This window comes from Lagopus muta, chromosome 8 (genome assembly GCF_023343835.1).
Source record: "Lagopus muta isolate bLagMut1 chromosome 8, bLagMut1 primary, whole genome shotgun sequence".
NCBI lineage: Eukaryota > Metazoa > Chordata > Aves > Galliformes > Phasianidae > Lagopus > Lagopus muta.
In genome coordinates, this window is record NC_064440.1 from 25,015,818 (window position 1) to 25,066,997 (window position 51,180).

General features: G+C 39.7%; 2 protein-coding genes across 7 annotated transcripts; one reads left to right on the plus strand and one right to left on the minus strand.

Moving 5' to 3' along the window:
• Positions 1–1,301: 1,301 nt before the first annotated feature.
• Positions 1,302–37,545, minus strand: CARF (calcium responsive transcription factor). Of its 6 annotated transcripts, XM_048953182.1 has the most exons (15): positions 37,444–37,545; positions 35,104–35,181; positions 29,605–29,820; positions 28,508–28,628; positions 25,840–25,969; positions 23,496–23,580; positions 19,166–19,355; positions 16,659–16,779; positions 15,635–15,778; positions 14,992–15,225; positions 13,965–14,127; positions 12,893–12,968; positions 8,658–8,788; positions 7,459–7,825; positions 6,028–6,160 (listed from the first exon to the last, which is right to left on the minus strand). In XM_048953182.1, the coding sequence occupies exons 3-15, from the start codon at positions 29,806–29,808 to the stop codon at positions 6,042–6,044; spliced, it is 2,085 nt and encodes a 694-aa protein (XP_048809139.1). In that variant the 5' UTR covers positions 29,809–29,820; positions 35,104–35,181; positions 37,444–37,545; the 3' UTR covers positions 6,028–6,041. The 6 variants fall into 6 exon arrangements, 5 of the variants coding, with proteins under 5 accessions (XP_048809139.1, XP_048809140.1, XP_048809137.1 ...); XR_007378602.1 differs by lacking the exons at positions 35,104–35,181; positions 37,444–37,545 and adding an exon at positions 1,302–1,333 and having other exon boundaries at positions 5,978–6,160; positions 29,605–33,497; XM_048953183.1 differs by lacking the exon at positions 37,444–37,545 and having other exon boundaries at positions 35,104–35,246.
• WDR12 (WD repeat domain 12) lies at positions 34,272–41,737 on the plus strand. Its single transcript, XM_048953237.1, has 13 exons — positions 34,272–34,372; positions 34,443–34,537; positions 34,635–34,729; positions 35,254–35,360; positions 36,148–36,263; positions 36,680–36,834; positions 37,586–37,631; positions 38,256–38,341; positions 38,528–38,668; positions 38,777–38,882; positions 39,660–39,792; positions 40,511–40,583; positions 41,311–41,737. The coding sequence occupies exons 1-13, from the start codon at positions 34,332–34,334 to the stop codon at positions 41,386–41,388; spliced, it is 1,272 nt and encodes a 423-aa protein (XP_048809194.1). The 5' UTR covers positions 34,272–34,331; the 3' UTR covers positions 41,389–41,737.
• Positions 41,738–51,180: the final 9,443 nt, after the last annotated feature.

Sequence of the window (51,180 nt, forward strand, 5' to 3'; positions counted from 1 at the left end):
GTGGTGAGAGTAAGGATTCTGACATCATTTATTTCCATCCCCACTCTAGTGTGTGTTTGGCTCTACAACTGCTGTGCTTTTTCTTGTGCATACTCTAAACACACTGACCTGTATATGGGGCTGCACTTCTCTCCCACTGATCTCCCCTGACACACAGAGCTCTGTTTCCGTCCCTCCTTTGCCACTTGATTGCCCTGATTACATTTTAAATAATATTTAGAGGCAGACTATTCTACAAAGACTAGAAGCAAAGTCCCAGATCTCCGCTGGAACCACCGAATACAAAATTTAAACAAAGAACAGACGTGAAATATTGATAACATTTGAATGTTACTCATGCTCTATTGACACTGTGATGCTGCAGGAAGCTGAGTGTATTATAAAAATAACCGAATGGCAGATCCAATAGTATGCAAATATTTGCTTTCAAGTTCCTTCACACTGAGAACACAAAACTCGATACTTACAAATAACCATACTACAAAAAGATTTTCATCCTTAACAATCTCTACTAGAAAAATGAGAAGGAAGAGCAAGAAACCTAATTTGTTTTGAGCAGCAAGTTCTTGATGGAACAGAGAGTCATTAACAAGAGCCAGCAGATTACTAAGTGAACTGCACTGTAGATTGCTAAGAATGATAGTAGTAAAAACACGAATTTCAGTTATCTACATAAAGGGCCTGATTATATGCTCCCTAAAATACATGCATCATTTAACTATAGTCAAGCGTAACTAAAACTGTATTAGTCAACCACACAAGCTTCTCAATGTTTTTAGTTTAATGTATACAAATCCATGTGCATATATTAATTAAAACCCCAGTACGGACAAAAGTTTTGCTCAAGTTGTCATATACATGCCTTTTGCAAGGTTTTTTCTATCTAGTATAGATTAGTGGACCACTGATTAGTTAGGTTTTACTGCTGCAGCACCCAATGCACTTAATTTTCTAAACAGGGAAGACCCCTTGGGAGAGGAACACTTAGTACTTGATGTCAGAAAGCTTTCGAGGATTTTTAACCTCTTACTGTACTAGAACAGAATGTGACCCTATATGGCAAACACCTACTAATACCCCCTATGATAAAGTATTACTGTTATTATAATTTCTTTGAAGACTCCTCAGAAAACACATCAAATCACTTTAAAAAATAAACATGTAATTTGTTAGATGGGTTATAAATGGAATGATAGTAAGATGCAACATCTAGCTCTAGAAAACCAACACACCCACACTCCTGTCACGTGATACAATTTTTGCCTTCCCTCTCTTCCCACAAATCATACCTTAGTTGGTGCTTGTTGGATAGACCTGCTGGATAGCTTCTGACCTAAAAAAGCAACACAGTGTGTTTTATATGTGCCTTTTTCATCCACTAATGGGTTGTATTGATATTATCATCATGAATGGAACAGGTTCACATGTTTACTCATAAGAAAGTTTGCTTGGCAGGGAAGGGTAGACCAGAAAGAATCTTCTCAGTGTTCCATGAAGAGCAGTGCCTTTCCAAAGCCTCATCCTCAGCTACACTGCACTTCCTATTCCAGATTCCTTCTACCTAACCTAAGAACACATCTGTTTGAACAAGTGTACAGGAGCATATTCTAAGTTTGCCAACAGCAAACTCAAATGAACAGCCAGCTACTATCCATACCAAAATGGATGATTAGTCACAAAGCAAGGATAAAAAATAATTAAAGGAATACATGAACTTAGATCCAAGGGAGACAATGAAAAACTGACAGAAGCAAACCTTTACTCGTGCAGTGAAGTCATTAATTACTTTCAACAACATAATGACAAAACAGGACAGAGGACTTGGATCGAAGCCCTAATAAATGTGAGGAGAGGTTTGGTTGGAGTGTATTTGAGGTAGACAGGGCAGCAGTCAGAGGGATGAGGGGAGCATCAAGTTAATTTAGATGGGAAGAAAAGGCATTTTCCTTGGTAATGTGTAAAGAAGAGGCATCTCCTGGGTTTAAACCCTAAGAGCTGTTTCTTCATCAGACTAGGAGAAGATATTTAATTGCCTTTGGTACTCCCCAAAACTTAAGCAGCTCTGTTGGTTCTAAGGACAAGACAGGCTTTTTCTCTCACACGTGTATATCTTCCCCATGAACTCAGCCCTCCCTCACTCTACTGCCCCAGAAACTGGATCTGCACTGAACCTTTGTGATGGGCTTGCAAACCCTTTCCAGGGCCAGGAGCTCCCTCCAGCTCAGCCCTCCTCACAGGGACGTCTCCTTTCACACCTGCAGGACTTTCTTCCTTCTATCAAGTCTCCCTGGACTTGTCCTGCTTGTTCTCATTACTACACAGCGATCACTGCCCTTGTAACTTTTGTATTTCTCCCCATGAATACCCATAATCACAACATAGACCACTTTTTTAAAGAGAAAGTAGTTTACATTTGAATAGTAGTACTATACATTAAATTACTATATAAATATATATATATATATATATATATACATACATATACAGACATTTGTGGCTCTAAATTTTGTATAAGCTGCAACAATCTTTATACCACACAAGCAAATTTGGGGTTTGAACAGTGCAAAAAGAAACAAACCTGTGCACTCATTAACACCACTGGTTTCCATCCAAAAGGATGCCATTCTGGGTAAGAGCTATAGATATGTGCCTTCTGGTGTCTTTTCTATGCTTTTGCAAAAGACTTTTTTGCATGCATATACATAAGCACAGCCCTTCTTGTAAAGCCAACCAACCACCATTACAGCAACCAAGAATGAGAGTAAATTGGAAAAGAATTTGCTCATTTACAATGCCATGGAAACTCAGGATTTCTGTTTGCAAAACAAACACTTGAACCATAACAGTCACAAGAAAACAAAGTAAACATCAGAAAAACATTTGCAAATCCAACTTAACCCCACAACCAACTACTGTGCACCAAGCTACACAGCTTTCTCAGGAAAACAAACAAAAAACAATCTTGAGTATTCTATTCAAACAAATTGAAGTGCATTGAAAGTGCTATTGTTTACCTGTAATTTTTTTCCTGTACGTGTGAGATTTTTTTCCTGTAAGTTTTAAGTGGACATTAGTGAACTAAGTTGTTTATGTGAATACAGATGCTTAAACGTGTGATCTCCATCAGCAACACACACAAAGCAAGAGTAAACATACCTTTCAAACAGGAAACAAACTTAAAAGGCAACTCAGTACTAAACTGGAATACACATGTGGAAGATGAAGTGGAATTCTGTGAAAGTGAAGGAAACTATTGACCGAAGCATTTCAAACAAAATTTTCCTAGGAACAGAATTGCCACTTTCACCCCCAGCTTTTGCACAGTCTACATCATCTTCAAATTTCTCCCAACCTTTTCTTCTGTTGTTTTCAAGGTATCATGGAAACCAGGATCAATCATAAAAAATAATTATATGGCCTGTAACTCGAAACAGATTACAAAATTTCCATAAGCTATGAACACTAAACAAAAAATAGAAGTACCCTCAGAAACATTGTTCAGCACAGGATTAACTTGTAGCTACTGGTAGGAAGAACTAAGCCAATTAAAAAATAAATCTGTTGATGAGAGAACTAAAGCAAGAACCACTGGAAATAAAACTTCTTTCCTCAAGTTTTTACACCGGCCATAAGCACATTGATTCCTTTGAAAACAAACAAATAAACCAACCAAAACTGAAATAACCTCTTGCTGGTTAGCTGTAACTTGTTTTGAGAATAAGCACTTTCAAAAATGAGAAGGGATTCTTAAAGAGGAAAATAAATATAACAAGGGAAAAAAGTTCTGTGGAAGAAGTGGAAAAAGGCAATATACTTTGGAATGTATTAATTTAAGACAAACAGATGGTGGTGGAATCACTGAGCAGTGTGGAATAAGGTACCCATCCTGGCATACAACAACTAAATTTGAAAAGATGACTACTGCCTCCAGAACGCTGAGTGCAGCAGAGAACATCCATTCTGGACATACTTTCACAATTAACAGGGAAAAAAACCCACCACCACCACAAGGGTGAATCTCACAGGATTTACCTACCCAGAAATGAGTAAGGCATACCACAAAACAAGTCCATGTAGAAACAAGTATCAGACACTCCAAACATCTGAAGATTCTCTATGCACTTGCATGATGAAACACTGGCTCTTTGTATTTATCATCTGTTGGAAAGTTCAGATTTAAGCTAATCCATAAACATTAACCTTAAAATTAACAGTATTAACAGCAATAGTTAATTAACCTCACAGAAGTCAATACATGTTTATGTTAAGACTACAACATAACTATCTAACAGATGCTGCTTACAGAGGTATTAGGAACCCAATTTCAACCAGCGACTTTCCAAAGTTTTAGCTTTAAAGACAGAAAAGAAAGTTAAAAATCAGTTTTAAATGGCCACTATTCAAATGAGGTTTGTGAATGCCTTGAATGCATATTAATAAATGTAGTAATTTCAAAACATTAATCTTTATGTTCATATATATACACACAATATTCCTAACATTTTCTCTCAGCATAAGTCCACATTTTTTTTATTGCTTTTTTAGAGTGGAGAAGAGAAAGTCTTCTGCCTGCATTCTTGTACAGCATGCAGAAAAACATCTAATTCTGTGATCAGTTTCTTAAACAATTCAAAAGGAACTACTGGTACTGCTATACACAAAATATTTTAGACGCTACTCTAAAAATTCAATGTCTGAAAAACCAATGCCACTGTTTAACTTGATACCTACATTGGCATCAGTTTCATTTCACTTACTGCTTTAAATAGATTCCTTTTTTTTTTTGTTGCTGTTGTTATTAAAGAAAGTTATCTATCACGGATCACGCAATTCAACTTCTGTCTTTTATTATGACTTTGGCTTAAGCGTTGCCAAAAGGTACTACTCAACCATATTCAGTTTGATTAAACTTCCTGGTAACTCTTTTAAGTACTTCAGACCAGTTCAGTCCTAGAAGCTGCTATTACAGAAAAAAAACCAAGTTTGTTTCCTGAATGTTATGGCGACAGAACATATTGCTTGCATTTATATTACTTGCTTTGTTCTCTTGGGCCTCTCTGTTAGTAATGTATATGTAAGCCTCACAATCATGAACAGCAGCAAGTTAAGATAGATTCACAAATATAATTTAAGTGCATAAAGCAAAAGGTAGAGAAGCTGAAACTGCAGCATCAATTTTTCTTTTTTTTTTTTTTTTTTCTAAAACAAAAAAAACAAACCAAGACTACTTTTAGATGTAACGACCAACTATTGCTACAATACCACTGCAAAGACTGCAAGTGGCAACACAGATGTGGCACTTAGGTACGTGGTTTAGTTGATGATTAGACTTGTTGATCTTAGAGGACTTTTCCAACCTTAATGATTCTATGATTACAAAGCTAGAACAGGGTTAAAGACATCATAAGCTGAAAACATTCATTGTTACAATTCACAGATGTTTCTTCATCATCCAACTAAGTTCACCTGGCATCCTCACCTTTCTTCTCTCCTTGATCCTCACACCACTAACATGATCAGGTCAAAGCTGCATTTTCTTAAGCATCCATGTCCTTCATCACGTAGAAATGTAGTCTATTAGACCTTTGTTTTGTCACAAAACTATTGTGTTCATGAACTTTGTTGTTGGAATCCAGAGTCTGGGAGCTGGCAGATTCTGTGGACTGCGTAGCACTGTAACAGTTCATGATCTCAAGGAGAAAAGCAAATCAAGCATTTTAATCCACTTTCTAACACTAACTGTGGAAGACCTTTTGAAATGCTGACCAAAATGGACCATTTGGATAGCATTCAAATTATTCAAAACATAAAACGGAAGAGAGAAGAGTTGTTTCACCTGGTAAGTGAACAGATTTGGAATTGGCAGTGAGTCACATCAGTTGTAAATCAAAATAGTTATCTGTCAGAACTATTTAAAATACGCCCAGTCTGAATGTCACAGTACCATTTAAAAAGAATGGCATTATTTTAAGAGTACCTGCCTTTCTTCCCAAGGCATTTAGAGTCCTCTGACTTGAAAAATCCATACAGCCTTCACAGATTTAAACAGAGGAGGATCTCTGGCAGTCTCTGATTTTATCCGGCTCCACAGACAGTGCTTTTTCTCTTGGCTCTTGTTTAACTTGGCTCATACAGATACCAGCCTCTGTATTATTTTCATCTTAAAACAGAACAAAACAAAACATTAAAGTCCAAATAGCACCGATAACACTTCAGCTCCAATAACTGTATGCATTTAAAAGAAAAAGACACATTGTTGCTTACCAAATAAACAATAAAATATGTTGATTTAAAAAATGACCTAAACTTTGGCACGATTGGCCTCTGGTCAGTGACTGCATGTTTGTTCTCATCAGGAAATAGCTTATTCTTAAGCTACCACTTTAGATAAGAGAAAGGCTAGAAAATTCAAAATAACTTCAACTAAGTGCATGTATACACGCAGGGGGAAAAAGCATCTTGAAATAATCACTGACTGAACTGGTGAGTGTTTCATCCAAATCAGCTCTGTAACATTAATTCCTCATCAATACAGACTTGTTTGTGTCCTCCCAATCTTCAGACAAAGAAATCTGGACTCTGCAACAGCAAAGAGGAGGATTGGTGTATTTTATGAGCAAGGCTTCCACCTAACTTAGGAAAGGCACAGATATCCTCACAATTTCCAAATCCAGATGGTGATGACAGTTTAAGATCTGGAGCAGAAGTAAAAAGAAATCCCAGACGAACAGCGAGTGCAGTTCCTCCAGTTGTATGATTTAAATTTTATATTTGGCTAAATTTTTGTATATAAACTAGTATTTTAAAATGTATATTAAATATTAACTATTATTTGAAAGGCATCTACATCTTGATTGCACAAATGGGCTAAACAACTGAGTGAAGGAGGTATATTTGATAGCCTCTCTTAAATAACCTTTACCCAGAAGGAAAAGTTTGTCATCAGAACAGTGAAATCCTATTATGACAAGGAAGAAGACAAGCTACAAAAAAAATACAGCCAAGAGAAGAACTCTTACATTTAACTTTGACAATACTGCCACACAGAAATAACCTAATGATGATTTAAAAAACCTGAAAAAAAATTATTTATAAAGACTCCTAACCAAACTCAGTATTTGTTACTTTACATGCTCACTTCTCCTAACAAAATTTGAAGATGAGTGTTTTAGCTAAATGTTGGGATTTGGAGCAAAACAACAACTTCACAAGCTGGTATTTTGCCAGTGAAAGTGATTGCAAGTAGTTCAACTAAGTCTCTATTTTTATAGCAAAAATTACATAAATATATTTTACAGCCATTGTGGTTTTACAGTAAATACTAATTAGAATCAGCTGGAACAAACCTATACTGGAGCTCCCCTTAATCAGCACATTTATCTACTTTGTTTTAGGACACACAGAACAAAATCCAATGTATTTTCTATATGTACATGTATTGGGAAGAGTGCAACTTACGAAGTGCAGGCTGGCTTTCCACAATCTGTACTGGAATAGTCTGCACATCTCCCAAGAGAACTTGCTGGATTCCTCCTTCTAGGCTTCTGGAGTCCCCTTCCCTGTCAAGTGCTACCAGGTGGCCCATGGTGACCAGATTCTGATCAGTGGCAGGAGAAGTCTCAAAAGCAGAGGCAGTAGCACTGTGCTGTGCTAGGCCAGCACCTTTTTGCAGACTGTGCCCCTGACCAAGTACTGGAGGATGGTTGGTTACTGCACTCTCTATGGAATCCAAGAGATTTGCAGAATTGGAATGGGAATGGTTATTTACAGCTATCAGGGCTGTTGACCCATTTGTGGAGGTAAAGTTTGATTGCATCTGTAATCCCTGCAAAAGAGAAAGCAGAAGTACAAATATAATAGCATTTAAAGCAGAAGAGATTTCTATTTGAATAACACATTTCGCAGTGCTGGAACTGGATAGGTTCTGACCTTCTATACATCATCTCTTTTGAAGAGTCAACTTCAGCATCTGCAGATTATACTTGTTTCAGGAAACATAGCAGACAGTGGTGTCCAGCAGCATCTTGAAAACTACTAAGGACCATAAAAATCTAATTTTGGACAGATACTGAGTTTCAAATCCTTCCTCAATACATGTTTATGCCCATGAGGGATGTGCACTAAAAGCTAAGTATACTGGTTTAAAGGATGGTGGGGTGTGAAGCCAAGGTGGCTACCTTCAGCAAGAGAAGCAAATAGCAAGAAGAGCATTTCATTGCAGGTTGTATCTCTACGGAAGAGATTATGACCTTCAGGACACACAAGGATAGCTTAGGAAAGACAGTTAAGAAAGACAGGTTTGAAGCAACATGAACTTCAGAAGAAACTCCTTAAGCATGGTATACTTAGCCCTGCACCTCACCTTTTCAATCTGGAAGTCTTACATTTCTGATCTGGGAACAGTTTTAGGATTTAAACATATTTTCCCTTACGAGGCTGGAGAAAGATTTAAAAGGAATATGATTGACATATCCTTCCTCAACTTTGCAGCCAGGCCAAAAGTAGGGCCAAAGTAGGACTTGAGAGCTATTTCTAAGTCCACATTCCCTCACAGCCAGTGTTTGGGATCAGTAGTTGAGAGGAAACTTCATATTTATAGCTTCCTTCAGTACTCCCAACAAAGAACACCTGACATTCTCTAAAAAACTTGACCATACCTGAAATTGTGCAAATATCTTGGGCTGAAGTGAAGAGAGAGAAGACAACAGTTGAGCTTTTTCTGATAGCAGGGTCTCTGCGCTCTGGTTGGATTCTGCTTTGGTGATGACTGACTCCCCTGGTGAGCTTCCTGCAGTACCACAGACAGTAAGCAGACTGTTAGAACTGTTTCTTCCTTGTTTAAAAGCCTCCCCTGTGAATGGAACAAGCCAGGCCCCTTCAATCTCAATATGGATGTAGTTAAGACATGTCTACACACACACGCTCTTCTCTTTTGCAGAAGAGCTTGGATAGTAAAGAAAAAAAAAAAAAGTTTGTTACAAGAAAAAAACATCATAGGAAGACATCATAAGAAGATGTGTTAACTATTGCAAATGAAAAAGAAGTATTCTGGACAGCAACATAATTGCTCCCTACTCTCTGTGTTGTATTCCTAATTCTAAAATAAAAGTTGAAACATTTCTATCAAAACAGCAATCTTATAATGTGACCACACAGGCACCTTCAGTAAGGGCTCAATAACAGGCAGGCATTACAAGGTTGGATTCCAAATAGAAACATACACAGAAAATCCAGCAATTCTTCTCATTCATTCCAAAGCATATTTGTACAATTAGGAAAACTTCTATGCACTATACACACATCAGGTGTAATTTTAAAGAAAGCCCATTTATCTGATGCCTAGAGATTGCATTGTATTCTCCAAATTCTTACTTACAGCAAAAATAATTGTCTTTATTTCCTTAAGACTTGGGGAAATCAAGACTTGCCACAATTTCTGCAAAAGCAATTCCAGTAGGATTATTCCATTCCTGTTTGAGATATCCAGGACTTTTTGGCTAAGATGTATACAGGCACAATTACATTACTGCTCTAATTTCTGCTTTGCGGTTTTACTGCTGTAACTATGAAAGAAGAGATTGCCATGTGCACGTGCATTAGTCCACGGAACGGGAAAAAGTGAGAATCAAGTTTCAAAACGCTCTTTAGAAAAAAATAGAAAAAAAAAACATACAAAGCTTCCATCCATCTAAGCAACTTGTTTCTCTAAGCAATCTAAGCAGCTAAGCAATATGTTCCTCATCATACATAATGAATTGTAAGCTCACTTTCTTTATCCTGACAATAACATACGGTCTAAGTCTTATTGAATACAACCACTCCAAAGACTCGGTGTTTTTTAATATTATACAGAGATCCCATATGAATATGTGAATATTCACATGTAGGAAGAGAAGGCAGTTCTCTTCTGAGAATGTACTCTACACGATAAGCCTAGGTATGAATCTAACAGATCAAATCCAATTCTACCCAGTCCTTACACTGCATGGATATTTAGTATGAATGCCAGAAGTTAAACACATCCATGGTATTCTATTCCACTTGTCAGCATACTTCATGAGAGATACAAAAGGAAACAGACTTAGGAATTCTGACAGCGATTCTTACACTTAGTAGTAAAGAGACAAAAAACAGTATTCTCTGATGAAGGATATTCCTCATATGCCTAGAATTCTAGTCAGAGGCATGGACTTCTGCACAGAAAATGAAACAAACATCTGGGGTTTAATTCTGTTACTGCTGGTTTCTTCGGTGCTGTACATGAACAAATTTACACAAGTTGAAATAAAGAACAATACATACACAAACAGCAGTTTGAGAAGTCCGTACTGTTTTTCCCTTGCTACATTTTAATATTCTTGAGCAAGTACTGATTTCTTCAAAGTGGGCTTCTTTTTTTCACGTAGACATTTATTATAATTGTGTTTGCAGTGTGTGTGGACTCATCCTCACATAAATTTAATTGGAGACAAGATATGCTGGAGTTAGATTGTCTGCTTACATTCACTGAATTGGTGCACACGTGCAGAAAGCCAAACACATCCAACACTGTAACCTCCTCTAAAGTCAGAACCCGTCTGAATGGATGTTTACATCATTTTTTAAGGCAAGTTAGTCTATCAGATATCTGTGAAAGATGACAAGAACTGATCTTCCTGAACTTTCATCAGCATTCAGATAGTTTGTACCAAATTTGCCCTGCTCAGCTGTTGGAACTACCATTTTGTTTCTCTCCATAAAAGCACACTAATGGAAATATTAGCACAGGAGTGCAAGCTTAAACACATTAAGTCTGTTTATATTGCAAATAGCAAACTCCTTTTCTAAAAAACAAGACTTCCTTAAAAAACAAAACAAAACAAAACATTCAAATTGAGCCTAAAAATTTACCTTTCATACTCTGATAGTTGTCGACACTGAATTTCTTGCCTTAAGAGTATAAGTGTACAGGACACTTCTCTGTTCAATTTTTGTAACAAAGACTATAAAAAGAGTTCAGAAATAAAACAGAAGCCCAACTTTAGCTTTATTACTAATTACTAATGCACCGGTGTACACAATATTGCTCAAGAGAGAAATTGCCCAGTGAGCAATCAAGGGGGTTTAAAAAAATATAGATCAAGAAGTGAAGAGGGCCAAAGAGGAAAGAAGTCCAAACATATCTACATTTCTTCAGGCAAGAAACCACAGAGGAGGTTAAGTTCTGACTTAGACAGATCCTTAATTATGACAACTGTGGCAGTGCACCTTTGATTCCCATAGAACTCTCTACCAGCTGTCTGGAAAAATAAACACTACATTCCAGATAAATGAGAAAACAAGCCAGCAGTGCTACTGAGATTAATAACATTAAGATAATGCTGCAAGTTTCTTAATGGAATGTGTGGAGATAATTAGGTTCATCCACCTTGCTGCAGTCACATTCCTGCTAAAGCCATCAAATTCTCTAATGAGTCTCTTAACATATATTTGTTAAACAACAGATGGGAAAAGCATCCACAAACATACAGGGAAGTTCTTTCATGCCACACTGGGCAAAATATCCTTGAAACAGAAATATACTTCAAATCTAGGTAAAATGGAGAAAATAATGTCATTTTAAATTTACTATCAGACTCCATGATCCAATGGAGTACTTCAACCTATGTGCAATCCTAACTACATGGGTGGCATTTAGATTTATTTACAAACACCCTTATTTGTTTTACTAAATGTTTTGAAGTTGGAGTAGCACTTGCTACAAAGGAAGCATAGCGTACCTAAAATAAACCTAAAATACATAGATAAAATAAATTTCTATATAAATCCACACAGCTTTTGCAGTGAAATGAGAGGAAGTCACAGAATCACAGAATGACCAGGGTTGGAAGGGACCTCGAGGATCATGAATCTCCAACCCCCCTGCCACATGCAGGGCCACCAACCTCCCCATTCAATACTAGACCAGCAGACCAGGGCTCCATCCAATCTGGCCTTGAACACCTCCAGGGACAGGGCATCCACAGCCTCTCTAGGCAGCCTATTCCAGCACCTCACCACTCTCTCTGTAAAGAACTTCCCCCTGACATCCAACCTAAATCTTCCCTCCCTCAACTTAAAACCACTTCCCCTTGTCCTGCAGTTATCAACCCTTTCAAAGAGTTGATTCCCCCCCTGTCTGTAGGCTCCCCCTTTAGGTACTGAAAGGCTGCAATGAAGTCACCTCGCAGCCTTCTTTCCTCCAGGTTGAACAAGCCCGGATCCCTCACCCTATCTTCGTAGGGGAGGTGCTCCAGTCCCCTGATCATCTTTGTGGCTCTCCTCTGGACCCTCTCCAACAGTTCCCTGTCTTTCTTGTACTGGGGTCTTGTTACCTGGCTGAACAATTGTTTGAAAGAGACGCTATTTTGGCTTCACACATTACTATAGTCATTAACAATGAATTCCTGAGAAGCAGGAATCCCAACATGCACGAGTCCCCTTTAGCAAGGTACTGTCAGCATGTGCCAAGCACAGACCACTAAGGAACTCAAGCACCCAGTTGGTCCCAGCTGTGTGCCCTGATTGATATGAATCTCATTTGCTCTAATAACAGGTGTTACCAGCACCTCCATCCAAGGCAAACTGCTCTTTGAAAACAATCATCCCACAAAAAACTTCAGCTGCTTAAGGATACAAAGTAGAAGACAAATTTACAGCTTTTATAATTCTGTCAACTACATTAAGATTACACATTTTTTTCCTGTATGTTTGGTCAGTACCAAAAAAACCAACACAACATGCCCTTTCCTGCCTCAAACCAGAAACAGTTCTGAAGTAAATCTTGTTAATTTAACTGAGTGACAAAAACACAACAGAGACCTCTCTGAACAGAAAATGAATTTCTGGAGGTAAGTTATTAATACAGTCCTACCATTGGAAGGTGGTGAGGCAAACGTAACAGTCACTGTTTCTGTGAGAACATTCCCACCATCTGTGGTCCACTGAAGCTGAAAGAAGATCACAGTTCTCAGAAAGAGTTAAAGTTTTTCTATTGCAGAAACACAGGCTCATTTCAGAACATGCAAGAAAATAGTACATGAAACTATGCCTTTTTTTTTTTTTTTTTTTTTTTAAATAACTGCATTTTCTTGGTTTCCAACTTCTTGGTTGGAAGTTCTTGGTTTAAAATAAAAGATACTGCAAACTATTTTTAAACACACACTATACCAAGAAGGCTACAGTCATCTTATGAAAACTGGAAGACTTTGAACACAACAAAAAAACACAACAAACAAACTGCCAAACCACAATTTGGCCAACAAATATCACCCACTCACCTTAGCCCAGCGTAGTTTAGGGAGAGTGGAAAAACCCCAAAGACACAGCACTACTTAGTACTATAATTTGTCAAAGCTGATTTTAAACCTAATGACTGGAAAAACTAGGATCACTGTACATTTATTCGCACTCAATAGGTGGAAGAAATTTAAGGAACAGCATGTAAGTTACTCAACACTCTGAAGTATCTACTTCAGACTTACTTCACTTGCTAGAAAGTACACTCACGAATTGTACAAGTGCTAATTTAGGCTGCACCTGAGGCAGACTTCATTCCGACTTTTCAGATGTGGAAAAGTAGAAGCAACTTTTACAGCAACCAGATAAAGCCATTAACAGCTCTCTGATGCATGCCTTCTAGTTTCACGTAGTCATCATGTGAGCACTGCACTCAACTAATAGCCATCTAATGCTGAGGAGATAAATACTCAATATGGTCAAAAGGTTTTATTCACTTTTAATCAGTTTTGATCAGCAAGAGATTCCACTGAAAATACTGGTACTGGAAACAGGATGTCAGAGAATTCTGAAATGCAACTAAAAGTTAGAAGACTTACAGTATTAAACTCTTAAATTAAGAGTTTAATTAAATTAAAAGTAAATTAAGTATTAAACTTAAAGTATTAAACTCCAAAAATTGAAAAGAAACACCAGGGCCAACATACCGTCGCTGGAATGCTTTCTGAATTATATACCACATCACCATTTCTCAGGGACTTCTGCACTTCATGAATGTGGTTCTTGATGTCGTTCACAGTGGGAAAGAAGGATAGGTTATGTCTCTCTGGCACCTCATCAGGTTTGAATAATTCTCTTTCCACATACTTTCTGTCACATTAAAGGACAAAAATATTAAAATGAAAATACGCATATTTTAGATCTATTGTGCTATTTACTTGGGGTCTGGAGCACAAGTCTTATGAGGAGCGGCTGAGGGAGCTGGGATTATTCAGTCTGGAGAAGAGGAGGCTCAGGGGAGACCTCATTGCACTGTACAACCTCCTGAAGGGAGGGATTTGGCCTCTTCTCCCAGGCAACGAGCAGGGCACAGGGAAATGGCCTCAAGTTGTATCAGAGGATCAGAGGAGGTTTAGATTAGACATAAGGAAGAACTATTTCTCTCAGAGAGTGGTCAGGCACTGGAATGGCTGCCCAGGGAGGTGGTGGAGTCGCCGTCCCTGGCAGTGTTCAAGAGGCGTCTGGATGACGTGCTGCATGATATGGTAGTAGTAGTATGTAGTGCTGGTGGTGGCAATGGTGATGAGGAGACGGTGGGACTGGATGATCTTATAGGTCATTTCCAACCTTGTGATTCTATGATTCTATAATGAAGCCTTCATAGAAATATTACTTGTTACAGTTGCTGCTACCATCTCCCTCTCCAGCTTGCAATGACAATATAAGAGCAAGTTAAAAGATATTTGGATCCAGTTCTCTGTGCATCTGCTCTGGAGTTGGAATTTAAAAATACCCATCTGCTCAACAAACTTTAAAGAAGACAGCAGCTCTTAACAGTAGTCTACAATAAAATGGAAAGAGAAGACAAAATCCCTAAAAAAGAAAGAGATTCTAATAACATGTTGGAAATACGTACAGTTATGCATCAGTAATGCCATTTACTTACAAATCAAATTAATCAAATTCAAAACCACACATAGCACAGACTAAGAGCACTGACAGACAGCTCCGTACCTCAGTTGCTTCCTCACTGCATAGACTTGCTCTATTCCTTGAGACACCAGCTCTCGGATCTTGTCTGCCACTTGGGGATGAAGGCGGGAAGGCAGAGTGCAGTTCTCATCTCTACCAATGTCCTCCTCCTCCTCAGGAAAAGCAGCAGAAAAATGGGAGGGTGAAGAAGGAAGGCAGGAAGTTTCCATTTCATGATACTGGTGGGCTTGCTGAGTGGGTAACTGCACATACCACCTAGCAAGGAGGAAAGTCTTTATAATTCTCAAGCAAAGGCAGCAAAATAAATCGTTTGAGGAAAAAGCCTGACAATTAGGAATGAAACAGAGTGACCTCCTGAGCTGAAAGATACAGCTCTTCTGAGCTTATGGTCCTCTCACACCCTGTGTTTCAAGATAACCCGGGTTAAACCCCCAAGTAGTAAAAATATTTTTTATATTCCCTGCATGGAAACATAAGTTCCACAGCTCAGCATTTAAACACATTTACTAAATAAAATAATCCAGAGCCATGAGTCTTATTAACAAAAAATCCCACTATGTCATTAAGACTTAATAAAGCAATCAAGGACATAAAGAAAACCAAGCAAATTATTGCTCTTTTTGTATTATTTCTCAATATAAAGAAAAAAAAGTGCAAAATTCACCTGACAATACCACCAGCCTCTATCAAGTTCTTTTTCAGCATGTTGAATGCTTTTTCCTGCTCCATTCTTATGATTTTCTTGTCAATTTTAGGGTCAGTAGGAACTCTGTACTCTGGAAACTTTTGAACTTTTTTAATATAGATCCTTCCATGGGGAGAATAAGAGGAAACAGAAGAAAGAATCTCCTTCAGTGAGAAGGCAAAATTCCCACTTACTTCATATCACATACTATCACAGCAAAAATAAAAATAAAAATGAAATCAAGCAGTGCTTCAAGGGGTGAGGACCTTCTAAGGGAACTGCAGATCTTTTAACAGCGAAAGAGATGCAGGTGAGTACACATATACACATATGCCTGATCCAGTATGGAAGTCACTTGGCCAGAGTTATGCACCTCAGCAAAAATTTGCTTTCCCTCAGTAGAGTAAAAGCACAACGCCATTTCTGGACACGTTGGAGTTGCCTCCATGCCCAAAACGTGAGCTGAACATATACATATCTAACTGCACCCATCCAGATAAACACACCATTAGGTCTGTAAAGAGGGAGTAAGTGTGGCACTGAAACCCAGGAGAGTGTTCAAGGATACAAAAAGAGTAGAAAACACTGGAGTTGAGTAAGAAGGAAGTCCCAGTGAACAGGAAGAACTGTAACTTCTGTAAATAGAAGATCTGCTAAATTCAGACAATCTACTGATACAATTGCAGTTAAAAGCTTGAAGGAAAAACAAGACAGCATTGTCTTAGGATCAAATATGCTCACTAAAGGACGCCACCATACGATGTCCTCATTATTTTCCAGTGATTCCCACTTGTAGTTCATGTAGTGATGTATTGGTACCTTGCATGTCAGCAACCTGTCAAGTCTCAGCCCCACACAGTATTTCCTCCTTCCCTCAAACTATCAAGGGCACCAAGCTAGAAACCACACTGCATGATATCAGCTACTACCTCCGAACTGCATGCTGTCAAGGCTCACAAGAAGCATGCTTTCTTAGGATGGTAACTTTACAGCCAATCCTTACCTTGCTGGACAAGTGGCTTTGTATAGATAGCCAGAAGTGCTTTCCTGCTCACCAGCTTTTTTAGACTGGAACCCTTTTCTCCTTGGCCCATACTGGCACTCCATTACAATGGCTCTGCTTCCTGGGAACAGAAAATAATTCACTCTATTCAAGCAACCACAGAAGTCATTATAGTAAAATATTAAATATAGAAAAGACAGAAACTCTGAAAAAGTTACTTCTGTTTAACATCAGACTATTCAGACAACAGAATGCTCAAACGTAGCAAGCATTCAAATACACTGCAAATGCTTCTTTCACAGCACATGAGGAATGTGGAGCACTTTGAAAGCATTTCCTAAAGTGATTACACCTCACAATGCTCCGGAAGATACATAGGGGCAAAAGATTAGGTTCCGACTTGATCAAGTATTTTACAATATGAGAACCCTTACTAGTTACCAAAGGAGAAAAGCATTCATAATAAACACAAATAAGAGACAGAATCTCCAAAGTAACCAAGAAAACCTCACAGCTAAAAGCAAAGGTCTTTAATCAGTACATCAGACCATGCAGCCCCAAAAATTCTTACTTGCAAATCTGACCTACCTTACCAGTTAAATAACTCTGCCTCAGTATGGCATACTCCCATGAACACAGACAGGCTTAAACAAAGATGGCTTCACTCTAACCTCATTCCAATACATGGCTTATTCCAATCATGCCACATACAGAAGTGTTAATAAGCATAACAAGGTGTGCATGGTCAAGTATAGAACTTGCCCCTCTCCCATATCACATTATCTGTTACATAAAATTTACATGTTCCAGTACATAGGCAGGGAGCTGCCTATACAGCAAATGATATGACCAAAACCTTTGTAAGGTATCACTACAGCAACATGAGGTGTTTCCACTGGACACTCAATGATTTACTGCCTGAGAGTGTGATCTTATTAAAAAACATATACACATCAATGCATATGAAGAGAAGGGAAATTTTTTTAAAAGAGACATAATAAACAGATGTATAATATATATTACATATAATGTATAATAAACAGATATTCTGCCTTAAAAAAAAAAACAAAAAACAAAACAGAACAATAATTTCCTAAGATTGAAAAGACTTCAAGACCTTTAAACTAATTCTTACTAGTATGCATCTCAAAAGCTACTGAATCTTCTTTTACTAAGGTATCGGCTATCTACAATTTGTAAGACATCTAAAAATCAAGATCTTGATTATTTATTTATATATTGTTTTATAATACATAGGGAACGATCTAGCCTTTCCTCTTCTACTTTATTTCCCCACAACAGAAGCAGAATCACAGTGGGAAAGGCACTACAGACCAGTTTCACTTAGGCAGAAATGAGTAAATTCCTTGAGAGCAAGACTTTTCTCCTGCACCATTTAGAATTTAGTTATCTGGGATTTAACAGCAGCTCAGTAAACCATATTTCCAGCCTCTGCTTTACAGAACTGAAAGGTTTTTAATGAACATTCTTCATAGTGGGTTTCCATTCTATACCTAAATGCATTGGAAAGACAACACATTAGATGTATACATAGTGCTTGTACAGGGGTCTAAACAAAGTTAAAAATGTTACAACTTAAAAATCAGTCTCTACTAGTCTGCAGCGTGTAAAGGAAGAAATAGCCTGCGTGCTTTTGGTCTAAATATCTCACCATGGGGTGAGATATTTATGCATTTATTAAGCAGATCTTACAGAAAATTGAAAATGTTTCAAATGCATTTAGAGAGGGTGCTGATAAAAGTACAAACTGTTTTGGCTTCGTTCTCAGCTTTCTTATACCTCACAATTTTTGGCTGAAGCTATAAAGTTGGGGCAAATGTTTCACCTCCTCAGTTACTTTCAGGGAAAAAAAAAGAAAGCATATAACCTATGCTCCACTCATTCACATGTGACAATTAAAGCATATTAAATTTGATTTGAATGAACTTAATTTCACATATGCATTGCGAGAGTTAAGTATGTATTTACCAACCAGTAAAGCCTGTACATTCATTAAAAAAAAATTGTCTGCTGACGAATATTGATGCTCTTTTTTAACTTACTTTTTATTTCTGTTTTAAAGGGAGGTGTTTAAATACCATGTTGGATCCCATGGAACAGACTCTTCCAAGGATCTCCAAGTTAGGCAAGAATACTGGAACAAGCTCTCACCCTTATGAGAAACTCCAAGTCTTGGCAGAGCAGATGGAACTTCCATCTAAAGGGCTCATTCACAAGAACCACCATCAAATGGTATTTAAGTAATTTATTTCTAAACAACAAGGGGAAAGAAACACTCACAACAAAGCTTGTGGTTTCAAGGAAAACAAGCTCCTTCACACTGTGGATAGAGATCCCAAGCTACTTTTTTGTTGGTTGGTTTCTGTTTTGTTAAGCCTCGAGCTTACTGACACTAAGGAACAACACAAGGATCCTTCTTCGTGGCCAGTTGGCAACTGATGCTGAGATTTTTCAAAGTAGTTATTAAAACAAAAGAAGTTAGTTACCTGCATTGACAAAGGGGATCCCATCATATGGGACATACTGGGATTTCCACATCAACCGTGTGGCGGGTTTAGCCGGGCTTGGAGACTGGCGTGTCCCCCACACACTTTGTGTTTGCTGCTTGTGTAGCGTTAGAACACTCTCTAATTCTGTCTCGCTCACACAATAGCCGCGGTATGAGTCCCCAATTTTCTGCATGGAAAGGAGGTGAAATAATAGGGTTATTCACCCAGCTGACTGCTCTGCATTACCCAAGAAAGCAAAGGCGGTCAGGGACTCTGCACGTGAGGACACAGGCTCAGGTTTTTGGTGTTTTGTACATTCTCCCCCACACTAGTACTCTCACAAGCACAGTTACCATTGCATCTAGCATCAGAGCAGTCTCCACTGGCATCAGATCCTAAGCACACAAAAACCCCAGGAAAGACTAGAGTTACTGACAACACTAATTTACAGAGGACAACTTCTACCTGCAGTCACCTCCTCGACAAATTCAACTTAAGTGAATATTTTCATATGATGCCACAGAGGATCTCTAAAGTGCTAAAAATTGTAATGGAAATGTATCTGCTAAAATGTATCTGCTTCAGTGGACACACAGAGCTGAGTTGGAGCAGAATACACCTGTTTGTAACACCAGCAACTGCCTCACCCACCCAGAGCATTATCTCTGAATTGAACATCTCATATAACCCCCTTCTAAAGCTTCAAGGCACTCTCAGTTCTCAAAGTTGTATAGAAACACAAGATGCAAGACTTGCCACTGGATAACAGCTACGGTTGCAGTGACCTCTTCTAAGCAGTGGCAACTCCAGAAAAACTGCATCTAGATTTAGCTCCATATAAGGACAACAAAACCAGTGACAAAACAATGTATTGACTTTGTAGCACCTCTTCTAACAGCTGTTCAGCCACTCAGAGCCACCCATCTCATTTGGTTCAGTGCTGGCACACATGGGCCACTCAGCAAGCACTGACAGCACTGGGGCAGCAGTGAGCCTCCATGTGAACCCAGAACATAATTCTCACTTTGATTCCTGTAGCACAGGATCAGGACAGCAAGCAGCTGACAATAACACCCAGAGCAGTCTGCCAGCTTACAGCGTAACTGTGGGGCAGACACATGGTGAATGAATACTAGCACCTGATGGATCCCTTTTGCCACTTTCAAAAATGCAGCAGACAGGTGTTTCCATACATACAACAAAAGCAACAGCAGATGTCTAATATTATTATCTCAAAAAAAAAAAAAAAAATCGGTGACAACTGCATAATACTACCTCTTGACAAAAAAGTGTCTGTGGTTAACAAGATACTGAGTCAACAAAGAGCAAACAAACCCCTTCCAAATGAAGTGGGGCAGCACAGCACTGCTGCTGGCACAAGCCCAGTAGGATAAGGGTATGCACACATCAGTGGCAAGAGTTGGTCTGAGGTACCAGCTGCTCACGTAGCAGCAGCTCACTGTGCTGCATGCACACCATTCTGGTACATAAAACAATCTGCATATGCTGCATTCACACAGCTGCAGAGAGGAAGAAATGCTAGTAATTGCTTAGTCAGAGATTGTATGTAACATAAGTGGACAGAAATAATCTGAAAGATACAGAAATATCTTTACAGAGACCTAGGATTATCCCCTTTCACAGGAGGAATTGCAAATATTGCATAAGTAGCTTTCCATACCTTCCTTATCTGGTCACTCTAAACAGGTCTTTAACTTGATTCTTGAGAGATGAGAGAAAACGTATAGAACTCATGCAGAAATTACAAGTTAGGGCCCCGTCTCCTGTTCTAGCTTTACTTCTGCACAAAATGAACATCTTCCCAAAACACGCATGGCAGAGAAAGAAAATCACATAGCACATAGGCTCCCCACTCCCTAGGAGCTTCCCAAGCAGCAACTAATGGATACATGAGACCATCTGTTCCAAAGAAATAAATTTAGCTTTGCATCATCAATTAATTAATGTACTTTTAATTATATCTTATTTCAGTATGCTGATGCATGCTGAAAACGCATTCTGAGCAGACCACTGAAAACTTTAATGACGTTTTTTTTTTCTATAACCTTTTTTTTTTTTAATCCACTTTTTGTTAACAAAGTAATTACCTCTCTTCAACCCTTTAACTCCAGCCAAGGTTCAAGTGACAAAAAAAAAAAAAAAAAGTAATTCCTTTTCTCTTCCCTGACCTCAAACTCAGCACGAGTACATACACTGAAGTACGTGCATTAAGACTGCAGTTTCTCTCAACTGAAGTAGCAGCAGCAGGATGCCAGAAGCATTACACTGCCTAGGCACTGCAAGTGTAAACTGAGCATTGCAAAGCAGCCAGGAAACCAGCCTGAAGCACAGAACATAGTGCCAGTTTTGGACAGTTGCAGCTTTTACTGTTCTGTGTTCGCCTGCACCTGCGACACTGGCTGTGCTTCAGAGCCCTGTCCTGGCAACACCCTGGGATACACTACGGGCAATATGTAACTGGGCCATGACATGGCCCCACCTGCTGAGTTCTTCTGTAAAATTCACACAGATCTCCACTTTAAGGTTGTTTCTATCCTGAAAAATGATTGAGAAAGTGCAACTGTGAGTTAACACATTGCTCTGCACCAAGAATGACTGGACTAAAGGCACAGCATTCTCTCCACCAGATCCCCAGATTGTACTTGGACCTTTCTATCCTGTTACTTGTATACTTCTATCCTGTTACTCGTAATAACACGTTCTGCAAGACAACACAGCAAACATAAAAAGCACCTCAAAACTCCACTGTCTCTGTGCCCATAAAAACACATGTGCATCTGAGCAGTTCTCACTGGATTTACAAGGACTGTGTAACTGACTGGAACTCAGCAAAGCAGCTCTGCTGGGCACACATAAGGAGGAAGAGAATTTGGATTACTCCTCCACGGCCTGAATTCTGCTGGGAGAAGAGTGATAAGCTATTTTCTTACTTTTTTAAGGGAACAGAGAGGATTAATGCATACAGCCAATATTTCAGCAGAAACAGATGCCTACATCCTCAGAACAGACAAGCAGACATTCAAACAGACACTAGTTTGCCTTTTTCTTTAAAGTAAGAACTCTTACACTACTGTGGCTGCTGTGAACTTTAAGCACAACAGATGAAGTTTCTTACAAGACTCAGATAGATACAGCAGACTGTAATACAAGTCCTCCCATAATGAAGCCAGCAATAAACGACTCAAAGAAGCTACAAGTCTGTCAAAATGGGGAAATACACATTAGAGTAACAGCAACTATACATCTTACTGGAGTTCAACAACTAACCAGCGACCTGAAGTGGCTCCTTTACTCATGAGAACAGCATCTCCACCATGGAAGGACTAATAGTACTAATTTTCTGATCTCTGAATGTCTAAGCAGACATACAGGACAATATAATTTGTGTGAAATAAAAGACAGAACAAAAGGAGGAATATTTACACATTCAGTTAAAAATCATTTTAAATGGATAAGGAAAAGAAGCTGCATTTCTAAATCCCTCATAGCTGCAATTTCTACAGTAGCCAAAACAGGAAAAAACTTTAATCTGAAGAAGTGAATAAGACAGCATGATTTTTCCTTCAAAAAAGTATTAAGAGAAAGTAAAATAAATATTCATCAGGAAGAGTATAGTAACAGGAAGCTGAGGCAGGTGATCTTAAGAACTTTCCCATCCTGTCTTTCCTTTTAAACAGTTTATGATGCATTCTAGCTGTTAACATCATCCCAGCCATCCATATAGAGACATTTCTGTATATCTAACAATGTGCAAATAGAGAGCTCTGTTTAAGTCAAATGCCGTGACAGGCAATAAAGACAGTTTCAGTTTCACCACATTTGCAAATCCTCCATTTAGTGTGGTGAATTATCCATACAATTCACAGGAGAAAAAGACCATTTTATGGTTTCTTGATGTGTAATTGGAAAAAGAGGTATAAACCTTTCCCAAATATAAAGTTCACAAAGTTTAATGAAAAGCAGTCTGCTCAGCAGAAGGCAACAGTTTTTTTTCTGTATCATGAATGAACTTGATAACACTGTAAATGCAAAAAGGAATCAGTGGCTTTTCTCAGCACTGTATGGCCATAAGAGATTTCAGAAGCACAATTTAGGCTTCAGGGGCTGTTGACAGTCGGACATTCCCAAAAAGAAAAGAATTCCATAACATTTCACACATGAAATGCATTATTAGTAGCACTAGTGCTGGTCCAATCTCGTAACACCCAAAAGCTTGAATGCAATTTCTATAACCATAAACATTACTTCTGTCATGAAACAGGATGTTGATGCAAAAGACATTGAGTCAGAATTCCTTGCAACTCACCTCACAGTTCCAGAGACGACGCGCCCATGCAGGTGCATTTGTTGGCAAGGGCTGGAGAGGGATGGGAAAGGAGTCCTCTAATATTCTGGAAAACAAAAAATAAAAATGCAGTAACAGTACATACACACTCAAGAAAGTAATTTTTTAGTCTAAACTACTGCTATCACATCAAATCAGTGCATTACATAACTTCTTACAGCATATGACCAAACTATATATATATTACATCAACTTGTCTTGAGAACCTGGGATTCATTTTCTCCATATTCTATTTCACTATTAAAATAATTCACTTTTTTTTTTTTTTTTTAAGTAATTAAATAGCTGTCTTCTTCGTTCAACAAGTCTCTGAACATTCAGTATCCTCACAATATTTTGGCTGTTATTATCATTCAGTATTGTGAAATACACTGGGCTGAGTACCTTGAAAACTTTCTTATGCAGATCAGTGATAGAATTACAATGATTAAACAGATATTCAATACATGTTAAATATTGCATGTTGTATACCTTAAGTCTCAAAAACAAACAAACAAAAAACCCAACAGCTGCAATAACTATTTGAAGTCAGTATCTACTTTCTTTACTCCCTAAATTCACAGAATCACACAGAATCACAGAATCACCCGGGTTGGAAGGGACCCCAAGGATCATGTAGTTCCAACCCCCCTGCCTAGCAGGGCCACCAACATACATATTCAGATCAGGTTGCCCAGGACCCCGTCCAACCTGGCCTTGAACACGTCCAAGGACGGGGCATCCACAACCTCCCTGGGCAGCCCGTTCCAGGGCCTAACCACTCTCCTAGTAAAGAACTTCCCCCTAACATCTAACCTAAATCTTCCCTCCTTCAACTTAAAACCATTTCCCCTAGTCCTGCTGTTGTCAGCCCTTTTGAAGAGTTTACTCCCCTCCTGGGTGTAGGTTCCCTTCAGGTATTGATAGGCTGCAATGAGGTCACCCCGCAGCCTTCTCTTCTCCAGGCTGAACAAGCCCAACTCCCTCAGCCTGTCCTCATAGGGGAGGTGCTCCAGCCCCTTGATCATCTTAGTCGCCCTCCTCTGGACCCTTTCCAAAATCTCTATGTCTTTCTTGTACTGAGGGCTCCACACCTGGACACAGTACTCCAGATGGGGCCTCACAAGAGCCGTGTAGAGAGGGACAATCACCTCCCTGTCCCTGCTGGCCACCCCTCTCCTGATGGAGCCCAGGATCCCATTTGCCTTTCGAGCTGCCAGAGCGCACTGCTGGCTCATATTCAGTCTCTCGTCCATCAGGACCCCCAGGTCCTTCTCTGCCGAGCTGCTCTCAAGGACCGCTCCTCCCAGCCTGTACAGGTGCCTGGGGTTCTTCCGGCCCAAATGCAAAACCCTGCACTTTGCCGTGTTGAACCTCATCAGGTTCACCCGAGCCCAGCCCTCCAGCCTGTCGAGGTCCCTCTGAATGGCATCCCTTCCTTCCACCGTATCAACCACACCACTCAGCTTGGTGTCGTCAGCAAACTTGCTGAGGGTGCACTCAATTCCCTCATCGATGTCATTAATAAAGATGTTAAAGAGCACCGGTCCCAAGACAGACCCTTGGGGGACACCACTTGTTACCGGCCTCCACCTGGACATAGAGCCATTGACCACCACCCTCTGTCTGCGGCCTTTCAACCAATTGCTTATCCATCGGGTCGTCCACCCATCAAATCCACTTCCCTCCAATTTGGAGATGAGGATGTGGTGGGGGACCATGTCAAAGGCCTTGCTCAGGTCCAGGTAAATGACATCAGTCGCCTTCCCTTCGTCCACCAATGCCGTCACTCCATCATAGAAGGCCACAAGATTATTCTGGAATGGAAACAATGCATGCTTGCAGCAGCTTAAGACATCAATCATTCCAAAACCCAAATGCGTTACCTCCTGTCTGTACAAAAAGTGTCTCCTCTCCAGGATCATTTTTGTAACACAAACTGTTTGTGACATCCATGCACAGAGCATTTCACTTCATTTTAAATGTTGCTTGAATATATATAATTTGTGTTATAGTGCCAGTATTATTCTAATCTCTTCTACTTCTCCATTTCAAAGAAGTATAAACCAATACAAAGCAGACCTGCAGTTCATAAAACAAGGAATTTCTTTTTTCCGGGGGGGAGGGGCGGGGCACCAAAAATCCCACAGTATTCACAATTAAAATACTAGGCAACATTTAGCAAGGGTACAAAATTAGATTTCAAAGAGAATTAAACAATAAGAAGTTTTGTTAATTGATATATTAAAGTATATAGGTATATGAAAACTCAGCAGTATTAGCAGGAGGTCAAAATGATTCTTAATCTCTTCAACTCCTGACCTACCTGGTTGCTGATTTTTTTGATATGGTGAGAGATGCTTGTGGATGGAGAATGTAACTGCTTGCACTGTCTGCTATAGCAGCCACTGCCACAGTCTGCAAGTTCCCATCATCACACTTCTCTTCTGAAGCATCTTTATAAAAATAAAACATCCCCCTGGTTAACATGTGAAGATAGAGTGAGAGCAATCACAAACTACAATAAAATGTTTGTTTCTCCAACACACAAAACTTGAATGATGAAATAAGTATATGTCCAAAAGAAAAACTATGGAGAGATGCAGCTCAAGGAAAACTTACTTGATAGGGATGTTTGTACTTACAGACTTTGATATTTGTGTTACTGCTAATGACCCCATAACAAAGTAAACAAATAGAATTTTAAAATCTGTTTTACATTTTTGCAAATCCATATAGGATTGCCTGACTATTTTATCCTGCTGCAAATCTCACAGCAGTTGCTTTTAAAATAAGAAAGGAGATTATGATACTACTTTGTCATTAGAAAGAACACCTAAACAAGCAAAACTTCCTTTTCTGTTTTTTTGTCTGTTTTCTGATACTGTGAGAGATGTGAGGTCTCTCTGGTAACTGAATCTGACACACCATTACAAGAAACGTTTCAGCCAGGAAGCAATCTGTAAGCCAGAAAGCAGCATTGTATTGAAGCTCGTGCATATAGGTAGGCAATACTGTAATGGAAAATTGTGAAAGCAGATATTTGATATTTTGGCATTGGCAGAAATAAAACAGACATCTCTTTAAATATGGGATTTTTGCCCTTCAATTATGGAAGCTTCTTTCCCCAATTTCGAGAGAGAGAAGCGAGTTACTGACTCAGTACAGAAATCAGCCCGCTAGACAGCTTCTGTCATGTAATGCTATAATGTGATGGAAACCATAGCAATAATAGCAGGGTGGCAAAGTCTTTGGCTGCAACAAATGAGGACAAACCCAAAAGCAGCAGCCATGGACGGAAATGAAGGCAAAAAAGCTGCTTACCTTCCAAAGGTAGGCAGGGATCCCCAGCGAGATACCACTGCCTCCCCCTGACAGCCCTTAAATGAGGTCTGTGTAGGAGCCGATCCGGGCTCGACCCCTTCTGGTCACTCAAGTGCACTGCATTGCATTGCATTGCATCGCATGCACCTGAGCTCCCCTGGATTGGCCCTGCCTTCCTACGAGGTGCACAATCACTGTTTCAGGCCATGACTCAGCACTTCCACTACGTGTCAGAAGATTCATGAATGTGTATATCAGAGAGACATCACTCAGGCTCAAAGCTTGGAGCTCTGGCTCCTTCTAAACACACTCCCAAGAGCCTAAGCTCTGCTCTGAAGCTTGTGCCATTTTATCTATTACCATTACCTGCAGGTAAGAGAAACTCAAGTTCTTACACTCTATTCTCCTTCCCCTTTAATCTTTGACAAGTCTTCCTAATGGCATTTCAAAGATTAAACAACTACAAAGTCTTTTACATAGCAAGTTCCTTGAAAAAGAAATCAGTAGTACTGTTATAGAACTTGCATTCAAACACTGCAAAAACGATCTATGCACAGGGAGCACCACATAGGATGAAAAATGTGAATGCAAAAATACTATTAAGCGTAACAAATTATTGCCTATAAAAAGTAGCAGCAATTCTTCAGAACCTGAAGGTTCACTGTCAGCGTAAACTCATATAAGACTATGCTAACTAAACAGTGGTCTCACCCCTGCAGGTAGGGAGGGAGGAAAGAACAAGAAGCATTAGCACAGGAGCACACATTCAATGTAGGATCCTGAAATCATATTCCAGCCTTAAGTGAAAAAGGCTGAATGACAACTTGAAGCCCAAGACATTAGTCTTATCTTTAATCTCTTCTTCCACAGGAATGCTCAAGCAGTACCCAGATTTGGAGAATTTGCTCATTTTTTTTTTTTTGCTTCCAGAAAATACAGAACAGTTTAACGTATTTTTCAGAGTTTGACAAAACACAACTAAGTTCTCAGTTTTATTCTGTGAATGCAAACTAGCACATAGTCTTTAGCCATCCAGCCTGGCTTACAGATAGATAATGAGTGCTCCTCAAGATGAGCTTAAAATTTGTGCTTGTAGTTGCACACCTCAGCACATACTTAGGATGCAGCACTTTACACACTGAGGGCAAAATCTTGGCAATAAAACAAAAGTTAGAACCCATTCGCTTCATGGGGAACTGAATTTCTACCTAATACTCTACTTCTGGCTTCACAAAAGATGCCTTGCCAAATGTGGTCTCTGGTGCAGACCAGAACATGAATTCTCTTCTCTGTATTCCCTGAACTAACTCTTCAACTCAAAAATGAATCAAGAAGATAATAAAAACTTGAAGCTGATGATAGTTCTCTGATGTAGCACAAATATAGTTATTAATGGTAAATAAGACAAGCAGCTTTGTCCTTGACTTCTCAATTTACCCATGATGCACCTAAAGTGAGCAAAATAACCCTCATTTCACAGAGCTTTGTCCAACAGAAAATGCTGTGGGCTGCATTCATAATCAAAACAGATCATTTAACTATGAATTATGGTCTTCTAAGATTGGCAAGGAAAGGAAGCATACAAACAAGAGATTCATTAAAAAAATAAAGAAATTAGAAGAATCACAAAGGATACATTTAGTTCTCACGTCCCAACAGCTTCAACTCACCCTGAGTGCCAGTGACATCCAGAAGGTGACCATGAGGAATTATCACCTGGGCCATTCCTGGCTGGGCAGAAGGAATGACATGAAGCACCTGGCCATTTTCTGACTGGCTGGCAACAATCATCTGTATGGTGATCACACAAAAGTATGAGTGATGCTAGCTGCCACGGTAATCAGGATGCAGGTCGACCAGTTATGTTTATTACTGGAACAGGAAATATTCTGGCTAGAATTATGGTCTATAAGTTAACTTGAATTTACGTATTAAGAAAACCACCTATTTATTGTTCATTAGTTAAAATTGTTTTCCACCTTATCTAAAAACCCTTTAACTCTTTAAAGGAGATGAAAAAAAAAAAACCAAAACACCTTAGGGGATTCTACAAAGAATTACACATTTATTTGAAAATGAAAGAACTCAAAGACCATTCATTGTTGGAATCGTTGCAATCCCATTCACAATTAGAACTAGTAGAATTAATAGTAGAATTAATCTAGTAGAATTAATCATAACGTGTTAAAGCCTTCAATCTTACCCCTGAGAAATTGAGCTCTATGAGCAGCATTTTATGCAAAAGCAGACAGAAGAAAATATAACCTCAATTCTGATTTACTACAGTTCAAATGGGTGAGGTGCCTTTAAATGACAGTGCAACACGCGCCAACCACAATCCTTAAGTGAAAGAACACTTACTTTGTAACAAGACACCTAAGAACTGTAAATCAACTTTTTCCAGCAAAGCAACTCCAAAAAAAAACGGACTGACAGAATGGGTTGGCTTCTTGCTAATATCCCAGTCCTTACGAACCAAAAGAAACTAATCCAGCAGATATAGAGAGAGCAGCAGTGGTAGCAGCATGAGATCTCACCACACCAGAACAAATGCTGAATAATGACAAATGCTGCTCTTTAATAAAATGAGTAAAGCTGGAGGTAGGATCTCCCTACTTAAGGAAGAGCGACAGGAGCATGAACTGGAGCATGGAAAAGTTTCATTTTGTTGCTCAAGACACAAGAAAAGCTCTGCATTTTTTCAGGGGTCCTTCACAGGGCTCCATCACCTGTCTGTTCACCACCTGCCCTGCTGGGCAGCACTCACCATGTGTGCACTGGATGCCCCGAGGGGCTGCAGCTCGCAGAGCGCCTGGCCATTGGGCTCGAGCAGGTGGAGCTCCTCTGTGGATAGAGGTGGAGGCGGCCGCGCAGGCGCAGCTGAGGACGCAGAGCTGCCCAAGAGGCGTACGGCGATCGGCAAGGCTGCAGGAGAGTCGCTCTGTCCCAGTGATGGATCCCTGGAAGCCATGCAGGTCACACGCTTTCAGAGGAAAAAAGAGTAAAATGCACTTTAATCCCAAGCAGAGATTGCCGCTTTTAAAAACAAAAAAGAGCGTTTGAACGGTCAGGAAACACGTCATACTCAGACGGTGCTCTATGTCTTTCTATGTAAGGAGCCGCAAGTCCCATTTCTGTTTTCCATTTTCATGCTGAAAATACAAACGCACACATGACACGTAGTGACTGAGCAATCTGATCCGAGTTTCAAGTGATCTGAACTCCTTCTACACCGAGACACACCAAGCATTATTTTAATGAGGAATTCCACTGTCACAATGTCACAATGAAATATTTCTGCAGCGCAGTAACGGGAGTTAGGAAATACAATTACATCATGACACGCAGCATCCAGATATTCAGCAGTTCAAAACTGAATGGCACAAGAGCAAGACAGAAGGAATTTCTGTTCTTACAAAAGACAGACGATGTATAAAGTGAACAATAAATAAACTGATGTGACATTGAACTGTAAATTAATCAGAGATGATGCAAAAGCCCCTACAGAACCAGGACTTTTGTATTTCATCTGGAAACCCTGACTGCAAATTTCTGACTGCCCAGTGCTGCTGAGGTTGCCTACAAACAAAACATGAGATCTTTCCATAACGACATCACGGTCCGTTTTCTTCCATTACAAGATGACCTGGAAAATTACAGAACCATTTCAGTACTTTCGGCTGAACCAAGATACTGCTGCAGGCTTTTTTCGGTCTTAAAAATCTAGCCTGACAATTTCCAGCCCTGCTGTCCGCTCACAACAAATCCCTCAAGATAAAGACCCTTGCTTCTTTATCACTTTATTATTCACTGCAGAAAAATATCAGCGTGTTGCTCCAGGAGTCTGTTTTAGTGCCTTGTGTGAGACAATTTGCCCAACTTGTTGCATACACAGATAAGCATACAACAACTCTTCTGCTTTGCATCCAGTTCACAAGCGCTAATCTCCTCACATCCTGAGATATTTGATATTTAAAGATACACCAGCACTGCTTTATGAAAATATTAGTCACCTCCTTCCATAATAACACACAGGGCTTCAATTACCCAAATCTGTCGTGCAGCCGTCTTGAAGAACATTGAGTTTGTTTTGAAGAAGTAAAAAGCAACATTTAAATGACAGTTTATGTTGTTAGCCCACAGCTCTCAGCTTTGGGCAGGAAAAACAGCAGATGTCTGGAAAGAAAAGTTGGCGTGAACCAAGAGATGAAGGACAGAACAACAGAGCTCCCAGCACTTGGGAGATCTATCTCTCATCCCAAAGAAAAGCCCACTGCAAACCTGCGAGCAAACAGAGAATATTAGACAGTGAACTGCCACAGCCACAGTTTAAGGCTTGGATCCAAACAGTACAGCCTTTAAAGAGTGACCAGTCCCAAATATTTATAAGCAGCTCGACAAAAAGACAAACTCACCCAGCCCTGACGTTTACTAAAGCACGTAATATATTCCAGTACATACACAACATGCCAAAGTGAAGAGGAGACAATTCCTAGAGTTTGGGTGGAGGACGGAGAAAGGCACTTAGTTTTTCCCTCCAGTATTTATATTGAAGACAAGCAGCAGTATGTTAACAGCTTTGTATTCTTCACAATACAGACAATTTCTTCAGTAAGACCACCTTGGCTGTGGCTTCTCAACCATTTACAGCTTTATTGAAGAGAATGTAAAAGGCTAGAAAACCTTTTGGAAAGAGCTGTACTGCCCTGGAAGCACAGATGTGTTTCGCTCTGTAAAAATACAAGGACCACAGTCAAAGTAAACTCGCATCTTGGCTTCTAAAAATGAATAAAGCATCCTGCTAGTATGAACAACACTGCGAAGTGAAGCTGCTCATATGTCTAATAGAATAAATACTTTAATCTAAAGCAGATTTAATTTTCCATTCAATTTTCAAGTGAGGATATTCCAAACCAAGCTTTAAATAAAGTTATTAACTTTTACTAAGTATTTTGGAGCTTTGGATCTGAAAGCAATTACGAGATATTTCAATTTAAATACATAAAGCATACTGAAAGCAAAAGAAAAAAATATATATTAAAAAAAAAAAAAAGCACAGCAGTCAGAGCTGGATTTCATTATCACTCACATCACTCAACCAGTTCCCCCCAACTAAGATGTCAAGATACGTCAGTTTAGCTGAGGCAGCAGATTCAGTTCTTAGAAGTAACCTGAAGAGAACGCCAGCATGCTCTGAGTGCTCTGCAACCTTTCTCCAGAGCACCAGGACAGCTGCACAAGGATGAACCAGCAGCCCAAGCAGGCAATGTTCTCCACTTCACAGGCTGGTTAATAAAGCCCAAGGAAAAATGATAGCCATAGAGCAAATACACAGTGATAGTCTTTTGGCTTCCTGGAATAAACAGCCCAGAAACACCTTGTGCCTCAAGTTGTACCTTTGTGTTTTAAAGAAGCCCTCAGTCTGTTTCTGTTTGGTGGCTTTGTCTAACCACTGCTCTAACCCAGGGAAATCAGGGCATGCATACCACCCTGGAATGAACTCTGTGGTGTAACCGTTCAGGCTTCATAAGCCTCACTTCTGTGCAATCCCAAACAGAAAGATGATTTTTTTTTATCCTAGAGAGATAATATTTACATGCATGCTTAAAAGCATATACACAGTTAATATGCTTTACAGCTAGATAAGTATTACTGACAAATTCCTCAAATAAGACGGTTTCCTGTGTATAGATCCATACATGGATATTTGTCGTAAATGAGTAAATAATACATAGCTATCTATTCCTAAAAGTTGTACATGACAATTTCAAACAGAACGCACCAGCAACACACATTTACCAGGAAGCCCAGGAGAGATGTAGGAGCTTAAAGTCAGTGCAGAACTGAGCAACAGTGGCAGCACTCCCCAGAAAGCCCTAGGCCACTCCCAGCCCAGCATTTTGAACCCCACAGGGCCGCTTCCCTTACCCTGCCTGCCCCACAGGGAATGCTCTGCTACAAATAAAGCAATATCTGCGGGCACTTCAGTCCAACTCCACAAAGAGGGTAAGCAGCCACGAAGCATAGTACACACAGGTAAGCACAACTCCATCACCAGAGTATCAACGGCAGTCTCATAGGCAGGATTTTCAAGATAGCCAACATAATGCAATGCAGTCCAGCCTACAGCATTGATATCAGCAAATCAGTGCCAGAGACAAATGCGCTGGTTGCTCAGGATCGCTTGATACTGTAAGGGTAGTGAGACACTGGAACAAGCTGCCCAGGGAGGCTGTGGAAGCATTCAATGCCAGGCTGCATGGAGCCACAAGCAACCTGGTCTAAATGGAATTGTCCCTGCCTACAACCGCAGGGTTGGAAACAGGTGATCTCAAGGGCCCCTTCCAACCCAAACATTCTATGATTCTACGAAAGGCAGATCCCAGCTGCTCCAAGCCTTTCCTCCTCATAATGCAGCAGACTGCAGACACATCCGCCCCAAGGACAGCACTCCAGGTGCTCTCAGCAGTGGGTGCTGCTCTGCCCCCAGACGTGAGGCCCTGAGAAGTGCTGCATCCTGAAGCCCCACATCTAACTTTTAACGCTGAGACAACAGTGTGGATATCAGTCTCAGAAAGAAAGCTGAAGCATTACAAAAACAAAAGAGATGAACTCACAGTGACAAGAAGCACGTTGGATTGCACTGACATATGGGAATCTCCTCAGACACCTCAGTGTGTTACCATATCAAAAAAAAGGAAAAAAAAAAAAAAAAAAAAAAAAAAAAGGCTGGATTGTACAAACCCGTGCCTTCAGCACTGCTAACAGCAATTCTGCCTGTCCTGCCGTCAGCCTGTACTTCAGCTGTACGGATGGAGGCCTTGCTGCTCCACGATTGTTATTATAAAATAACGCAAAGGTCTTAAGAAAAGACTTAAAATCGCAAGGCTTACCACAATTAAACACTCCCTCCAGAGCTGCCCCTGAGGTCAGCAGGTCAGCCCCCACACAGGGCGCGAGTCACACACAGTAACGCCGTAACGGGTCGGTGAGGGCACGGCGACGCCCCCAGCGACGAGTTACAACCAGGCGAACGAACGCATAGCGGGTGTGCATGGCAGGTGCGGGAGCAGCTCACGGCACCGTAACGCCGGAGGGGCAACGCGGCGCCCGCCTCACACGAGGCCCACCTCACGAACACCCCAGCCCGCACGGCGGGAGGCGCGAAGGCGGGAGGCGCGAAAGCGGGACGCTCTTGGCGGCGCCCCGCGCCTCCTCCTGCGGGGCGCGGCAGGCCGGCGGCCGTCGTCCGCGCCTCGCCTCCTTCGCCTCCCCAGCCCCGCTCACCGCCGCCCCTCACGGCAAGGGAGGCGCGGGGCACCGCCCTCCGCCGGGGACACCGCGCCCCTCCCCCGCCCCGCGCCCTGCCCGCCCCACCTCGCCGGGGCTCCCGCCGGCGCCGCCATGGAGGCCGCCCCTCAGCGCACGCGCGGTGCCCGGCGGCGGGAGGGGCTCCGCGACGGCGCGCGGGCTGCTGGGGGCGACGGTGCCGGCATGGCGCAGCTCACCGCGAGGTTCCGCGCCGAGAACCCTAGGTGAGGCGGCGCGGCTGGGTCGGGGGGTCGGTTACAGGATGGGACCGCTAACGGCGCCGTGTGCCCGCAGGTACGCCGTAGAGGACGTTCCGTTCTCCGTGCCCGCGGCCTCCGAGACCGCCGACCTCAGTCACCTCATCAACAAGCTGCTGGCGGCGCGCGCCGGTAGGTGCCGCGGGAGGGGCCCGGCCCGGAGCAGCTCGGTACTCGGCGCGGGGCCCCTCACCCGTACTCAAAGGGAACGCTCTCTGCTTTGTTTCAGCGGACCACAAATATGTGGAGTTCGACTTCCTCATCCAGGGCCAGTTCCTGCGCGTGCCGCTGGTCACGCACATGGAGATGGAGAACATCTCTACGGTGAGGCTGCTTTTCTGACTGACCCAGAAGTCCCCGCAAGTTTAAACTCAGTCTGAACGGCAAAATAACGACAGAGTGTGAGATTAGAAGCTCTGGACAACGGAACACCGTTATCCAAGCTCTTGTCTCTGTACCGTGTTTTAAGTTCATCATTCACGTGTGTTGAGGCCCCTGCAACAGCAGTTAAATTGAGGGCAGAGGGGGAAGTCAGCATCGCCTCGCGAAAGCCGTACCCTATGAATTATATTTTAGACACCAGTTTTAAGTGGTAGATACAGAAGAGGAACGCGATAACAGTGAAGATAATAGCTTCTGCTGTCAGCTTGCTATTAACCATAATTTGCTACAGCTATAGAGAAAGCAACATCACTCACCTGACAGCTGTAGGTCCACTAACCCAGAATTGTTGGTGCCAAGATCTCTGCCCAAAACACTTGCACCTTTGCACCACACTGCAATTAAAGTATGATTGTTATTAAGAAAAATAAAAGCACACTAAATAAATATTTTGTTTGTGAGCTCAGGAAGAAGTGGTGGAAATTGAGTATGTGGAGAAATACATGGCCCCACAGCCCGAGGAGTGCATCTTCCACGATGACTGGATCAGCTCTGTTCAGGCCACTGAAGAATGGTACCACGCTAAACCAGTTCTACGATTTTTCTTTCTTACTCCTGACGTATGCACAGGACTCCATAGTGTTAAATGGAGTGCTATTCTGTTTCTTTACTAAACTGTTATTTTTTTCTCCTTGCTCTGCTTTTGACTTGATTTTCCTTTTTAGCCTATCAAGTCCAACAGCTGTTTGCTTTTATAAGCACTTTATAGTTTTAACACCTCAGAAATTGTGTTGAAGTCAGCACAGAACCAGACAAATATTTCAACATAGGACTCTTAGTAGAAATGGGTAATACAAATACTGTTTACCATCTCTGAAAGGAAGCAAGATGTATCTATTTTAAATCTTAAATCCTTTTGACTTCAAATGGGATGGGTGTACAGCAGCAAATACAACTGCATAGCTTTGTGCAGGGCTTTTCTTTAAAGCATATCATTGTCCTTAAGCAATGTATTTTAAAACTGATTTTCCAATCAACTAGCCCATGTTTCTGTATTAACATATAGTTTGAAAATGCTTCAGGATCCACCTGTTAACACACTATGAACAATAACATTTTGTACATCATTTAAAAGGTAATTTAAGACTCACAACCAGAATATGCAGTACTACCATTGCTATTCTTTGTCCTGCACTCATAGCTTTGCTCTTTTTTCTTTTTTTTTTTTTGCACAGTTTTTTAACGAAGTCATTTCAGGTAACCAGATACTATGTTCATATTCTTCTGTATTTCTTGTTTCATTGAAACAAAGATAACTTCAAAGCTTCAAAAATAACAATGTTAAATTCTGTGTCTTGCAGGATACTAACTGGCTGCTATGATCAGTCTGCCCGAATCTGGTCTTTAGAAGGAAAATCTATCATGACAATAGCTGGGCATACAGAAGTAGTGAAGGATGTGGCATGGGTGAAGCAAGGTCAGTATATAATAGTTCAATTTATTGGGAGAGAAATGTCAGCATTTCTCAATCGTGAAGAATGAATGGTTGAGGTCCAACTGCCCTATGCAAGCAGCAACACCTAGAACAGGTTGCCCACAACCATGTCCAGAAGTCAAGATATTATGTCAGTCCCTATCAGTTGTTTTTTGTAAACCAAGTAATGGTGCCATTAAGACATTCCATTAACAGTAATGAACGTAGTAGTTTAACACGCACATTGTCAACCACCTTTCCAGACTTACTTGTATTAGTTTTACTTGCAGGGTAACATGATGTGAACATCACGTTACTGGTAGATAGGGTTTCTATCTACTATTTCTTCAACTATAACAATTCCTATAAATATTTTTGAAAGCAAAGTTGAGGGTGAACATGCCTTCTTTCTTCCTCAGATAGTTTATCCTGCCTGTTAATCAGTGCATCTATGGACCAAACTATCCTCCTCTGGGAGTGGAACGTGGAGAAGAACAAAGTGAAAGCCCTTCACTGCTGCAGAGGACATGCTGGGAGTGTAGACTCTGTGGCAGTTGATTGCACAAGGACTAAAGTGAGTGACCGCCTGAAGAAAATGTTTGGATTTTGGGATGTTAGCAACCTGTAACTCAAAAGAAATTTTCTTTTTCCTGTCTAGTGACAGTCATGATATTATTGTGACTGACATAGATACATTTCTATTCCTGTTAGAAATTATGGTTACTAAGATAATCTAGGAGTGCTGCATGAACACCAGGTCTTCTTTTCAAATAAAGACATCCACTTACTCCAGTACCACAGAAGGCTGAAAGTGGCTTTAAATAGTGCTGCTTTTGATTTCTGAGAGTGAAGTTAAAGTTTACTTTTAAGGAAACCTTGCATTTTACACATATGAATGTGTGTTATAATGAACTATTTTCAAATTCTGTGTAAATTACAACAGTAATTTTGGATCAGAAAAAGTATTTCTAGAGAAACACTCAGAAAAAGCTGATAGTGGAAGAGGTATTTTCTCTTTCTGCAGGACTTGAACACTTAGAAGCATTCATACCAAAGGTAGAGTTGCCTCTCTCATCTTGACTCTATCAGACAGATGAAAAAATAAAGTACTGGTGATAAGAAAAGAGAGATTTTATAGATACTCTTCCTGCAAGGGTAGGAAAAGGAGTAATTTGATCTGTACCTTTTTTTTGGTCCCATTTGAGGGGTGCAGAATTGTTATGTATTACAATCCATTGGTTAATTTTTCAAGGAGAAACTGTGCTTGGTATGGCTTGCGAGGTCTGACAGGAACATCTGTTAACAAAACATTTCTGTTTGTTCAGTTCTGCAGTGGATCTTGGGATAAAATGCTAAAGATTTGGTCTGCAGGTAAGTCTAAGCTGAGATTCTTGGCCACATTCAGAACGGTGCTAGCAATAACCTGAATGATGGATACCTGAATACCTTTTTCTTTGAGAAAATTTGGTATTTATTAATAAAAGTTATAACTTTTGCCTTTTTTTTTTTTTTTTTTTTTTGCAATAGCTTTGCAAGACTGTAAATAGTATCTTAAAGTCACTGTTTTGGTTGGTAACAATTTCAGGTATAGCATTGAACTGCATGCTGCTGTTTATTTTATTTAGAACACAAAACTTTGTGTCCATTTCTTTTATTTTTGATGGGTTTATATAAAATGCAGGTTTGAGTATAGACTGTAAAGCAAAGGCCTATGGGTTATTTTTCTGGTCTATTAACACCATAGTATGAAGCAAAGTAAGATGGTCAGGTCTTTTCTAGTAACATAGACTAATTTTTTTCATTTGAATGTTTTTGTTTTTTTACTGTTACAAGATATACTCTTCTGGCTTAGGAGTATTTATGTGGATACTATTTCTGAAGGAAAGATTGTGTTTACCACATACTTGAATTACTGTTAGGATTTCCCATCAGGAAGGATTGTCTTAAAAATTCTGTGGAAACCTCTAGATCAAGTCTGACTGTCTTCTGTCATAGTCCCTACAGATGAAGAGGATGAAATGGAAGAAGCAGCTAACAGACCACGGAAGAAGCAGAAAACGGAACAGTTGGGACTAACAAGGGTAAGATGAGCTCCAGGCTTGTAGGAGATTGTGAAGTGCAGCCGTAGAATATGATTTCTCTTTGTTAATAGTTACTATACAAGAAAAAAATCTTTGGTGATATGTCTGAGGTAGATCAGACATTTTTATTTACTGAAAGATAGGTGTGTTAATTATGCTCACTCTAATCTCACTTTTAAATCCTAGACTCCCCTGGCAACCCTCTCTGGCCACACAGAAGCCATCTCTTCTGTGCTCTGGTCAGATGCTGAAGAAATCTGCAGTGCATCGTGGGACCACACCATTAAGTTCTGGGATGCTGAGACCGGGGGTCTCAAATCAACTTTGGTGAGATTGCTGTACTTCCTATATTCAACTGATGTCCACCTTAAACAAAAGTAACAAAAGTACCAACCAGTAGCTCCTCTTTTAAAGGTTTTTGTTTGTTTTTGACAGACAGGAAACAAAGTGTTTAATTCCATTTCTTACTCACCTCTGTGTCGACGTCTGGCATCTGGGAGTACTGACAGACATATCAGACTATGGGATCCTCGTGGCAAAGGTGAGGAGGTGATAAACATGCACGTTCATGAAGGTGTTCCAAAAGCATCTCAAAACTTGCCTTCTCATGCCTCTGCTAGAAATAAGCCATTTGGGAACTTTTATTAAATACAGACATTTCTTCTATTTTCTGTAACTGAGTGCAAGACTACTTTGGTTTCTCATCAAATAATTCAGAAAACTAATTCAACTGGTTTTCACTTTTTTAAAAAACAAACAAGAAATCCTAATAACATACATTCAACTGCATAATTGCAAACCTGTACTGTTTTATTTTACTTTATTTAAGGACTCAGTCCCTCGGTTTAAGCTGCCACACTCAAATTGGTGGGACCATCATTTAAGCAAAGTAGCAGTCATTTTGTTACATTATTCTGTTGCCTTCTTACACAGGACTGCTAATCACTTAGAACTGAGCCAACTGGATTTATTCCATAGAGACGTTTACTTATTCAGCTTCTATAAATCCAGTCAAGATTTCAACTGTATTATCCTCTTATTTGTTAATAATAAAAGCTACTTTTTTTTTTATCTAAGAATGTTTGAGAAGAGAGTTTAGTGAAATTTTTTTTTTTTTTAATATGAATTCCTTCTGCCAGAACTAGTGTGACTTTTTGTGTATGTTCACTTTGATTTCTGAGATAACAATTGCAGAATACTGGGGACAGACACTTACTTCAGACACAAAGGTGTTGCTGACCAAATTTTGTATGCATCTTAAAAGGGCCAGTTGCAGTTGACATTGGCTGTGAGCAGCTTCTTTTTTTCTCCTGTCCAGATGGCTCCTTGGTTCTCCTGTCTCTGACTTCTCACACAGGCTGGGTGACATCTGTGAAGTGGTCACCCACCCATGAGCATCAGCTGATCTCTGGTTCTCTGGACAACATTGTGAAGCTGTGGGACACAAGAAGGTAAAATAAACACATGTCCCATGCTAGTCAAAGGCATGTAAGCTTACAGTGTCAGTTAGCCTAGTGAAATCACAAAGTCAGCGTTAGAAATTCACTGGAAACTCCTGAGGTGATGGTGGAAATCTGCTAGGATTCAGGAGTCAGGCACATAATGAAGAAAAATATTTGTAATCTATTCAAGGACCTTTGGCCTAATCATGAGAGCTGCGTGGTGTTCCAACACAGGACATCACTGATATTAAGGGCAGCGCTGACTGTGAAGCACGAGTTAGGAACCTAATGTTGCTACTGAGGTTAAGAACAGTGGTTCTGCTACACATTCCTCAGCTAAAGAACAAAACATGCTATTTCTGAAGAGCAACTCTAATATAATGACATTTCACTTGCTACTGCTTTTGCACTTTCGTACAAATTTCAAATAATGGTCTGCATTCAGGAAACTTAAATGTATTTTTTCTGGGGAAAAAAAAAAAGTACAGTCAAACAGTATCCACATGGAAGAAAGACCTTCATTAACCTTCTGTCTGAAAGTAGTTTTCAAGCAGGTGAAAAATACTGCTGCTTTTCTCTTTGGGGACAAGAGAGTTTAACACTGAAGCAATCAGCTAGAGAGAATGCAACAGAAAGGTCACAAATAGTGGATATCCGTACGTTGTTAAAGAGTTGAAGTGCTCACGTGATTTCAAACAGGTGACTGTATATACCTGTGTTTTACCAGTTGCAAAGCTCCACTGTATGACTTGGCTGCTCATGAAGATAAGGTTTTGTGCGTGGACTGGACAGAAGCAGGGGTAAGAATGCGAAGAGCGAATGTGCTTAAGCATTGTGGTTAGGAAATGGGCTAAAGGCAGTATTGCTTATGGTATTTAACATGCTTAATGGCAGAAGAGGGGAAGAAGTTTTAGTTGCTTTGGTTGATAGTGGGTAAAAAAGGTGTTACTGTCATCGCAGTGCTTCCCTGTACAACTGTGAAAGGAGGTAGGATGGGAGTTTAAGTTCCGTAGCACTAAGTGGGCATTATACTCATCTTCCACTTGGGGAGAGCAATGAAAACAGCAGCACATCTCACTGAGAAAATATGTGTTCCAAGTACCATTTACTGCCAGAGACTAAAGCAGCAGCAAGAATGGAGACATCAGGCATGGCGATGCAAGTAGAAGGGGGGAACTTTGTAATCCTCTGTAGCAAGCTGTTCTGCTACTGTAACGATGCAAACATGCAAAATGTTTTTATTATTTTATGCTAAGGTTTAAAACTCTCAATGTGGCTCCAGTTAGAAAACAGGAAAAGGCAGAAAGAGCTTTAGAAGTTTTCCACAAAAACTTCTAATTCTGGGAGGAGAGCCAGAGACAAAACTGCTCTCATGCTTGGATTCTGAATTTTCATCATGCATTAACAGTTCATTATTTATCATTTCTTCTCATATCTTCAAGGAGAGAAAAATGAGAATTTCTAACATTTGTTAGGGAATTTTGCATAGTTCTGATGTTGACTACAATTTTCTTTTTCTGTCATCAGTTGCTGTTGAGTGGAGGTGCAGACAACAAACTGTATTGCTACAGATACCCAGCCACAGCCTCTGATGTTGGAGCATGAAGGTCAACAGCTAGAAGGCTTTTTTTTTTTTTTTTTTTTTTTAATTTCAAACTTCCCAGTAGTCACTCTCTGTTAACATCCATACACACCCAACATCTGAATGAAGACTTGCAGTTCAGAGTTGTTCCTACTTTTTGTACTGGTAACCCGTATCTGAATTCATAAGAGCAGAACAACAGCCAGCAGCTTCACACATGCTTACCGTGAAACAGCAGAGGGTGTTTCTTCCCATTTTGATGACTTTGCATTTAAATCTTTCAAATGGCTATTTCTATAGCCCTCTTATTAACAGTAAGCTGTTATTGACACTTAGAGGAAAAGTTACTGGACTAAATTATTATTATTTTTTTTTTTTTGCATTCACCTGCATTCCCTTTATAAAAAATTAAAGCTTTTATCTAAGTTTGTTGCTCCAGTGCCTCACTTGAAATAAAAATCAGACTTTCAGTAGGTTCATTGGCAGTTCTTAAACATAAACCTTCAGTACACCCAGGAGATACGTAGATTTTGTTCATATACATAAATCTTTTAATAAGAAATTCCACTTAATTAAGGGTATGGTAACTTCCTTCAGTACATTAGGATGAAGCTGGCTCAGGATCTACTGCCCAACTATGCAACTCACGACCATATGGCTGAATTAGATATTTGCTTGTGAAGACTGCCCTGAAAATTTCACAACTTTCCGTTCACAGAAACAACCTACTTAGTATTACTTTTGCCTTCCTTCCTCCCTTTCAACATAAAAATCCTGCCATAAAACTATTTTTGAAGTAATTGGCCCTGGTACATTAGAAAATGTCATGATTTCATATGGGAAAAATCATCAACAAATTCCTATAAAAAGAAATTAATGGAAAAATCTTACAGCACAGCACTTCATTATTTAATCATCATTCAACCCTAGAGTTAGTTGATCTCATCGAACTTCTGCTAAACTGAAAAACAAATCAATTTTCATCTTTTGCAATAAGATCACTCAAGTCATTGGTCCTACTTTGAAAAGGACATTTAAGTCCAATGGCTTATTTTTGGAAATTAGCCTAAGAAGAAATTCTAGAGTCAAAACTAAATCCATTTCATAATGTAAAATTCAGTTTAGCTGTGTTTCTTTAGCTGTTCTCACAGCTTGAACACTTCATTTTCTAAACTGCAGCCTGACACTATTTTTTGTTTAACTTTTGTTTGAGCATGTTTTCTTGGCCAATGCATGAGGCTATTAGTTATGCAAATGACAAGGAAATTCCATGCAAGTTGGGGTTTTCTTGTTTTTTAAATTTCCAGCAAGTACTGACCATATGGTGCTACTGGACTTAACAAGAAGCAGTCAAGACAGCTTAAAAATAAGGGTTTATCAAGTTTCTGCAACCATCTTGTCTGGAGGCAATTATCCTAGCATTTGGGCATTTTAACCTAAAATCAAATAGCTTTTCTTCAACAAAGACCACTTACCAGCTTTTTGGATAACTTTCCTAACCCGCTGCCATATTCAACAGCATACCTACGTAGGAAACACAGTTCTTTTAACAGTTCCAATTTCCTTTTCCTAACCCAGGGAACCACCAGGCTCCTGCCCCCTCAGCTCACGTCATCAGCACCTCTCCCTCCACCCATACATAAAACGCACTGAGCAAAAGACATGCACCTCTCTTTCAACTTTGTTTTCAGCTGCTAGTGGTGGTGAGGGTTTTCCTTAATGAAAATAATCCCATTTGAAGTTTCAATCAGTTTTGTGCAGGCTGATAAATTTCCAGTATAAACTGCATACTTTGCTGGATTTCAGCACATGTATGCTAGGAGACATTTAATTATATATACTTAAAATGGTTTCTATAAATTAAAAATATTTCAGAGCTGGGAAGGAATAGCATATTTATGTAAGAGAATATACCACATATTCACATTTAGTAGGATTAGTTATTGTTCACTTGTAGGTTTTTGCAAGGTACACTTTGAGAATGCGAAGCCATAGCAAGTTGTCCTGTCCCCATTTACATCTCTGTTAAATAGTTTCCTTAACTGGATAACTGGAGATAAATGCTAAACATCCTGTTCTGGGAGAGAAAACTAGAAGCTATCCTTGTTTTCTGTCCAAATACACAGGTCATTAGAATAGTAACACTATTGGTTTAGCACAGTGGCTGGCCTGACTCCTGCTTGGACACCTCAGGTAAGAGAAGTCACACACATGCAAAGAGCCCTGCAGATTTGGTTAGGCAGCAACAGGCTATGTACAGTAGCTTATGTTACAAATCACATGTCAAAAGAAATCCCAGTCAAGTTAGAGCCATCATTTGTGTTTCATGGAAACATTTGGCACAGAACTCAAATTAGGGAGAAAATTTGGATGAAAATGAGTTGTCGTGAAAACCAATTAAAATAGTCTTGTAAATTGTGAGAACACAGGAACGCACCGTTTTTCTGTTGCCAGTACGAAACCGGATCAACCTGATTCAGAAAAGGTAGCTGCCCAATCTGCATGAGTCTTATCAAACCATCCAAATCAGGAGGTTTACTCTGTGGAATATGAAAAGCACAACTTGGACCATAAAAACACAAACTGCTGTACCAGATATTCATATTCAGAACTTCCAGATGTTAACTTTGCATATCTTTGCAATTTATTCTATTAGGCAACTAATAGCCATGACCAATTTGTGGCACATTGTCTTAGAGCACCTCAGTGCGAGTAGAAATGGTTTTAAAACCAAACAAACATTGAAATAAACACCCTGGAGCTGCTACTGCGACCTTCAGCATGTAATGTATAAGCAATGAAATTTCTTTGACAGTTTGGAAGAACATCCTAATATGAACTAACATTTGGCAAAAAACGCGTGGAGAAATATGTCCAATTTATTACAGCAGAACACTCCATTAAGTCACTGATCCAAAAAGCCCTTTCTCCTTGTGTTGTCTACAACATATACATGTAACGTACAGAAGTTCTGATCTTGAGTCAGTATACATCTCCTGTAAACTACATGTGACAGACAGTTGAGATCACTTGGAGGATGACTGGGGGGATGCTCACTAACCCAACTGTTCTTCTTTAGCTGTGATGTCTAATCACCTGTCCCAATTGTTGAAAAGCATTGCAGTTTGTTACTTAAACACACTCACTCCATGGATTTCTGCATACAGTGCAAAAGACCAGCTGGTGGTAAGCAAAATGCAGCAGACATAATGGAAACTGAAACAAACTCACCAAAGAATGAAGATGAATATATGGCATCATCTGACGCAGAGTTGTATGATAAGCTGGAGGTAAATCCAAGCATCTGTATGTTGCGTCCAAAGGAATTTAGGCATAGAATATGAACATATGAAAATTGCATCATTTTCTCTGGCACTAGCTAATAATTATTTTCAACTGTGCAGTCTCCATCATTTTTGTTATTCAAAAAGCCAAAACATGGTATCTAGTGTTAGAATTGCACTATCGGAATTTGAATTTATTTAACATCAACGAGATGTTGTTCTTCACTCTCAGTGGTGTCATTGCCCTGCCTGCGCATTGATCTCTGCATACACTGAACATCTGGGGCTGCAATGTACCAGTTTCAAGTTTACTTCATTAACCAAAGTGTTACAATTAAGTTTCTGCCGGACAGATCAACAGCTTGTGAGATGGGGCTTACTTAGGGGCTGAGGACTATACTCGCTTTTAAAAAATATATATACAGCACTAAAGGCTGCGGCGTGACATAAATACCTCAATTTGTGTGATTTGAAGTCTGAAGGCTCATTGCTCATCAAACAGTGGGTGCAGAGACCCAGAGGCATCTGCTGAAAATGTGCACTTTGAACAAAAGCCTGGGATGGGCAGCATATGCGCACCTTAGTGGGAAGAGTTCTACTCTGATACATTCTGGTTGCACAATAAACATGTTTCCTAATCTCCCTGTTAAAGTAAATACAATCACTTTTTTTTTTTTTTTTTTTTTAATTTTAAAAGCAGATATTCCCATCCCTTGCATCCTTTCTCTTGGTTTTGTATCAACTTTAGCCTGAATCTTTGAAGTTCTGTATAAATTTGGGAAATGGTTATGATAAATATGGTCAATTTCGTATGAGGAACCTTGTATTTCAACAGATCTTGAATTATTAGTTCATTATTTTGGAGGAGTTCATTTGTACACACCGTGAGCTTTTGCAATTTGCTAACAGTAGGTTAATACTTGAAAGAGGGATAAAGCACAGCTGTTGATGTTACACAAAACACCTTTCTTGAATCAACAAGCAAGTTCTTGGAGAACTATTATTGGTTTTTAAAAGATTCAATAAAAGGATTTTGCCACTAAAACCAGATTAGGAACATACCCCCCAATGGATGGCCTCTCTTGCCTCACAGAAAGCTGCGCTACGGTCAGCAGTTACCTCCTGCAGGTTAAAATACCAACAATTACATGCAGCACAGACTGAAACAGACTCTGATTTCAGCTACACCGCTGTAGTTCTAGAGAACAAGTTAAGACAGTGGGGCTTATCAAAATCAATGGGCTTCTGTATTCACAGAGGAGTATCCAAATGCAATTTACAATAATTAATTTGATCTTGTATCTTGATGCAGCTGAAAATTGAGTCAGAACTGGCTTAAAAAAAAAAAAAAGGAAAAGAAAAAGAAAAGAAAAAGAAAAAAAAGAAAAAAAAGAGCCACATTTCACTAAGGTTGTTCTGGAAAAAGCCTTGGGAATAGAATGGTGAGGGGGAAGAAATGATGATTTTCCCCCCTTCTAATGCAATCTACCTAAACAGGGGAAAACAACAGACATTTAGTGTGAAAAGCACTGCCCAAGATGCTGGCACCATGGAATCCAGCATGAGCTCACTCCAGGATGAACATACAAAGGGACTACAATTTCCCTCTTTCAGTTTTACTATTGTCTGATCTGTTGGAATTGAAACGTACATATCTAAAGCATCCTGTTTAAAAGAAGCCATATATATATATTATTTTTTCTTCTTGCAAGGAGTGCACTTTAGAACCTATACATCATCCCACCATGCACCTTTATGAATCCTTGGGAGTATCTGTAACACTGCTTGCTAGAGGTAAACACATGATTATATGATATCAATTTCAGCTGATCAGATCATTGTTGCTAAGAATATAACACTATGTGTAAGATAAATTTATTTTAAGGAAGGAAAATAAATCTGTATTGCTATTCTTGTCTCAGCTTGCTGCAGCATAGCGTAGCAACTGAAAAATATTTTCAGCTTTGGGATATATGAATTTTCTCTCTCCTATATTGGCAGACATGTTTGAAGCTAATCATTTTGCTTAACTGATTTGAGTATTGCTTTTATCCCTTCCTAATGATCCTCTCTAATTATTACTTTTTTTAACCTTACGACACAGCATTCTGTAGGGCTGCAACTTTAGAACGGAGGAGACAAAAACAAGCTTAGTCATTTGCTAGGTGATACATGATATGCTTCTCATCCTTAAATAAGGAAACAACACAGTATCATGAGTAAATAATTACTGCAAGTATTGCAACGTTTTGAATCTTCCAAATGTCTGCAGAAAAAGATCAGAAAAACTTCCCTTCTATAGAATTCCTGGAAACGTTACCTCTCTAGCAAAGCCTTCTTAAGCCCCAGAGTGCACTTGAAAGCATTTAATTAGAACACCATCAACAAATACTGTATTTAAAAATAAGGCAAAATATTCACATATTCACCTTCCTTTGTAGCACATCCATACATCCCTTAGCATTTTTTCCTGAAGTTGTTTCACATGAAGTTTGACTTGGACATTCTTCACTTGCTTTGTAATTAGTTTCCTCCCCCACCCTCACACACATCACTTACAACTACAAATGTTGTCCAAAAATGAAGGCCTATTTATGAACTTTAGCAGTCTGAACAACAGGCTTAATTTACCACCTCCAGTGTGCTCATGATAAAAACAACAGTCAATACGTTGAAATTGTCACACGTTTTATTTTTCAATTACTAATTTTTATAGTCATATTGTAAGAGAAAATTAGCAGGAGCTTTTATTACTGTTTCAGGCCAACCGGACTGTAATTGAAACTGGAAAAAATATGGATGTCAAGGGAAGGATCTCTGCTCAGCAAAGGTTTTCAGATCTTCAGGTTGTTAGGTTGTTTTTTTTTTGTTCTTGTTTTTGTTTTTTTGAGTATTCCCTGTTCACATTATACACACTGCTGTTAATTCACTTGAAGGTATTCAGAAGACATGTATGTATTTGGTACAAAACAACTTGCAGGGACATCTATCAGAAGTAATAGTTATCCCTGAAGAGAAAACTACTTTCCTAAACTATGATATATGTAAAATAGCAGGTGTATATGATCAAGTGACTACAGAGAGCTCAAAACCCTTCTGTCTTCCCCATCAGCTAGTATCCTTCGTGCCGCATGCCTGGTCTACTGCCTTTCCCACACACCCTTTTCCTGTTCAGAGCGGGTTTACACCCAACCCAAATGGAGTGTTAATATCAACCCATCCAGAGATAGATCAAATCCAACACTTCAGCCTGATAGACTAGCACTTCACAAAGCCTTATGCCTTACATAGGAGGTAGAGCCTGGGCAACATAAGCAGTATTTGTTGTTACACACTCACAATCCATTATTGAACATTTTCAGTCAATAGACTAAGACAAGTTCAATCCTACTGCTGTGCAGGCATACACACACCTTGCTATCAAAATCAGATCCTTCACCCGCTTATCTATTCATCTATTCATATAGATCATATATTCTCTCACATATCTATTCATTACTACATTTTAATACCTGGAACATTGAGAAATAATAAGTAAAACACCTGCATATGCATTCATTCCTCATGCTACCAGAATTTTACTCTGCTTCTTCACATAGAAAGTTGAGAGAAAATGGGCATTTGCAGTGTTTGAGCGCATGTCAGGCCATGAACGTGCCCATAGTTTCTTGTTATTGCTGCAAATGAAGTACTGCATTCATGGAACATGCATTGCTGGTACTTCTACACTCTAGGACATAGAATGGAAGAAAATCAATTTTATATGCAAACCTCTTGCTCAGCACCTATTACTATAACAGATACATAGTAGTGCCAGTACATGGTCTTGCCATGTGCTAAGAAGGGAATGAGGGGCAGCACATGAGAGTGCAGACAACCACAAACACTAGAGCTTTAGTTTTAACTATACTATAGTCAGTCAGTTCACATCTTCCATGTTTTCCTAAAACATCCTGCTCTGTTAGGCTGTTAAATAAATATCTCCTTAGTCTCTTATCTTCATATTGGCCCTTGTCTCAACTTGGGCAGCAACAACCCTAAAGCTCCTTTTCTGATACCATACAGACCAAGGCTTTGTGGAATAGAAAGCAGCATTGCTGCAGATGAAAGATGAAAACCAGAAGTTGTATCCTGACAATTGCAAGCAAATGGGGAATTCCAAAAAGTAGATGTTCACTCATCTGTACTGTACACAGTTCACAAAGTACTGGTTGCCAAGAAGTGTTTCTGCAGTTCACTTGAAGATAAAAGATGTAACCGTAACACACTTCTAGTTACTGCTTGCTATTCTACCTCATGAGCAGCCTCAGCAAACAAAACAAAAAATAAAGAACCTCCTCCACACCCAGAGAACATCAATCTATAGTTCCCTATACTTGTTAATAAAGCATAAAAATGAGCTTGTCACCACAAACAAGTCAACATGTAAAGGAAGAAACACGAAAAAACTTTCCTGCCCTGTTTTGTGCCCAAAACACTCTCCTCTGGAATGGCACTGATTACATTCAAAAGCATATAGAGTTAAAATTCTGTAAAATAAAATGAACAAGAGTCAAAATTACATGTCTGCTGATAGGACACTGTACAACATTACTTGTAAGTCTCCAAATTTTTCACGTTTTGGAAGAGATTACAGTTATTATTCAGTGTTTCTATTTTATTTTTTTCCCCCCCTCCAAGAGGAGATCACTTTCTCTGGGACAGGAACAATCACCTTATCTAATTTGCTTAAGAAAATCTCATAGCAACAGAACACATCACAATCCTACAGATACCTAAACTGGACTGAATTTCTGGATTCCATAATCAGAAACTGTTGCAGGCAGTGTACTCTATAATAAAAGACTGACCACCTTGTGCTACTACGTGTCCCCATGCCCATGGGTTTAGATACAGATACAAGGAAGGGCCACCAAATACCAGTTTAAGACACAGAAGGGCTATCTGTCCAAAGGTGAACCAGCTTTAAGTCAATAACAGTAACTGGCAACCTGGCAATCTATCAGGGAACCTGACAACCAACTGTAGCACCAAGCCATTTCTGCTCATCTGCCTTCCCCAGTCTTCCCCATCTAAGCATGGAACTTATGATGGTAGGTTCAGGCCAGCTGCCTGAAGCAAGCTTCCTGACATTTAAGTATCTGTCTTTCTTCTGAAACAACCACTCCATAACAACACTCTTGCACAGTTCAATTGTCCTTTCTTGAAACTAGAACAGCAAATACAGCTATTTAAATATATTAGGAATTCTTTTGAATTTGAAAAACAAAATCCAAAATATTCTGAAAAACCTTCTGGGACACAGCACAGAGAAAGACTGAGCCCCGTTCCTCGTCCTGCCTAAACAAGTAAAAAAAAATAGTGTGCTCATCCACCCTTGAATCTTCCAGTGTTCCTTCTACACAAAAACACAAACACAATTATCCAGACACAAGTACTATATGCTTAGTACCAACATTCTGGCATATCCTCATCTTTCTGCAGAAATATAACCAGCCTGGTTTTACTGTCAAAGTAACTCTCAGTCTTAGGTCCTCCTCACAGGTGAGCAGCTGCACAGGAGAGGTGACAGCCCCAAAACCAACAACTGAGCAGTGGGGATACAGTTGGCACATGCAAAAAAATGGGTCTGTTTTCACCCATACCATGCCTGGGAGGAAGACAAAACAGTTTTGTTTTTATTCTTGTTTCAATGGCAGCTGTGAGAGAGCAGCTCAGCAGTTTGGAATGTCGCAAACAGTCCCTTTGGAGCTGGATTAGATGGAGAAAGCCAAAAGCACTAAGCAGATAGCTGTGTAACCATGGAGTAAAACTTACTGCACATTTAGAGATATAAAGATCTATATTGTTTGACATATATAGCTCACTGTCAAGCCACACAAGGAGACAAGGAGGCACTGAATTGACTTTTTTTTTTTTTTAGAACTCATATAATCTGCTTTCACCAAGTAACTGTGTAAGATAGATATTGGTAAAAACAACTCTAAAAATAAATCTGCCAGTCCTACTGGAGGGGAAGCTGCAATTTTTGCAAGACAACATAAATAATTATTTTTCATTCTACTTAAAGCTCAGGAAAAATAGCCACATTTGCCAAATAAAAAAGAAAGAAAACTGATGGGAACGGAAAATGCTTTCATGCTGAAAGAGGATACTATAAACAATGGAGACTCAAAGTCAAATCTCTCATCCTTTTTAAAGGAACTTTCCAAAATTCGTGCAAGAATTGTACAACCTTTAGTAACCTTAATATTACTGCAAATACTTCGTCATCTCACCTCTATGTAATTATTTCTTTAAGAAATAGCAGTGCTACTGACTCACCCCATGCATACACATTTATTTGAGAATTTCTTCTGGCCTGCTGGCTTTAATTTTCAGTTCTTTTAGCAGTATTTTTTCAACTCGGGCCTATTTTTATTTCTGGAGTTATTCCAGAAGTTCAGAAAAGAGAAGTTCAAGGAAGAAACAACGTGCAGATAAGCAAGCTTGACGATTCTCAGCTTTTAAGCACAGAAAAATGTAAGAAAA

What these genes read in the sequence shown, in the direction of transcription:
- WDR12 (XM_048953237.1), top strand. Translation starts at nt 34,332, where the DNA reads ATGGCGCAGCTCACCGCGAGGTTCCGCGCCGAGAACCCTAG. An exon ending in TTGATTGCACAAGGACTAAA is followed by an intron (nt 36,835 to 37,585) that starts GTGAGTGACCGC and finishes CTGTTTGTTCAG; the next exon opens with TTCTGCAGTGGATCTTGGGA. An exon ending in AACAGTTGGGACTAACAAGG is followed by an intron (nt 38,342 to 38,527) that starts GTAAGATGAGCT and finishes TTTAAATCCTAG; the next exon opens with ACTCCCCTGGCAACCCTCTC.
- CARF (XM_048953182.1), bottom strand. Translation starts at nt 29,808, where the DNA reads ATGGCTTCCAGGGATCCATCACTGGGACAGAGCGACTCTCCTGCAGCC. An exon ending in GAGGCTGGTGGTATTGTCAG is followed by an intron (nt 15,226 to 15,634) that starts GTGAATTTTGCA and finishes CCTCCTTGCTAG; the next exon opens with GTGGTATGTGCAGTTACCCA. An exon ending in GCAGTGAGGAAGCAACTGAG is followed by an intron (nt 14,128 to 14,991) that starts GTACGGAGCTGT and finishes TTAATGTGACAG; the next exon opens with AAAGTATGTGGAAAGAGAAT.